Source organism: Garra rufa, chromosome 12 (genome assembly GCF_049309525.1).
Source record: "Garra rufa chromosome 12, GarRuf1.0, whole genome shotgun sequence".
Taxonomy (NCBI): Eukaryota; Metazoa; Chordata; class Actinopteri; order Cypriniformes; family Cyprinidae; genus Garra; species Garra rufa.
In genome coordinates this window covers 2,147,131-2,219,219 of record NC_133372.1, presented here as the reverse complement: position 1 = coordinate 2,219,219, position 72,089 = coordinate 2,147,131, and the positions used below count along the sequence as shown (strand labels likewise).

The 72,089-nt window shown below is 35.9% G+C and overlaps 1 protein-coding gene across 2 annotated transcripts; it reads left to right on the top strand.

Annotated features, from left to right (window-relative positions):
• Positions 1-26,177: 26,177 nt before the first annotated feature.
• On the top strand, positions 26,178-45,099 carry LOC141347377 (NACHT, LRR and PYD domains-containing protein 3). Of its 2 annotated transcripts, XR_012357339.1 has the most exons (11): positions 26,178-26,430; positions 28,074-28,118; positions 28,297-30,127; positions 30,454-30,627; positions 31,827-32,000; positions 34,263-34,436; positions 35,265-35,438; positions 35,668-37,755; positions 37,983-38,128; positions 38,594-38,686; positions 39,042-40,261. XR_012357339.1 is itself a non-coding variant. In XM_073852382.1 (10 exons), exons 1-10 carry the CDS (start codon positions 26,190-26,192, stop codon positions 42,952-42,954), a joined length of 3,180 nt encoding a protein of 1,059 aa, XP_073708483.1. In that variant the 5' UTR covers positions 26,178-26,189; the 3' UTR covers positions 42,955-45,099. The 2 variants fall into 2 exon arrangements, 1 of the variants encoding a protein (XP_073708483.1); XM_073852382.1 differs by lacking the exons at positions 37,983-38,128; positions 38,594-38,686; positions 39,042-40,261 and adding exons at positions 40,968-41,153; positions 42,948-45,099 and having other exon boundaries at positions 35,668-35,841.
• Positions 45,100-72,089: the final 26,990 nt, after the last annotated feature.

Below are 72,089 nucleotides of genomic sequence, written 5' to 3'. Positions count from 1 at the left end.
TAGACATGTTATCAATTAAGAATATCATAGTTGACATGTAATTCACACTTGAATATGAATACAGAAACCTTCATTCCAGGGATATCTAAACCACTACTGTGACAAAACTCACTTAGAAAGTCTCATGTAGTCAGACTTACAATGATCAGAATAAAGTTCTGTCCACTTTGTAGTTTATTCAGGCCAAGAACTGTCCATTTAGACTAAAGGCTATTGCACTCTGAGTACAAAATTTGTGTCTAAAATTTTGGCATGTTAAAAAAATAAATACCTCATGTTATGTCAATCAAGTTTACACACTGCCTCCAAAACATTCGTCCATCATAAAAAAATTCGGATTGGGTTCGATTTTCTGCGTTTTCGTATCCATAACAAGCATTTTGATAGGAAAGGATGACGAATGTGAGAATGTGAAAATTCGGACTCAGTATGCAATGACCTTAAGTCTAAAGAATTGTCTGTTCAGTTTGCATCTATTTGTAGTTTTTGTTTTTTTGTGCCATTCAGAGGCAGGTTGATCTAAAATAAACTGCTGCTCAAAAGTTTGGAATTTTTAAAACAAAGTCTCTTATGCTCATTAAAATTCCATTTGATCAAAACTACAGAAAAAAGTAATATTATAATACATTATTGCAATTCAAAATAAGTTTTCTTTAAAATATACTTTACTTCTGTGATGCAAAGCTGAATTTTTATCAGCCATTACTCAAGTTTTCAGTGTCACATGATCCTTCTGAAATCAATCTAATATTCTGGTTTATTACTTTTATTATTAATGTTGGAAACAGTTGTGCTGCTTAATATTTTTTTGGAACCTGTGATGCTTTTTTCAGGATTCTTTGATGAATAAAAAGTTAAAAAGAGCAGCATTTATTCAAAATATAAATCTTTTCTATAAGTCTTTACAATCACACTTAACACATCCTTGCTGAATAAAAATATTAATTTCTTTCGAAGATATAAAGAAAGAAAAAATGTACTGACCCCAAACTTTGAACGAGGTATTTATTGTTACAAAAAAATATACATTTTAAATAAATACTGTTCTTGTTAACATTTAATTTATCATAGAATCCTGAAAAAAAGTATCACAGGTTCCAAAAAGAAAAAAAAAATCTGTATATACTGTATACACTGAATACTGGAGTAATGATGCTGAAAATTCAGCTGTGCATCACAGGAATAAATGATTTTAAAGTATATTAAAATAGAAAACCACTATTTTAAATTGCATTAACATTTCACAATATTAGATTTTTTTCTGTATTTTTAATCCAATAAATGCAGCCTCGATGAGCAAAAAAAAAAGTCACCTTTTAAAAAGCATTAAAAATCTTACTGATCCCAAACTTTTGAGCAGCAGTGTACATCATGCTGCAACAATTTACAGAAACAGTCAATTTAATTAATGAAATAATGGCACTTATGTTATGATTATGCTAAATTATGTAGACTTTGATCAGGATCAGGAAACTACTCAGTAAAGACAACCTTGTTTCTTGGCAGACTTAAAACCCACTGTGCATTTGCTCCCGGAAGTTGCATAAATTCAGCCAATCAGATAAGAGCTTGCCAGATCAAGTAAGTGCTTTTCATTTTTTTGCGTGTGCAGTATGCATCAGATGGTCAGTGAAAAGACTGTGCATCTGAGACAGAGACAATAAGACACTTTATAGATATTATCTATTGTGTCTGTGGAGGGGTTATGGTAATGTGGGCTGGGGAAATTATGTGAGAAGCATGAAGTGTTGATATAATAAGATTGTCTTGTGTTTGGTGAAGATTTCTCACATTCAAATTCCCATTTATTAACTCTAAGCCACATCCAGTATAAACAGTTGTTTAGTCAGCACACAGATCCTGTCGATTAAATGGACAAATGTTTCATGTGGTTGTAATTCTTTGTATCTCTAAAACATGCTATGTTTTCCATTTCTGAAATTGGCAGCAGCTCTTTTAGGGTTTATACTTAAAACAAGCATGCATAAATATGTTTTTGTTGTTGTTGTTGTTGTGTGTGTGTGTGTATATATATATATATATATATATATATATATATATATATATATATATATATATATATATAATACAAATGCATTTTGTGCACATAAATATATATTACTCTCTCACATGCACAACTTTCATGTACACACATGGAGACAAGATGTTGAGCAGAGGTTTCTAGTTCTCAAGGTGTTCCACTGTGAGCACATCAAAATGCATAATGAAAGGAGACAGATTGAGGTCATTTTGACTCTCTCTTTGTTTTAAAAGGTTTGAGGGAAGAAATAGACACACTGAAGCATGAACAAATCAGTGTGACTAACAGAAAAAGAGTGACAAGATTTGTGTGTGTTTGAGAAGGACGAGACTGGGACGTGTTTGTGTGCGTCTTGGCAGTGAACGTGTTCTTGTGTTCACTGGGGAGAACATGCAAACACACTTAGATCTGTTATAACACACATTTTATGTTATTATTCATCTTTTTTCCTCCTCATGCCAAAAGAAGAAAAATCAAGCATAACACTTTTCTATTCTGTCACACGTTTTGGAAAAATGTCCACATTTTTCTCACAGTATCCAGTGTTGTTCTCTAACGGCACCTTATGTGAGAACTGTGCTGGAGAAAAATCACGTTCTTCATCAGTATTTTTGTCGTGTTTTGCAGTAAACCTTTTGTCATTATTAATTATATTAGCTAACAATGAACTGTACTTCTACTAGGCATTCTCTAAATGCCTTGGTCATCTTGGTGTTCTTGTTTTAAGCATAAATCTGTGATTTATCATTATTAGTGCAGATATGATTTATAGATGTAGTTCAGGGGGATTGAATCAAAGAGGCTCAATTGAGTTCAAGTGTTGTGAACTGAAGGGTCACTTATCACTTCTGAGACACTTTTTCCCCCCAGATCGACTGACATTTCACTAATTGCAGTTCAGCCTCCCTGGAGCGTGCTGGGATTGAGGGGCGCAGCGGTGATGAGGCAAAATCCAGATCTTGGGGGAGAAAAAAAAAAACACTGCATCTTTTTGCTGTCTGATCCTTATCTGTCAGTTCAGAAACACCTAAACACAAATGCAGAAGTGAATACTTGGCCAGTTAATTGCAGTCCCATAGTTCTGTGGTAGCTGCGATAAACAGTTGTTTGACAGTATAGATTAAATCTCAAACTGAATGAACAGTTGAGTTGCATTGTAAATTATGAATAATTAGTTTATTTCACCAACAGCCAAACTGTATGGACGCCCGTTTCCGCCACTGAATTAAAAAGAAAAAAGGTAATTGCAACACTTTATCTCACAATTCTGACTTTTTTCTCAGAACTGTGAGATATAAATGCACAATTGCAAGTTATAAAGTCAGATTTGTTAGATATAAAGTCACAATTGTGAGAAATAAAGTCAGACTTTTTCTTGCAACTGCAATTGTGTCTCGCAATTCTGACTTTTTTCTCGTAATTGCATCATAAACTCGCAATTCAGATTTTTTTTTCTCTGAATTGCTTTATATAAACTTGCAATTCTGACTTTTTTTCTCAGAACTGTGAGATAGAAATGCACAACTGCAAGTTATAAAGTCTATAAATTGCTAGATATAAAGTCAGAATTGCGGGATATAAACTCACAATTGCGAGAAATAAAGACTGCAAGACATAAACTCACAATTCAGACTTTTTCTTGCAGTTGTGAGTTTGTGTCTCGCAATTCTGACTTTTTTCTCAGAACTGTGAGATATAAATGCACAATTCCAAGTTATAAAGTCAGATTTGCTCGATATAAAGTCAAAATTGTGGAATATAAACTCACAATTGTGAGAAATAAAGTCAGACTTTTTCTTGCAATTGCAATTGTGCCTCGCAATTCTGACTTTTCTCGTAATTGCATCATAAACTCACAATTCTGATTTTTTTTCCTCAGAACTGTGAGATATAAATGCACAACTGCAAGTTATAAAGTCAGATTTGTTAGATATAAAGTCACAATTGTGAGAAATAAAGTCAGACTTTTTCTTGCAACTGCAATTGTGTCTCGCAATTCTGACTTTTTTCTCGTAATTGCATCATAAACTCGCAATTCAGATTTTTTTTTCTCTGAATTGCTTTATATAAACTTGCAATTCTGACTTTTTTTCTCAGAACTGTGAGATAGAAATGCACAACTGCAAGTTATAAAGTCTATAAATTGCTAGATATAAAGTCAGAATTGCGGGATATAAACTCACAATTGCGAGAAATAAAGACTGCAAGACATAAACTCACAATTCAGACTTTTTCTTGCAGTTGTGAGTTTGTGTCTCGCAATTCTGACTTTTTTCTCAGAACTGTGAGATATAAATGCACAATTCCAAGTTATAAAGTCAGATTTGCTCGATATAAAGTCAAAATTGTGGAATATAAACTCACAATTGTGAGAAATAAAGTCAGACTTTTTCTTGCAACTGCAATTGTGTCTCGCAATTCTGACTTTTTTCTCGTAATTGCATCATAAACTCGCAATTCAGATTTTTTTTTCTCTGAATTGCTTTATATAAACTTGCAATTCTGACTTTTTTTTCTCAGAACTGTGAGATATAAATGCACAACTGCAAGTTATAAAGTCTATAAATTGCTAGATATAAAGTCAGAATTGCGGGATATAAACTCACAATTGCGAGAAATAAAGACATAACTGCAAGACATAAACTCACAATTCAGACTTTTTCTTGCAGTTGTGAGTTTGTATCTCGCAATTCTGACTTTTTTCTCAGAACTGTGAGATATAAATGCACAATTGCAAGTTATAAAGTCAGATTTGCTAGATATAAAGTCAGAATTGTGGAATATAAACTCACAATTGTGAGAAATAAAGTCAGACTTTTTCTTGCAATTCAGACTTTTTCTTGCAATTGCAATTGTGCCTCGCAATTCTGACTTTTCTCGTAATTGCATCATAAAGTCGCAATTCTGATTTTTTTTTCTCAGAACTGTGAGATATAAATGCACAACTGCAAGTTATAAAGTCTATAAATTGCTAGATATAAAGTCAGAATTGCGGGATATAAACTCAGAATTGCGTGAAATTAAGTCTTTTTTCTTGCAATTGCAAGTTTGTATCTCGCAGTTCTGACTTTTTTCTCAGAACGTAGATATAAACGCACAATTGCGAGTTTTTAAAGTCAGAATTGAGGGATATAAACTCACAATTGTGAGAAATAAAGTCTGCAAGACATAAACTCACAATTCAGACTTTTTCTTGCAGTTGTGAGTTTGTGTCTCGCAATTCTGACGTTTTTCTCAGAACTGTGAGATATAAACGCACTATTGTAAGTTATGAAGTCAGAATTGCTAGATATAAAGTCAGAATTGCAAGACATAAACTCACAATCCAACTCACAATTTGGACTTTTTTCTGACAATTGAGAAGTATCTCACAATTCTGACTTTGTAACTCGTAATTGTCAGTTTATATCTCACAATCCTGAGAAAAAAGTCTGTGAGAAGTCGCAATAACCTTTTTTTTTTTATTTATTATTCAGTGGCGGAAACAGGCTTCCATAAAACTTTGCTGACAGGATATTGTACGAAACATTTTAAAGATATCTATACTAGCTTCAAAAGCCATCTCGATGAAGACGTCTCAGTAAACAAGATGTTTTGCATAAATAAATTTAAGCTTTATCTCCATATTGTCTGTGAATGCAGCATTTCTGTAAGTTTCGGACACAGCAGGTATGTTTTATTTTCTACCTTTTGCTTGACCAAGTTCAGCCTCCAACTTTTCTCCATTTTTTTCTGCAATTGTGTCTTTCTCTCTTTCTTGCTCTCTGTTCGTCTGTCACATTCGATCTGCGTTTGCACAGATGGAGGGGTTTGGGGTCCAGACTGCTGCTTTACTCAGTCGGTTAACATCGACTGTTCCTCCCTGACAGCGTGTCAATACTCACCAATTTACAAGCACATTAAAAATCGACCCCAGATAAAAGGCAATTTCTGCTGTTCTGCTAGAAATACATTTGAGCAGAGAAAGAAACAGAAAAGGGGGCTAAACGCCTTGAGGGAAAAAGGGACAGGCAGTGAAATTACAGCCTTGTTTTTGTGTCTTAAAAAGAAAGGAGATTTTTTTTTTGAGCTAAGCACCAAGCTAGCACCAACTGTTTTGTTTGACAAACAGATGCAGAACATAGAGGGATAAACAAAGTCCTTTCTCATTTGTGTCAATTGACTGAGCATCACTGCTGATCCAAAAGATCTCTATGGCTCCAAAACCAAGTGAGCTGCCTATGTAGGCAGCATTTTTACATTTATGTTTATGCATTTGGCAGACACTTTTATCCAAAGCAACTGATATTGCATTCAAAGTACACATTTTATCAGTTCTGGCTTGCTCTGGGAATTAAATGCATGACCTTTGCTAGTGCCAAGCTGTAAAATTTGAGCTACAAGAAAGCAGGATTTTAAGGCAGTTGCATTGGCAAGAGGTGCACTGCTTAATTATGAATAAAATACCTTTTTGTGGCCGAATTAAGAAATATGAAAGCATTGCATGCATTATTAATTCACTACTAAAAATATTTAACCAAAAGTCTTTCTTTTTGAACCTAGTTGCCTAGGCATCATTTCTCATTTTCATGAAAAAAAAAAAAACTAAAAAAACTAAAACTGAAATAGTGAGATAAGTTAAAATCTAATGTATTAAAAAAAAACTAATTAAAATTGCAGAAACACAACAACAATTATTTTAAATCTAAATTAAAACATTTACAAAATTACTAAAAATTATATCTCAGTAACACTAAAAACTAGTATATATGCCATTTACTTTACTTCTTAACTGTCCTTCTATGTGACTTCATTTATTCCAGCAAGTGGCATGCAGTTTATCATCTGTTATTAGTAATTTTATTTATTTATTAAGTCAAGTGCATTGCAGTGTGCTCTGGTTGTGTACTGCAAATTTTGGCAATGTAGGAAGTAGGTCATTCGGGCATTTCATGTAAAAAATGTGTCATACTGTGCACGGTATACATAATGCATACTGCAAAAATAAGGAATCAAGTAAATCTCAAGACCTCCCAATACGCAGCTGACACCTTCATATGTGGCCTTCAGGACGCCTGAGAGGAAATCAGTGCTTTGCGTGACCTCAATATTGCCTTTAGAAGGAGATGAGAGAATGTCTTCTGTGATGATTTATTGATCTGAATTTATATAATGAATTTTATATCTATATCAATATGTTTATAATGATTAATTCATTTACAACTGTGTTAATTATGTATGCGCTATGGGGGAAGGGTCTTGTCGTTAGGGGCAATTTTTTCAATGGCTTTGCAGTGATCAGATGTGTTGGGGGTTGAGGAGTCTCTAAAGTCTCTCTGTGTGTGTGTGTGTGTGATGATTAATTTATGGCTCCTGAACCCTTGAGACCTCAGCTAGAGAGCGCAGACGAGTCTTAGTCAAATAAAGAACAACTCAGAAAGATGGAATTCAACCCGAGAAAGAACAAACAGCAGCAGGACTGTGGTACGAGTCTCTGTGTTGATGGATTTTCAGTATTTTAGTGATTCGTTTTCATGATGGAAAGCCATATATCTACAAAAAAGTTTTTTCCCTGTTTTATTTTATTGGACCACTTATAGCATCGTGATTTCTTAAAAGCATTTTGAAGAATTTTGGAAATAACTCTTTACTATTTTACTTGCTGGCCACTAGGTGGTGTTTTCTACTGAGAGGCATTTTAGCAATCACATACAGTATGTGATACTAGACCACAAAACCAGTTTTAAGTGTTAATTTATAAAAAAGCTTTCTGTTGATGTCTGGTTTGTTAGGATCAGACAATATTTGGCCTAGATACGACTATTTTAAAATCTGGATTCTGAGAGTGCCTAAAAAAATCTAAATATTGAGAAAATCGCCTTTAAATTTGTCCAAATTAAGTTTTAAGCAATGCATATTACTAATAAAAAATTAAGTTTCGATATATTTACGGTAGGACATTTTCTAAATATCTTCATGAAACATGATCTTTACTTAATATCCTAATGATTTTTGGCATATAAGAAAATCGATACTTTTGACCCATGCAGTGTGTTTTTGGCTTTTGCTACAAATATACGTGTTACTTAAGACTGGTTTTGTGGTCCAGAGTCACATATGTGCTCTCATTTTATGCATTTATTTATTTATTTCGTTTCGTCTTGCTCAGATTTGTCTTAGGCCATCTTTGGACTATGCTGTCCAAGAGGTAATAAAAGCTTTTCGATGTTCCAAATCGTTCACACGTAATGCATCAATGAACATGTAGACACCAGACAGGATCTGAGGTTGTATTTCAGTAATGCTTTGCTCTACTGATACAAAATATCTTCTGATGGCAAGTCAGTTTGGCACCACCTATTGGTCAAAAGTCATAAGCATTTGTAAATCTGCGGGAATGCTTATTTTGGGATGTCTTATTAAATTGACTTGTATGTAATGACACTAGAATGGCTTGCACTGTGATTGCTGCTTGCAGTGATATTATTCTGATTAAATCTGATTGGCTACCAGCCAGGTCTCTCTCGTCCACCTCTCTCTCCTTCATTCTGTCTCTCTCTTTTTGTCTGTGTGCATCATTCATCATGCATCATTCACTATCATATGTTGCGTCCTGCAGATGTTTCTAGAAAGAGAGGCAGAGTAAATGGGTTGATCATCTGTCTGTCAGTAGTGTGGACGCCCCTTTGATTATTGCTAATCTAGTACCATCAATCTCATGCAGAAATGCACTCAGTGTGACTGCATGGGCCAGGTCACATATGTAGATAGTCATGCAGTGTTTAAATTGAGGGGGCGCTGATGGGGGGGTCCCAGACCTCCCATAAACATTAATTGACCCCCATAAAAACTCAAAGTGAAACTCGCAAATTCCCTCATCATAAGCAACAAAGTGCAGATGTACGATGTAAGTAAGAGATTTGTTTATCATACAGTGTATGGACGGCTTCATTGATTGTAAGAGGAGTTATGAGAACTTAAACACTAGCTAGACTGACTGTGCTCATAAAGAGTGTGCATTATGCAGTCTAATAAAATGCATTTTCGAAAGCTCACAAAATTCAAAATATGGGGGCAGAAAATATTTATTTGTATCATTTTCATATAGTTAATATCACAGGAAGGGTGCCATTTTTTCTGATTTTATACAACAATTCAATAAACAATAAGTTAAAATTAAGAGACTTGTGTTTTAGACACCGTATTGTCTATTTTTTCTCTATTTCGCTAACAAAAATGGTTTCAAACACAGAACCCGCACTGTTTGCATCTCTGAAAGAATCAACAGTGTAAATGATTTGGGTCAATTGCAATGACTCCCTTATTAAGAGTGACTTGCTTCCACCTACTGGTGGTATTAATTTTACATTTAAAGTATGTTTTTATTAAAAAACAAAAAATCAAATATCAGTATTCAATTAAAATATCAAAACATTATGTATTTGTAACGGCATTAAACGGTGTCTAAATACATCTAAATGCCACTCCAAATGCAGCTTCTTTGTTTCCTCTGCATTGCAAAGATGAATTTTGTTGATAATGATTTTATTTGTTTGGTAACAGCCCCAAATGTCGTCTTATTCTAATTCTTGAATATATTGATTAAATATAAGAATTTGACGCAAAAGTTAATGCAATTCTAGAAAAATGGCTTCACAAAGGTAAAAAAATCTCTTTAAATTAGTTGGAAAAACTAAATTTCTGTCGCTGCTGTGAACTGACCACACAGAAATATCCAAAAAATTCCTGAGCCAGCGGTCCATTATAGTCCTTAAGATACAAGCACAATCGATAAATTCCCAGAAAATATTGGGTTGGGTCGAGTTACACTCTTAAAAATAAGCTTCAAAAGGTTCTTCACAGCAATGCCATAGAAGAACCATTTTTGGTTTAACAAAGAACCATTCAGTCAAAAGTTCTTTAAAGAACCATTTCTTGCTTGCCTTTTTATAATAAGAACCTTATTTGCCACTAAGAACCTTTTGTGAAACAGAAAGGTTATTCAGATGTTAAAGGTTCTTTATGGAACCATTTATTCAAACAGTTTTCTTCCATGGCATTGTGGAGCACCTTTATTTTTTAAGAGTGAAGGGGAACCCCCAAGAGCTTTGGCACAATTGGAACACTGTGGTCATGTGTTGATGTTCACCTCTGTGATGTCAGGAATCTGCAGAAGTATAGTGTTTCTTTTCTGCAGTTCAGTTTCAATAAATGCTCTTTTTTAATAGGAAGCTTTAGCTTTTTATGTTTCATAGTGCACTGAACTCCTTTATCTGAAAATATCACGGAAATAATGCATTTGTTGTGATATGAGGGCTTTAAAGGTAAACCTCTGTACATTATTACTTTAATTGAGGAGAGCGGTGTCCTCATATCTACTTTACAGTAGGCAATTGCAGTATGGCTGAGCATCTGTGTGTGTGTGTGTGTGTGTGTGTGTGTGTGTGTGTGTGTGTGTACCTGGTATTCATCACGTTGTGGGGACCAAATGTCCCCACAAGGATAGGAATACCAGTAGATTTTGACCTTGTGGGGACATTTCTCAGGTCCCCATGAGGAAACAGGCTTATAAATCATGCACAATGAGTTTTTTGATGAAGTAAAAGTGTGCACAATCTCCTGTGAGGGCTAGGTTTAGGTGTAGGGTAGGTGTAGGGCGATAGAAAGTACGGTTTGTACAGTATAAAAACCATTACGCCTATGGAATGTCCCCATAAAACATGTAAACCCAACATGTGTGTGTGTGTGTGTGTGTGTGTGTGTGTGTGTGTGTGTGTGTGTGTGTGTGTGTGTGTGTGTGTGTGTGTGTGTGTGTGTGTGTGTGTGTGTGTGTGTGTGTTAAAGCAGGTTAAAGCCTTCTGAGTGTGTGTGTGTGTTTGAAAGAGATAACTTGGACAGCTTAAGGTCATGTGGAAGGGCAAAGCACATCTGAAGATCAAACGCCTTTGATCACAGTACAAGGCAAAGAATATTCAGACTCAGCAGTCTGTGTGTTTTCTGATGTATATGGTTTATGAAGACACAAATATTTTGTAAAATGCAAACATTATTTGACATTTACACTAACTGTGTCTTCGTAAAACATGGCTTTTTATACAACAAACACAAAATGCCTGTATTTGTGTGTGAAGCGTAGGTTTAGGGGGTAGGGTTAGCTTAAGGGGATAGAAAATAGTTTGTGCAGTATAAAAGCCATTAAGCCTATAGAAAGTCCCTTGTAAACCATATATGGAAGAGTGTGTTTGTGTGTGTGTGTGTGTGTGTGTGTGTGTGTGTGTGTGTGTGTGTGTGTGTGTGTAAGAGGAAGCGTTCTCGATCTGAGTTTCATGACATTTGAATTGCAACATAAGCCATAAGCATGTGTTTGGAAAATGTTTGTCATTTCCTCTGTTTCTAATTTGGTGCTCAAAGAAAATCCTGAAAAATGTTTTTGCAGCTATTTTTTTTTTTTTTTTTTTTGAAGTGTGTAATTTTTTAACCATTATTAATAATTGAGCACCAATAATTAATGATAATATGATAATTCAGCAACAAATCAGTGTATTTGAATGATATTTGATGTCAGCTTTGATGTCACCTTGAGTAAATCACATTTTAAAGTTTATTCAAGTGGGAAATATTTAAAATGTGTTATTTTTAATCCTAATAATTTTACTATATTCCAGTTTTACTCTACTTACGATTTAATTCAGCCTTAGAAATAGCATTAAGTATAGTATTATATACTTTTATTTTTTTGAACATTAAACATATAAAAAGGTAAAGAAGCATCTTTTCATATTCAGCTGTTTTTATTTGCAGCAAAGTTCTTAACATTTACCAACTTAAAATTAACATTTTCTTAACATGTCATACCAAAATTTATTCAGACACAAGATACACTTTTTATATTTATTTATTTGTTTGTATGTTTGTTTATTTATATATTTGTATTATTATTTTTTTTTACTAGTGGGTGCACAACACTATAGTTCACTTATGTGAGGATAGCAAAATAAAGTAAACTGTGACATATTATACCCAAAAATACTTTATACAGTGGACTACCAGTAAAATTGATACAAAAATTGTTCAGACACTTTAATTTGACCATGTTTTCTTAAGTGTTTTTTTTCTTTAACTGCTAATGCAACCTTTTTACACCACAGACTAAACCAAATTATTATAATAATTGTGTAAATATTGTCATACAGTTTTGTTCAGTTGACTCTAATCTATTGCATACCTTTGACATTCTCAAGTTGAATTTGTTCTGACAGATTAACTCTGAGTTTTTGTCGTATTTTATTACCATTTTCTAAGATAAAGTCAAGTTGAAGGTATCTGAATACATTTTGATTTGACTGTAAATCAGACAAGTGAACAAGTTTCACAAACATTTGATGAACAGAAATATGAGTGCCTGAACAAAAGGGATTAAAAGTCAGAGTGAGTATCTTTCCACCAGCTGGTTTACTAGTGCATCTCTTCATGTATTGCACCAGATTTGCCCATTCTTGCTGTGAGATGTTACTTCTCTTTTCCACCAAGGCTCTTGCAAGTTCGTGGTTGCATGTGGTTTGCAACTGCAAGGATGATCATCTGTCCTCCTTATCTTCCTGAAGTCTTGGGCCTCTTACATTTCAGACATTACAGTTTACTGCTCTGGCCACATTTGCAGTCCCTATGCCTTCTGCAGCACGACTATGGCACATGGTGATCAGGAACCCTAGGCATATTTCTTTGGTGTTTTCAGAGTCAACAGAAGGGTCTCTTTAAAGGATAACTATTGCCAAAATGCAACCTGGGCTGTTTTGTTTTTTTTAATGAGACAAACATATATCTAAAAGCATAATTACGACAAACGAGCCTTTTTTGAGATTGACTGTGATTTCGTTTTGTGGTCAATGGCTGGTGAATGGGAGTACTAGGGGCATAACTTTGAGTGCATCAAAATCGATATTTTTACAACACTAAGAAGGCTCGTCACACCATGAAACTTTGCTCGAAGTATCGCCTGGGTCTCTACACATGAACTCGAGCATTCAGAACATTGTTTGTGTACACAGAGTTTACTAAAAAGAAAGTTTTTGAACAACTCACTCACACTGTTTGGGTTTCCGCTCGCAGCCATCTTGCCAGTCAAGAAGTGTCGATTTTGTCGTAATTATGCTTTTAGATATAAGTTTGTCTCGTTTACAGTAAAAAAAAAAAGAAAAAAAAAGCCCAGGTTGCATTTTGGCAATAGTTATCCTTTAATGTCGCAAGTTATTGTAACTGTGACTGCCAGTGTCCCAAGGACTGTTTCATAGGTGCATGTGCAATAATTATTTATGGTGCACTGAACAAGCATGAAAAATGTTGTTTAAACCTGTTTCAATAAAGATCTGCAAAGCAGTTGGATTTTACAAAAATCTTTAAGAAGCAACATCCTGAAAAGGTGATGTTTATTTATTTTTTCCTGAGTTTTTATAATGCTTGTGCATCTAATCATTGGACTACAGCAACACACTTTGTTCAACTGAAACAAAGCTCACATCAATTGCAAACCGTACTGGAGCTTATACGGATCATATCCCAGAGCCTGGCCAGAGGTGGTACTGTCAAAGTTGATTTCATTATTCTAGAATGAGATTAAAGGCTCATTCAATCTATAAACGACAGAAGTGTGTAGACGGTAATAACTCTTTTGATTGAGATGGAATGAGAACAGTGCAGTGCAATATTCCCCAGATACTCAGAATGGATAAAACAATAATGCATTGAAAAGTATTTATGATCCGGAGCTGATGGGACACTCCGCGCAGACGATAAACCAGACTTGCTCGATATATTCAGCACTTCATTCGAATGAGCAACGATTTCTTACAACATTTGCCTGACAGTGTTTTAACTATGAACCTCCTTAATGTTCACACTGTAGATGAGATCTTGAGATCTTGGACAATAAATGGTACAGTAGAAGCACAAAACCAGTTAATCGAGATTGTATGTTGTTCCTTATGTTTTTCCCCAGTGAAATGGATGGACTGATGTGCTTAAAAGCCACTTTAGACCCCATTGAACATCCTGCTCCTACAGACAAACACCAGTCAGGACAACAGCTTCAGAGATCGCCATTTATCAAGGTGTGTAAGTTTATCTTTACAACTCTTTCATAAATTTGTCACAAGATGTCCTTGTACCCCAGTTATACCAAACGTTCACCCAAATAATTTCCTAATTGCCTCATGATGCTGGATGAGCATTTCTGTATCTCATGATGTAATGTTGTATCAGAGCCTGTTTCTCTCAATGACTGGTGTTTTGTTCTAGTGCTTTTGGATTAAATGGATTTTGGACTTCAGCTTGATTTATTGAATTACAGTCTCAGGTCATGCTTGTGGATTTATGTTAAATTTAGTGACTGAATCTGTCATCAGGTCAAGTCTATTTCAAGAAGTTGTCATTACAAGGTACATGAGAGCATATATACAATGATTTCTGTGACATTTTAGACACTTCCAAAAATAAAAAGTATGCTTTTGTGAGCATAATTTTATTTTTCTCTGTCACAGAAGTCTGTAAATATTGTTCTGGTCTGAACAGCAGCTAAACTCTTGTCTTTTGAAACCCTGGGTCGAGTTGACATTCCAGTACTCTCTTAAAAATAATGGTGCTTCACGATTCCATAGAATAACCTTTTTTGTCTAAATGCTTCCATAAAGAACCTTTAATATCTGTTTCACAAAAGGTTCTCTGTGGCGAAGAGAAAGTTCTTCAGATTATAAAAAGGTAAGAAAGAGATGGTTCTTTAAAGAACCTTTGACTGAACGGTTCTTTGTGGAACCAAAAATAGTTCTTCTATGGCATCGCTGAGAAGAACCTTTTAAAGAACCTTTATTTTTAAGAGTGTACTCTCTAAAGACCTGAGGATGGTACAGTACATGCCTGACTGTCAGATTCAACAACGTGTTTTGCCATGGGGCGCTTTATTTTTTATTATTGTAATTATTAGAATGGTCACAGATCAGCCATCTGTACGTAAAACTGATCGTGCAGACCAAACCGTAAGTCATAGAGACCTGAAACTTGGAGGGATGGTAGTACTCACACCGCCGACATAGTCACCAAGGCTCACCCCAATCGGCCTGACGGGGACACTACAGTGATCAAAAGTACGTAGTCCCTCATAACTCCTAAACCGTCAGTTGCAGGCTTGTGTCTTATGTCGTAGGAATCCTTGGCTTGTGCCAAACAAAGCACATGTTTCAGATTCGATTTTGAGCCTGGCGACATTTTCGGGTATTTTGGATTTTGTTTGCTAACTAGTCCTAGGTTTTTCGCCCAATAAGAACCAAACCAGTGCAGATTCGCCATCGCAAAGGAACACCAAAACGTTTGAAAGGAACAGGGCTACTTTTAGTAAAATGCCTATAACTCCTGAACAGAATGAGATCTTCTTTCAAATTCCGAACACTTATGTAAGAGTTGAGTCTGAGGTCTAAACAAAAATCGCGGAGCTTGGCCACTTGGTGGCGCTATAAGAGGAAAAAAACTGAAATGGATATGTGACCCTGGACCACAAAACCAGTCTTAAGTCGCTGGGGTATATTAGTAGCAATAGCCAAAAATACATTGTATGGGTCAAAATTATTGATTTTTCTTTTATGCCAAAAATCATTAGGAAATTAAGTAAAGATCATGTTCAATGAAGATTTTTTGTAAAATTCCTACTATAAATATATCAAAATGTAATTTTTGATTAGTAATATGCATTGTTAAGAACTTAATTTGGGGAACTTTAAAGATTTTTTTGCACCCTCAGATTCCAGATTTTCAAATAGATGTATCTCGGCCAAATATTGTCCTATCCTAACAAACCATATATCAATACAGTAGAAAGCTTATTTATTGAGCTTCCATATGATGTATACATCTCAGTTTTGTAAAATTTAACCTTATGACTGGTTTTGTGGTCCAGGGTCACATTTGTCTATGCAACCATTTGTCCTAACATGAAATCGCTGTTCACGGTCTTGGTCCAAAGTCCCACAAGTATAATAATGACATTTGCGTATCTCAAAAAAACAAGCCTGCCATTGACCGATGAAGTTTGAGCATCTAATAGGCATGGTCAACAGAGGCCGATCAGAACCCCAAAGGTCTGTGAGAAATTTGAAAGAAATTGGCCACCGGGCAATTTCTTTGCAAATGCACACATATTCATATCATGACAGAACTCCTCATTCCAGACAACTGTGCCTTTAGAACCACTGCTGTCAACAAATAGTTTTTTACATATATATGTATGTATGCTTTTGCAAACTAAAACAAAACACTGCAGTACAATTCTCTTGACTCTCTATGTCAACAATTTATAAAAAAAAAATATTAAATTTACCCTTTGGGAAGCTCTAACGGGGTCGTTTAGAAAAGGGGCCTGTCTGAATTTACCCAAAATCCTATAAAGCCTAAAGGAAAACACAAAACGTTATCAGTACAGTTTTTATCGGTGCATTTACTGAGGATTAAACTCATGAGCATAGTGTTTGAGCTACATACAGCATCTAATGGAGTGAAGAGAATGACAACAAATGTGTCTGAGCTGTGATATAAAGAATGCTAGTGAGACTGAGACAGGTAGAGTGTGGAAAATGAGAGAGGAAAAATAGTCAGTAATTCCATGTTCTGAGATGAAATGTGACGCTTTAGTGGCCAAAAGTCTGTTCGCAAACAGAAGCTGTGAGAACATTACAGTTCATTAATGCAGTGCGGACCGCTGGACACCATCATATCACGGACAGTTGGTGCTGAGACTCGAGAAACTGACTGGAGAAAGGAAGAAAGTTAACGTCTATTTCGTCTTCTGTTTTGTAGTGACCATGTTGTTTAGTACTTTACATTTTATTAGTCCTGTTTAGAGTTTTTGCTCACGTTTCATGTTATCTCTTTAACTGAGATTCTCATTCACTGCGAAAAAAAGCTTTTCTTATTTAGATTTTTGTCTTGTTTCCAGCCAAAATATCTAAAATTTTGGAATCAAGGATTTTCTAGACAAGTAAAAATTATTTTCTTGTTTTCAGAAAAAATAAGTCAAAATTAAATAAGTTTTTGCTTAGAGCAAGCAAAATAATGTCAATGGGGTGAGCAAAAAAATCTTATTTGAAACAGAAAACACTTCATTTTGACTTGTTTTTTTCTGAGAACAAGACAATTTTTACTTGTCTAGAATATCCTTCTTGATTTAAGAATTTGTAGGTATTTTGACAAGAAACAAGACAAAATCTAAGAAAAGCATTTTTTGCAGTGTTGTTTTTGTGTTGAATAAACAGATACTTCTGCAAAAATATCACCTGATAGTTACAATATTTTGTGCCTTCTAGCTGTGTCATTGTTATTAGCTTGATTTTCTTTATATTTTGTAGTGTTTGTTAATTACTTTCTCCGTAACTTGATTGTTGTTTAACCACTTTTAAATTCTGAGTAGTGTAGTGATTTGGCAAACTATAGTTTCCACAATGCAGTTTATCTTTTTCATGTAACGTATCGGCCTGATTTCATTCCTGCATTCTCTCTATTATCTCTTCAACAATCACACTTCTTTTCATTTAATATCTGCGTCTCTTAATCTCTGTCTAGATGGAAATGCTTTGGATGCATATTGAAGCGTATCTATATGGAACTGAGTGAGGAAAGCTCAGGTAAAGAGCAGGATAATCTGGGGCTCTCAGATAACACTGTCTTGCTCTTTGGAAATAGAACCAAAATCTTGAGCTGCACACATGTGGTGATTATGATTTTAGTGTGATTGCCATTGCTTGTTCGTCTATATGAGAGTTTTACAACAGTGTCTTTATGGTCATGAATACCTTCAAATGTAATTTTTATGAGCTTTAAGAAGAAAATTAAATCATTAAGGAAAGTCTGCTGCTCAAAACAGCCACATCAGTAGCTGTGTCAGGTATGATCCTTAACTTAATTAGCTATAATTTGTCTTATCACATATGTAAGTCTTGATTATTTCAAAAGATTGTGATTCACGCATCTACAGCATGACCTTCTTCAATGCTTGCTTAAATTACCTGCTGTTTAACTAATTGCATTATTATGGTGTGTATTTGTGTAAAAAAACTAGATATTTAACTAAATTTAGTTTTGTTGTTTAATTCAATTTTTTTTTTTTTTTTAAAGAGGTGGCCACATTTTTTACTACGAAGGGCCAAAAATCAAGTATGATTTTTAAAGTTTTTAAAAAAAGTTTCTTATGCTCATTGAAGCTGCATTTATTTGATCAAAAATCCAGAAAATATTGTGACATATTATTTCAATGTAAACTAACCATTTTTTATGTGAATATATTTTAAATATATATTATATTTAATTTGTATATATATGTAAGTTATTCCTGTGATGCAAAACTGAATTTTCAGCATTAGTGTACAGTGTCACATGATCCTTCAGAAATCATTTCTATATGCTGATTTATTATCAATGTTAAAAACAGTTGTGCTGCTTAATTTTTTTTTTTTTTTTTTTGGAACCTGTGATTCTTTTTTTCAGGATTCTTTAATAAAGTTAAAAAGATTTAACTTTATTTAAAATACAAATCTGTTGAAACAATATGAACTACCAAAAAAAATTTTCTTTCTTTTTTTGAAAAAAAAAACAACAACTTTTATTTACCAAGGATGTGTTATATTGATAACAAATTAATAGCAAAGAAAAATAATGTTAGAAAAGATTTCTATTTTAAACTTTTTTTTTTCATTAAAGAATCCTAAAAAAAGAATAACAGGTTCCAAAAAATTATTCTGCAGCACATCTGTTCCGAAAATTAATAATAAGAGTAATTAATCAGGAAATAAATTAGGACAATTTCTGAGGGAACATGTGGCACTGACAACTGGAGTAATGGCTGATGAAAATTCTGCTTTGCATCACAGGAATATATTATATTTTAAAACAGATTCGAATGGAAAATCATTATTTTAAACTGTAATAATTTCTCGCATTACTGTTTTCTTTCCTGCGTTTTTGATAAAGTAAATGCCACGTTCAAGAGCATAAGAGAATTCTTAAAAAACATAAAAAAAGCAGTTATATAATATATACAACATGTATAATATTTCAGTGCAAAAATAAAGCAAATATGTAAACAAAATGATATGCATCAATTGCATGTTTCCCCCCCTTTTTCCCCCCCAATCTTGTGACATGGCATGGTCATCATGGGCCGACTTTGGCAAAGGATTTATTTTAAGATTATAGAGGTCTTAAATTGTGTTCCCTTAAACGTGTAAATGGCAATAATTCATGCAGGAGTCAAGGATGCATAAGGAGAGAGAGAACAACCACAAAAAAGGTACGTGCTAGATTTGCAGGTCTACTTCCATGGTTTGAAAGTATGATAATTTTATTATGATTATTTTTTGGTTCACTGGTTTGTGTGTGTGTTCATTCCTCTCAGTCATGTCCAGGTCTGCTCCCCAGTGTGCTTTTGCCAGTCTGTGCAAGCTGCCCACTGTGCCGCCCCCAGAAGTGGGCATTAGTCTTCTAATTAAACTTCTTTATGGTTTGGGTGGCACAGAGCGCAGGCACATGTCATGCCAAGCCTTGTTTATACATGCCAGCCTCTGCTGTGCCCTGCCAAACTTTGCCATCTGACAGTATGCCAGCCTCTACATCTGAAGCCAGATCTACACCAGACTGTGCCAGTGATGAAGGTCCTTTCCAAGCAGTGTCACAGCGTGCCAGCCATTACCATTCAACGCCAGTCTCACCGTGCCTAGAGTAAGTTCTAATAAAGCTGCTGCTAATTAGCAGGGACCTTCATGAGTGTATTCAGAAACACAGGACTCATAGAAAAGCTATTAGTTGTATTGTTATTTATCTGATACCTTATATACCCTACCAGACAAATGTTTTGAATAATTATGAAAAAAGTTTCTTCTGATAGGCAAAGCTGCATTTATTTGATCAAAAGTACATTTAAAACAGCAGCTGTGAAATATTATTCCAATAGGTTCTTCAGATTATAAAAAGGTAAGCAAGAAATGGTTCTTTGAAGAACCTTTGACTAAATGGTTCTTTGTGGAACCAAAAATGGTTCTTTTATGGAATCGCTTGAAGAACCTTTTGAAGCACCTTCAGTGCGTATTTTTTTCCGGACTCATGTTAACGAATTGAACGCTTAAGCCGTGCCCGGTTGTAAATACAAAAAAAAAAAAAAGCCAGTAGAACTGTCCAGTAGTTTCTGTCATTGGGGTTGTTAATAATGGGCTAATTTTAATTTTTGGGTGAACTAACCCTTTAATAAATATGTTATAAAATGTCATTTATTGCTGTATATTCAGCATCATTACTCGAGTCTTCAGTGTCCCGTGATTCTTCAGGAATCCTTCTAATATGCTGATTTCCTGCACAAGAAACATTTCTGATCATTATGGATGTTGAAAACAGTTGTGCTGCATCATATTTTTGTAAAAAAAAAAAAAAACGAGATACATTACCATGCAAAAGTTGGTAAGATGGTAAATATGGAGAAGCAGGTGAGTTTGGGTAGAGGGAAGCTGGAAAACATACCAGACTTAATTTTATAGTGACTTGCTGCAGCAAATATAGTTTGTAGTAATAGCTTCAGTTGTTACTACTGTAAATACTTTTTTTTTTTTTTTGACATTGGAGGCTAATAAAAAGTTACCCTCAGCTTTACTTTTCTAACAATAACTTCAGTACCTATGGTGTTTTTATTAATTATGCTCACTTTTATAAGAGTAAATGCTCCAAAGATTTATTGTAAATGCCACAGTAAGTGCCATAGTTCAATTCAATGTAGTTTGAATGCAATTCGTGTCATTTTGGATTAAAGCGTAAATGGAAATGTGATGAGACATGAAAAACAAATTTTGTACGTTTAGTTTGTATTGCTCTTTTATAGGTTATGTAAATTGAGAGCCCTTTGACTTTGAGATGGTAATGAAATGCAGGGTTAATTTGGAAATGGTGACCCGTAGACATCGAGGTTGATGGGAGAATCCTGTCACCAGTGCGATCCTAACCAACACCTACGCAGGACGATTCCTGCATTTAGATTGCTGCGAGTTAGAAAGTTTCACTTTAATAGGAATTAACTCAGTTGACATGAAGCATAAGACCGAGCAGAGAGCTGATGCTAAATACAAAACCTGTTAATACATTTGGCCAACTCATCTGCAAGCTGTTTCCCCATTGGACCCGCAAGCTGTTCCCACAGCAGCCAGATGAGAGAGAGAGAGACACCCCAAGGGCTTGTGGGTAGTCCACCTGCTTTCAATGCAAGACAAACAAGGACCAGAGCTTACAGAAGCTTGATTGAGGTATATAAATTAAGACATTTTTGGATAATTAGATGTCTTACAGTCAAATATTGTGACTGTGTTTGAAACACTTGCGCTGTCATTAGTACAGTGGGTATGTGTGAATGCTAATACACTCATCTCTTGTGTGAGTCTAAATATGGATCCAGAAAGATGCAAATCTGCCATAAGTTTACATGGCTAATGTGCATTAATATGCATTTTCATCCATGCCATGTTTACTGGAGCAGGTGTTCAAACAGGCTGATGAATAATGAGCTCTTTGCTGGTCTCCATCCAGATTTTAATATAAACTATACTGTTTTTTTGTTTTTTTTATCCATGCATCACTTATTTGCACATTTTAAAAACTAGTGTGTTGAATTGTCAGCGTGTATTAGACGTTGTTCACTGTAAATATCTGACATGGCAATTAGAAGCAAATCTACACACTTGTGTTTCACACAAAATGTGAGTGTAATTAATTGTTTATTTTAAATAATACTTTAAATTTTGGAGGAACTATTCAGTTATTTGAATATTAAGCTAATAAGTATGTCTGTCTCTGTTTACCTATGTTTCAATTCTGTTTGTGTAGCTGTCTCTTTTGGACTCTTCTATCGTATGTTTACGGGGCATTAGAAAGTGTTTCCAGTGAAGATTTTTGAACGGTGAACCTGATCTGAGTAAAAACCACACAGAGGTCAATGAAAAATCTCAAGGAAGATACAAAAATTTGCATCTGCGCATGTTTGCTTGACTGCCTTTTATTCTCTCCACACAGTTTTGTCCAATCCTGAAAAAAAGGACGTGGTTCTGCATAGGAAGTTCTGCAGAGACATGCCCACGGTTCATTATAGGAAAGCAGAAGTGAGAAAAATATCAGTTCTTCTGTAAAACTAGCTGCCACTTCAGAGGAGAAGAAAAATACATCGGCAAATATTGTCATTATTAAGGTGAGTTAGTAAATAACTTGTTAATTGTTACTGATCACTGTTCTAGATTCCAAGTATTGACAGCAGATTCATGCATTTAATAACAGTAATGCAATTTAAGTTAATCAACTAAGCTACTTTTAGTTCTTTTTATTATAAATACACAGACTGATTTAACATTCCAAGCTTTATTTAATTTTATGGATTCATTTTGATAATGTGGATTTATACATAAGAGAACAATCACAATAAAACCTGAATTAAAGGTTCAGCCAAAAATGTGAAAAACAAGCAAAGATGTTTCATGTGACAAACTGTGAAACCACTTCCTTATACTACTTTATTGTAACTGTGAACTAAATTTCTTGTCCAAATTTCTTGTACTTTAAGTCTCAGGAGCCTTAGTATGATGAAACTCAATCTAACATCACCAGCACTGAGCTAAATCTTTCAAACTTTACAAGTATAATCTTAAATTGAAGAACAATCTAATCTGTTTTAAACCTTAAAAGTTTAGAAAAGGTTTGAAAATGCTTGTTGAGAGTAAGGGAAACAGATCAAAGGGAATTTATTTTGGGGGAATTTTGACAGGATCACTTTTTTTTACGGCTGGTCAAATGAATATGTCAGCGATCAGTTGAATGGGCTGTAACTACAAACTCTGCAACAAATATTAACATCTAAAGTATAGTAAACACTATTTATTAGTATCTTAACAAGATAGATAGTTAAAGACATTAACTAAGTAAGCACAAAACAAGATACTTCTCTTGAAATACAAAAAAAGACATTAAATCCCAAATTATTCAATATCTTAGATTTAGACAAACCATCAATTGAACTGAATTTTCAATGAGGCTATAAAATGTTATATTAAGTGCACCAGTTTAGCTAAAATCTAGACCTATTACTTGTGTTTCTTGTGTTAGGAAATTCTCTTCTTGTGGCATCATTCGCTGAAAAGGGGTTTTCCTCAAGTTTGTTAATTTGCTGACTGTCTGGTAGCATTCGTGGTGACATCTAGGGAAGCCAATCACTGTGGGTGTTGGCTGAAAGATTGATGCACTTCTTGACCCCTGACTAAAGGCCAAAATGTTTGCAAAACTTGCTAGTGTCATGAGTTTTTAAACGGTATCCTTACCAATTAGACATTGTTTTAGGTTAGGGTGTAACCACATTATCCTCCTCATACATAAATGAAGAGGTTATTATATCAGTTAACAGTTTCTAGCTTTCCTCCTCTTGCAGAGTATTTAAACATGATTTCTATAATGAGAATATGATGCATTTACCCAGAATTGATTGATAATTTGAAAAAAAAAATAACATTCAAACACATGTATAAATTAAAGATGCACAATATCATCTGTATGTCATCGGAATCAGCAATTAAGGGGATAGTTCACCCAAAAATGAAAATTTCATGTTTATCTGCTTTCTCCCAGGGCATCCAATATGGACTTTGTTTCTTCAGTAGAGTACAAACTAAGATTTTTAACTCAAACCATTGCAGTTTGTCAGTTATTTAATGACAGTCAATAGGCTCCATGGCTTTGAGAGTCAAAAAAACAGACAAAACCAAACTAAACCTTGTGGCTCGTGACGATACATTGAGGTCTTAAGACACTAAACAATCGTTCTGTGTAAAAAAAACTGAACAGTTTTTATATCATTTTTTACCTCTGATCCACTGCAATGCCCAGCTGTCCTGAGCCTGTTCACAACAGCCGGCACATGAATAAGAGCAAGCAACCGTAATTTCAGTTGATCAGGCTCAAAAGTTGGGAGGTGGTGAAAAGTCAATACTCCCAGTTCATGCAAGCAAACATAATATTTTAGTTTTTAATCAGTTGTAACAATCAGGATAAGCACAAGTAATTACCATTTAGAGTGATGTACACGTGCGACCGAACACTTTTGTGTGTACGTGGGTCCGGCCAGAGCCGCTCAGGACAGTTGAACATTGTGGTGGATCAGAGGTAAAGAATAATATGAATACTGATCAGTTTCTTGCACAGACCAATTATTTTGTGTGTTAAGATCTCAATGTATCATCACGAGCCGCAGGGTTTAACCCTTAAAGACCTAGAACATTTTGGGGGCACCTGTATATTTCTTTGTTTTTTCAGACCTATTCTAGCAGTCAGCATTAATTGTCATATATCATTACAAACATAAGAACTTGAACTTTATGTCTAGCTAATTTAAAATTACAATTTTCCTTTTGTTTTCTCTAAATAATAGTGAATTTCCAGAATTTTAGGAAAAACGCTAGCAACAATTGGGTGTTTCTTACTGTGTACTCAAACAAAAACTCCTGAAGTTTTTTGAATTTTTTCTTTAAAAATTTGTATATAGGTGTTCTACACTTCCAAATAAAACGCTAGCAACAATTGGGTGTTTTTTTACTGTGTACTCAAACAAAAACTCCTGAAGTTTTTTGATTTTTTTCTTTAAAAATTTGTATATAGGTGTTCTACACTTCCAAATAAAATTTTGTCACAATTTTGTCAAAAATTCACACAAAATGAGAGAGAAATATACAGAGTGCAACCAAAAAAAATAGTGCACATAATCTTTAAAAAACTATATAAGAATTAGTTACATAATATAACAACCAAATAGATGGATCTGCTGGCTGTAGTCTGCTTCGGAATCAATTTTACCGGGACATCGCCTAGTGACGCGAAAACCTAAATTCCAGTGCTTTATCTGATAGGTACTGCTGTTTCATCCTTATTTTTGGTTTGTGTTATGTCAAAGGGTTCTGTCGTGAGTATTTCTGTACATTTTCAAAGAATGCTGTCATGCAAATGTGTTTTTTTGCGTCTGTTTTCATGCAAGCAAGACACACTTTGCTTTCACTTTGCATTTGTTCAGATTTGCAAAGAAACATACTAATCGGTGGTTCAAAAGATGAATGTTTATTGGTTGAATAGATGACAGTTTGAACCAGTCTGGGCACAGGGGTGGGACTAAGCATCAATAATCGTTCCTGTTTGGCTCAGAGGACCGAAACGTATTGATTTCATCTGACAAATCAGTGCTGAGGAAATGCGATGATGTAATCACGCTCACCACGGAGCCTCTGAATATCCAAATGAGACAATGCGATATCACTGAATAGATCGTAGACTCTGTACATTACAAGACTTTTTAAAGCATTCAGATTGGATTAGCGGTTCAAAAGTTATTAAACATTTAAGAACAATAGTTATTTTTAGCCGCCGGCGGCTGTCTTGGTCTTTAAGGGTTATGATTTTGTCTGTTATTTTGTTTTTTTTTTGTTTTTTTGAAGCCGTGGTTTCCATTGACCATTATTATATGACTGACAGACTGCAACGGCTTGAGTTAAAAATCTTTGTTTGTGTTCTACTGAAGAAACAAAGTCACCTACATCTTGGATGCCCAGGGGGTAAGCAGAGAAACATCAAATGTTCATTTTTGGGTGAACTATCCCTTTAAAGGTTTAAATTTAAACATCAGTATTGTACCACTAATAAAAAATATGCCGATAAGATGAACAACTCAACTACTAAATGCATTGGTAAGGTGTGTTAGCACTAAGATCACATCAGCAATGTGGTTATTCTTAAAGGGAACTTTTGCCCAAATGGTAATTAGATTTACTTTTTTGGGCTGCTGCATTTAATTTGAGGAGACACTGTTGTGCGAGTCATCAGTCACTAATGTGTGCAGCAGCAACATCCTCCAATTAGTCCTAATGTCAGCCCAGTAAGGACTTCAATTTATTTAGGGGGGCACTGTAGGCCTACTTGTAATAAAATGAAAAATAAAATAAACAACATTAAGATGCTTACGTTTTTGAATAAATAAAGCAGTAATTGAGATTCGTAGATCATGGCAATAAAGTGCAACTTTTTGAACACTATCATTTTCTTCTCCAATAGTCCATGAAGGAAGATGACATCTGTTTCAATGCTGCTTTATGATACTCTAGATGACCTGGAAAAGGTCAGTCTGAAGAGATTCAAGAGTCTCTTAAAACACGATGGGCCTGTTCAAGCTAGTAAACTGGAGGATTCTGATGTCACTGATATGGTGAATATAATGATGGAACATTTTGGACCAGAAGAAGCTGTGAAGATCACACTGAACATCCTGAGGAAGATGAACCAGAACCATCTAGCTTTTACTTTGCAGAACAAGTACACAGAAGGTAATAAGCCGACAACATAGATTTATAAATATGTACAGTATATTCCTTTTTGAAAGAAGATTCTAATGTTTGCCAAAGCTGCATTTATTTTTTCAAAAATATTGTGAAATGCTAGCCTAGAATCTAGACGTGCCCCTAGCGGCAGCAAATTACATTTGCTTCTAAGGTCAGTCTAGTTACTCTCAATTCACTTAAATTTCCGAAAAATCCAAGATGTACCGGGCCAATCACGAGTCGGTGGGCGGGCTTAACATGATGACGTCTGACCTGCGTCCATAAGTTCAGTCAGACATGAATTCCTGGTTCCGTGAATTAAGCGTGGAAAACTGAACAGTATTTATATATTTTTTTACTTTTGATACACAGCCACGTCCATGTGTCCTGAGCAGGAGCTCGTTAACGTTACATCTGAACGCGCTGTGGTGTAGAATACGCAAACACCGGAAGCGATCTGTGGCGTGTATACGACACTCATTGTTTACACAGCACAAGAGATTGTGGATATAGCGGCTATTCAAAATGGTAATTACTTGCGCTTGTCCTGGTTGTTCAAACCCATTTAAAGCTGAAAAAGATTACGTTTGCTTGCGCAAACTCATCCTGGACTTTTTTTTTTTTTTTTTTTTACATATTTCCCCTTTCGGTGTTTGCGTATACTACATCAAAGCGCGTTCACATGTGACGAGTCGAATCATAGATATGCTAAACTCGTGCTCATGACAGATGGACGTGGGTGTGTATCAAAGTTAAAAAGAAAATTATATAAATACTGTTCATTTTCTTGCAAAAACCGATCGTTTCGTGTCTTAGGACATCAATGTATCGTCACGAGCCGCAGGGTGTAATTTGGATTTGTCTGTGCATGTTTTTGTTTACTTTTAAAGGTTTAGTGCCCATCTATGTCTATTATTTAGCTGACAGACTGCACAGTGCACTGATTTTTGTTAAAAATCTTCGTCGCTCTGACTACGTCACCTGACCGACTAAGTCTCTGATTGGTTGTAGCGCTATCCTATTGCGTGGAGAGGAGTTTGAAAGACAACCGTTTATCCCACCCCTCCGGTTGAGCCCTGTCTATGGAGAGTGCCCAGACCCTACATTTATGTGGGTCTGGCTTGCCAGGCTAGTGAAATGCTACAATTTAAACAAAAAGTTTTCAGTTTCAACAGCTTGTAAATAAATACCTTCCAGTCATCATCACAGGAAAATTTTCACAGCTGATTTTTTTGGCATCTGGAGATGCACCAAAATGAAAATTATGGGCGGAAACGAAATCAAAAATTTAGGATGCCCAAAATGCTTTTATGTAATTGTTTATTTTATTAAATAATGAAAACAATTTCAGTTCTTATTTTTTTTTATCGTGTGTGATGAACACTGTTATGTGATTTTTATTTTCAGCTCATATTTTTGGCCATTTTTGCTCAAAAATTACATTTTGGGGTTTTCAGCTTACAATTTTTGGCAGCTGAAAATTATGTGCATCCCTAATCATTACTCAAGCCTTAAGTGTTACATGATTCTTGAAAAATCATTCTAATATCCTGACTAATAGTTTAAAAATTGTGGTGCTTGATTGAATTTGGAAACCACTTTTTCAGGATACTGTGAACATAAAATCTTATTCTTTTCTGTCTTCACAGTGCAGAGACTGTTAGAAGTAGCTGAGAAATGCACAAGAAAACAAGGTGAATCAACCTCCTTACACCAGAGTCAGAAATTATTTTAGCAAATTTGATCTCCGTACAAAACAAAATTGCATTCAGTACTGTGCATTTAAATATCATATGTCTGCACCATTTCATTCATGCCAGTGTGAAAACCTTTTCTATTTCATTTACTAATGTTGTTTTGTTTTTGTGACAGATGATTTCTGGCTCCAGGAATTCTTGAAGACTCACAAAGTGAACATGAAGGAAAAAGTAGAACACATTTTTGAGGGCAAAAGAGAAAATGAAGCACATCTCAAAGATGTGTACACAGAACTCTTCATTACAGAGGGGGATATTAAAGAAGTCAATCATGAACATGAGATTCTGAAGATTGATGATGCCTTTAAAACCTGTAAATCACAGAACAAGCCAATCAAATGCAATAAAGTATTTATTCTGAACAAAAATACAAAAAAGATTGTGCTGACCAAAGGCATTGCTGGCATTGGAAAAACTGTTTCAGTGCACAAGTTCATTCTGGACTGGGCAGAAGGCGAAGCCAATGACAATATTGACTGTGTGTTCCTGCTTCCATTCCGAAAGATGAACTGCATTAAAGACAAAGAGATCAGTCTGCATGAGTTTTTACAGAAATTTAATCCTGAAATGAAGGGTCTAGAAACAACACAGATATATAAGAGCTGTACATTAGCCTTTATCTTTGATGGACTGGATGAGAGTCGACTGACTTTAGATTTTAACAGTGGAATGGTGACAAATGTTGAGGAGCGATCATCTGTAGATGAACTGTTTACAAGTCTGGTGAATGGGACTCTGCTTCCATCAGCTCTTATCTGGGTGACCTCACGACCAGCAGCAGCCAATCAGATCCCTCCTGAGTATGTAGGATTGTTCACAGAGGTGCGAGGATTCACTGACCAGCAGAAGGAGGAGTACTTCAGGAAGAGAATTAAAGATGAGACCCAGGCCTCCAGATTGATCTCACTCATTAGGAAATCTCGTAGCCTCTTCATCATGTGCTACATTCCTGTCTTCTGTTGGATCACAGCCACTGTCCTTCAGAAAATCCTCATTGAGAACAATGCAGAGACCACCACAACACTCACTGAAATGTACATTCACTTCCTGCTGATACATATGAAGATAAAGAGTGAGAAGCAAGACAGGAAAGCAGAAAGAGTCCATACAAAGCTTTTAGATTCCAATAAAACAATGATTTTGAAGTTAGCCAAGCTAGCATTTGAAGAACTAAAGAATGAAAACATTGTGTTCTATGAAGAAGATCTGAAAGCGTGTGGGATTGATGTGAGTGAAGACTTTGAGTCCCTAGGAATGCTGACTGAGATCTTTCAGCAAGAAGCTGTACTTCACGAAATTAAGGTCTTCTGCTTTGTGCATCTGAGTGTTCAAGAGTTTCTTGCTGCAGTGCATGTGTTCCTCTGCTACCTGAACAAGAACATGGAGGAGCTTCAGTTTTTCAGTAAAAAAACACAAACTGAGGTCAGGCCGAACTTTGAGTTTCAGCCTGAACAGTCTGAAAAACACAAAACCCATGAAAATATTCAACTGCATAATTTAGTAAACAATGCTGTTGAAAAAGCAATGCAGAGTAAGAGAGGACATTTAGACCTCTTTTTGCGTTTTCTGATGGGCATTTCACTGGAACCAAATCAGAACCTGCTCAGAGGCTTGTTCCCTTACACTGAAGACAGCAAAAACAGCATCACAAAAACAGCGGAGCACATTACAGAACTATTAAAAAAACAGGACATCTCATCTGAAACCTCGGTAAATCTGTTTTACTGTTTACTGGAGCTCAATGACAATTCATTATATATGGAAATACAGAAGTACCTTGAATCAAATACAAAGAACCAGCTCTCATCTTCCATGTGTTCATTACTGGCCTACGTACTGCTGATGTCAGAGAAAGTGCTAGATGAGCTTGACTTAACAATGTACAGGACCACATTGGGAAGCCACATGAGACTTCTTCCAGCTGTAAGATGCTGCAGAAAAGCAAAGTCAGTAACTGTTTTTAAGTCAGTCTTTTAAAATCAATTTTAACTTAAGATTCAGTTTGATATATCTAGTGTTTACTGATTTTGGTAAAGGTAAAGGTTGCATTTTCTTAAGTGGCTTAACTAAACAGTGATTTTGTACACATTTGAAAATTAATTTAATTTGTCTGTCACAGTTGCAACACTACAAGGCAATTTGAATGTTTCTAGGAATTTTAAATGTTCACATAAAATGTAACACAAACATGAACAGTGTTCCTTCAAAATAAACACAAAAATGTCTTGGGCAAATACAAATACATAGTGTTTTTTTTTTTTTTTTTTTACAGGCTGTCTGATTGTTATCTGGATGATGCCTGCTGTGAAACTGTGGCTTTAGCACTGCAGATACCAAACTCACCCCTGATAGAGCTGGATATGAGTGACAATGACCTGCAGGATTCAGGAGTAAAGCTGCTCTCGGATGGACTGAAGAGCCCAAACTGTCAGCTGACCAAACTAAGGTCTAAGAGTCAGATATATTTTATATGTTGATTTCATACACATAGGGTATATCACCCAAATAAAATAGATTCCTGAATGTAATTATCTTTTATTAAAATGATCTGGTGCTTGATCGGTGATCGGCTGTGAAGCCATTTGAAGCTATTGTAAAATACTCAGCAAACAAACACCTGTGAACTAGTTACATGAGTAATGTACAACTGCGTCTTCTCTGTGTTTCTGTTTAAGCAACCTATGTAGAAAGAGAGGTCAGTCATTGCGATTCCAAGAGAATCCCCATGCGGATGTCACTCCCGAAATTTTGCAGAATGTATTCCACATGGGTCCTCTTTTTGCTGCATGAAATTTTTTTTTTAATTAAATTATGAATGGCCTATATAGACAAAAAATCATGCAAAGACCACTCCCTTAATTACGAAAAAGTTGTCACGCATTTCAGTTTACCTCATTTTCAGTTAAATTCTGCAATGATCAATGAATCTGTCTACACAGCACAATTACTCTTATTTACAGTGCATCTACACTTTATTGTAATAAAAGGATTTACGAACTTCCAGAAGGCCTAAACAAAACCTTAGTAAGTAAACGCCTCTGGTTGACCATTGCATTCCAGAAATCAACAAATATTTTTGTGACTGGCTACAATGTTCAACACTGCAAAAACAAAACGCAAACACAAATATACATTGGATTCTGCATTAGGCGACTGCCGCCTATTTTCATTTTGTTGTTTATTTAATTATTAAAGTTAAGTTCGACAGCTCACACTTTCTTCCTTCTTAAATCTTAAACTTTGTTTTGTGCATATATACAATTTCCTTAAATCATCCTGGCGACCCACCTGAGAGTTGTGACCCAGGGTTTCGAAAACCACTGATCTAATGTGAACTTCTTATAATATTACTGCATAAGCATGACAAGACCAAAAAATAAATAGGAATAAAAAACACATTTATTCAATACAAGTCCCTCACTTCCACATATTAGGGCTGGTGGTGAAAAAACATGTAATTTCTCTTATTTTCTGTTTGGTGATAAAAATAAACATGTTATAGATCCAGAAATGAAATAAAAATTAACTAGTAAGTATACAGAAAATGTTATACCACCGTATTGTTCTTTACCTCAGATAAAACTGTGAAGTAATTTAAGTATTTAATGGGTATGTAATTATGCCTTTTTTTATTGTTCTGTATAGATTGGAATCCTGTTTTCTCACTGGTCATTCATGTGAAATTGTGGTATCTGTTCTACAATCACCAAACTCCCATCTGATAGAGTTGGACATGGGTGACAATGAGCTGGAGGATTCAGGAGTGAAACTGCTCTTCGATGGCCTGAAGAGACAAAACTGTCATCTGGAAATACTAAGGTTTGATACTAATTTATTGAATAGTCAAAGTGGTGAAGTGTCTGCTATTAAAGCTGGTAATGATATGTAAGCTAAGGTTAATTCATAGTTATCAGTCATGTGACTGGTACAGAGATCTGAAGGGCAAAACATCTGTAGATCCATGCAGTAACAATGCATATTACTGTGAATCTTTTTAATATAATCTGTATATAGAAATAAAGGTGATTTGACCTTATGTGAATAAGCTTCAAGTTTTTGGACAGTTCATTTACAGCACATGCTGCAATATTTCAAACATTAAAAACAGCAGTCTATTATAAAATGCTTAACATGCTTTAATGCACTACAACAATCACATTGAGTATACACCTTAATGATGCATACTATACAAGCAAGTAGATGAACCCAACATATAAACACAACACACTAAACTGCATATTAAGCATTTTTCTTAACTTTTTTATGAGAAAGTGCTTAATGTGAATCCTTTAGGTGTACACTAAATTTGGTCCTCAAACATCACTCTCCTAATGCATTAAGCCACATTATGCAAGTTATTTTAGCATGTTAACATGTCTCCTGTATATAACATGCATCATCAACCAACTGTATGAGTTTGCACTTTTAACTCCACTATGCAGAGAGATCCACAATGAAAGCTTTTACTAGATGACATTTGTAACACTAGATTGACAAACACTACACTGACCAATCAGATGACTGGGACAGAATAAAAATGTTTGTGTTGTAGAATGTTTCAAGGGGTCCTATTATGCTTTTTCACTTTTTGAACTTTAGCAAGTGTGTGGTGTGTATGTTTGGGCATACAAAACATCTACAAAGTTACAAATCTCAAAGTCGACTCCAAACGGAGATATTTAGTTTTAAAAAAATCCCTTTTCAAGAACTACAACGAACGACTCGTTTGGACTACAGCGTTTGTTTACCGGATGCAATGATGTCACAACGTGGTATCCCGCCTACGGAAATTCAATTTGTTGGTGGGTGGGGGATTCGCCTAACTTTACCCATGTATTAAGGAAAGCCGCTTTTGGGACGCTACAGCGAGCTGTAGGTCGGCTCGTTTAAACAAAGCTTTAACTAAAGGGTCCGCAAATTGCTCCAGTAGCTGTGCTGAAGCAGCGCCATTCCCGTGTGTGTTACAGAGGGTCCAAACACACACAGATCCACAGCTGATGTAGACACCAACATTGACTAATGTTTTATCATTTGTGAACGCGTCGGCACTGTCCCGTAGACATCTGCAGTGTGTGGAAAGAGATTTATTCATCATACAGTGTAGATAGCTTCACTAGCCTTATAGTTTCAGGCATGCAAATAATTAAATACATTAGCACAATAATGATAATATCATGTATCTGCGATCTTGCAGACTGATGATAGGACCAACAATAGCGTATTATTTACTCACCCTTCATGCATCCAAGGTGTATATGACTTCCTTCTTTCAGACGAATGCAATCAGAGTTATATTAAATAAATTCTGGTACTCATAGAACAGCATAGACTGAAAATACGTCTATCCATAAAAAAAAGTGCCTCATATGGCTCCGGGGCGGTCGATAAAAGCCTCCTTTTGGGATCAGATGTGTTTGTGTAAAAAAAAAAAAAAAAAATCCATATTTAAAACGTAAGAATCACTTTAATCTAGTTTGCTGCTTTGGGAAGGGGCGCAGCAGGGCGGAATACGGTCTACGCTGTTGGCCAATTGCAATGCAGTGGGACAGCTGACCAAACACAATACTTTTGGTTTTTCGGAAGGCGGAACCCGGAACTAATCGAGCCGTTTGTGCCAGCCTGGGGAGAAAGCTATTGTAATAATGTAAATTATGTGAAAAATAATGCGTTTTTCGAACAACTAAGCATGACAGCATGTTCAAGTACACCCCAAAATCAAATTAAAGACTTTGTAAAGGAGCATAATAGGACCCCTTTAATATTCTTTCAGATCTCACTATAGAATGAAAATCAAGGATTGAGAGCACAGTTTAATCAGTTTGATGTATATACACTGCTTAAAAGTATTATTTATGTATGTATTTAGAATGCCTGTAAGTGTTTTTTTTTTAAGGTATTAAAAGGTGTTTTGATGGTAACAGTTTTTACCAGTACTACTTTATTTTGTAAATGGCTGTATAAACTGGTGAACAATCAGAAATCAATTTTATTTTCAATAGAACATGTATCATTATAAAATGATACAGAATACAATAAAATTGGATGAGTAATTATTCAGTTTTTTTTTCTTTATCTGTTCAGATTAGCATACTGTAAACTCACTGATCAGTGCTGTGAAACTGTAGCATCAGTTCTACAATCATCAAACTCGAATCTTAAAGACCTGGACATAAGTAGCAATGACCTGCAGGACTCAGGAGTGAAGCTGCTTTTTGATGGGCTGAAGTACCCGAACTGTCAAATTGAGAAACTGAGGTTTGAGATTCAGATTTTTTTATTATTATTGATTGAGTTGTGATAACATTTACATTTACTCATTTGGTTTGAGTTTTTTTTTTTTTTTTTTTTGGTGATAACTTGGTTTGGGAACTGTATAGAGAAAATAGAATCTAAAAATTAGGAAACTAAATTACGCCTAACAGTAGGTGGTGGCATGGCACCGTCTTATTAAGTGAGTCACTGAGTCAATTATTCAATAGATTCTTTCAAAACAAATGATTCATTCAGGAACAAAGTAAGAAACTCTTTGTATGAATGGATCATGTAATCATTGACTTAGTCAAAGGGCTCAATAAAAAATTACTTAATTTCACAAATAACAAAATCTGTATTATAGTGATCAGTTATAAAGTACTGATAGGCTACCTGACACAGTTGCTGTAACTTTTCATATATATTTGGACAGTTCTTGTCGGGGTTTTAATGACACTGTTAAATTTTCAGAGAGCAAATCTGCGGTTCTAGAAATTATTTTAATGATTAATAACTTTTCGTTATTGCTTCAAAGGAAAGAAAACCAGCATGGGTATGTTTAAGTAAGCTAGATATGCACAGATGCTGTGCAATTAGGCTGTATTTTATATATAATTTAGCTTACATGATCTTCCCCAAGAAAATATTAAATGAACATAATTTATGAAAAGTATTATGTTCATGACCAAATAAAGCCAAGAGCCCAAGATGGTATGATAAACGGTTAACACAGTAAGTGCTTGACAGTAAAAATCTACATTTCAAAGTTACAGAATATGGTAAAGAACATTTAATGGGTGTGTATTTATCCTGTTTTTTTATTCTGACCAGTTTACTGGCCTGTAAATTCACTGGTCAGTGCTGTGCATTTGTGGCATCATCTCTACAATCATCAAACTCCCGACTGATAAAACTGGACATGAGTTACAATGACCTGCAGGACTCGGGAGTGAAGCTGCTCTCTGATGGACTAAAGAGCCCAAACTGTCAGCTGGAGATACTGAGGTTTGAGGTTAATTTCTCAGTATATTAACAGTATATTAACAAAAAACTACAAAACACACACACACACACACACACACACACACACACACACACACACACACATATATATATATATTTATTTATTTATTTATTTATTTATTTATATATTATAATTTGAGAGAGATTCCATTTTATCAGTTTATAATAAATGGATGTGTAATTATTTTATTATTATTATTACTCCGTTCAGATTGTCAGACTGTAAGCTTACTGGTCAGTGCTGTGAAATTATGTCATCAGTTCTACAATTATTAAACTCCCGTCTGAAAGAGCTGGATATGAGTAGCAATGACCTGCTGGACTCAGGAGTGAAGGTGCTTTCTGATGGACTGAAGAGCCCAAACTGTCAACTGGAGAGACTGAGGTTTGTGATTAATTCATTCAGTGTATTGACACATTAAATATTTTACTAAACATACTAAATGTATAGTCAAAATATATAATGTGTGAATTTTTCATGTGTATGTGTAAGAGTCACTCTCAGAGGAAAGAAGAATACTATTGAATAGAAAACAATACACAGAGTGTCAACAACAGAGCTTAAGATGTTGCAGATTACAGTATTTAATTAAAACAGAACCTAAAATAACTTACCCAAACAGGGCTATTTCCTTCGAGAGATACAAATATATTTGCATATGATCCTCAGTAACTGGTAGATGACTGTATACTGTAGATTTGAAAAAAAAAATTACATTCAAACTTTTATGATTTGACAGAGAATTCACTTTTATAAGTTTATAATAAATGAATTTGTAAATATTATGTTTTTTTTATTTTGTTCAGATTGAGTAACTGTAAACTCACTGGTCAGTGCTGTGAAATTGTGTCATCAGTTCTGCAATCATCAAATTCCCATCTGTTAGAGCTGGACATGAGTTACAATAAGCTGCAAGACTCTGCACTGTAAACCCTAATGTTGTCTTTACTTAAACAATCAAGTTATGTTGACTAAACATTACTTACAATGTTGTGTGTTGGTCCTGTTACTTAAAAATGTGAGTTAATTTAACTTATTTACCATCAAAATGCATTAACTTAAGATTTTAAGTGTTGTGAGCTCAAAATCATGATTAATCCTTAGAAAAAAAAAACATTTTCAAAAGGTCAGTTTCACAAATGTAGTCTTTTTCCTTTTTAAAAAATTATAATACCATGTGCAAGGTCTTTTCTCTTTTTTAAATCAGAAACAAATTGCTTCAGTTACAATTATTCACCATAATGGGAACACATTTGGGTTACTTATTTTTATTTATTTATTTTATTTTTTGTGACACTGGGTTTCACAGTTTGATTTTAATGCTTTTAAGCAAAGCTGAGGAGCTTCTACTCCCTTCGGAGAGGCGTGCAAATCATACGATTCCCCACATCCACATTCAGCTGTGGTGCGTGCATTATGGTAAACACAAGTGTTTTGCAAGAATTTTCTTTTTACGCTTGAACCATATTAACAGCACAAAGTATGCCAATCTTTATGTAATCCATATAGTAAACTAGTTTGTAAACTCTACAGAGAGCGCAAAATCACATTTCAAATACTAATAGCGAAAGTGCTTTACCGGAAATCTGACATATTATTATAGTTTGAAAATGGCCCGCGCTTACATGCTCACATTTCGCAGTTCTTTATTTTAATGTGATTGGACATGCAAGGAGTTCCGCCTAGCAACAAGAGAGCTGATTGGTCCTTTTGCCGTCGTCTGTTTTGTTGCTGACAAGTTTGAAGACAGATGTTTTTCTTCTATGTTCGGTAAGTAAATTATGTAAATGTTAATATAAAGTGACGATTTTGAGTGAAATATGCTTATTTAAGTCCCTGTGATACGTTTCTATAATAAAAGACAACACAGCCATGGTCAAACTTTGACAGCGTAGCCATCAAGTAACGTTAACTTATATGGATTTGAGATGGTATGATAACTGAGATATCAAATTAGTCTTTATTTGATTTGTAAAAACCGAAACATATTAGTTAATTCATTTAATCATAGTGTAATTGTGTATTTCTGTGGGAAAGAGCATGGCAGCCACTTCTGAGATCAATTAATCAACAAAATATTGTGCATAATGTTATCAAAGAATGAATGAAAAGTCGACAATTTTGACTTGTACAGAGCATTTGTAAAGTATGCACATTTAGTTTTATTTTTGGATAACGCTGTAAGACTACAATCTTAATTATAGAGTAATTTTTTTTTATTTTTTTTTAACTTATTGTTAAACTTATTATTTTCAACTTTTCTGTTACAGGTTACATGAGACAATAGCATGTGGAAATGTAAGTATTGTGTTTTTGACTCTGCAAGCATTTTTGTTCAGCAAAATAAAATCATGTGTTTTACAACAATTTTCTTTTTTTTTCTTCTTTTTTTTTTAGTGGTCTATTCCTTTAACATGATAAAGAAAACCAATTCTTAGCCTTCATTATTTACTAATTATTTATTAGCCTGTAAAGCATTTCTGTGTGGAAGCTAATGTGATTAGTTACCTGATGTTTCCCCCAAGGTTTGCATGGAGTTCAACAGAATTAAAGGCAAAAATCTAATGCAGGAATTCTAGAAAAACCTGGACAGACACCGTTCATGGACCTTTGTATAACCAAAAGGGGGTGTCCTGGTCAGCGCTTGTTGAACTTTTTACAGCAAATAAAGGTCAGTAGTTATTTGTCTTATTTAACATAACTTGAAGGATGGAAACCAAAAACGGAAATCCTCTCCTCATTTCCTCACCCGCAGTTGTTCCAAACCTGTATAAATTTCTTTGTTTTGCTGAAACCAAAGGAAGATATTTTGAAGGAATATTTGTGACCAAACAATTTTGGTGCAGCACTGACTTCATTAGTATTTCTTTTTAGTATGTACATGTAAGTGGTGCATCAAAACAGCTTGGTTTGGAACAAATTTAGGGTGAGTAAATGACAGAATTTTCATTTTTGGGGGAACTATCCCTTTAGAAGTATTTATTTTAACAATGTAATTTATTTATTATTTTCTCATATCAGTAATCTGCTATGTATGATAATCTAAAATTTAATTTATATCACATACCAATGCTTAAAATAGATTGATATTGAGTTTTTTGGCTTTAATAGAATTTCATGTTTTCATGTTTTAAAGTCAGCCCAGCCAACTGAGGTCCGAACCCTTGTTCTTCGGGGACTGCCTATCATGCTTGGAGATGATGATTCTTCTTTCTTCCAGTCATCTTTAGTAAGTAAATCTGTTCTTAAAAGGGATAGTTCACCCAAAAATTATTACCCCATGGTTTACTGACCCTCAAGCCATCCAATCAGAGTTATAATAAAATTTATCCTGGTTCTTCCAAGCTTTTTAATGAGAGTGAATGAGGGATGAAATTTTGAATCTCCAAAAATTCCATCCATCCATCATTAAACTGCCCAACAAGGCTCCAGGGGGTTTGTATCAGTTTGTTTAAGAAAATATCCATGTTGGATTAGAATTGGTGTTTAAAAAAAAAAAAGCGGGCATTCTGTTAAACATGCATTGATGATAAACCTTGGATTTCTGATCACAATACTATATTTATACCTCTTTTTTTCACTAGGTATCTGATCATCACAACACTATCCTTGATGTGCCAGTGGGGATCTTATTGGAGGACACTGATCTTCAGTCTTCCAATTCCTTGCATTTGACTTCTTCAGTTTGAATAATTATTGAAGGCCAAGTGGTGATGGACAAAGTGCAGGACCTCCCACAGGCAATCTGACTTCTCTTCGGTCTGATATACGCACTACACCTGAATTAACCAAGATCACTCACCAACAAGATTGATTTCATCTGGCGTGTACTAATGCCAATGGGACAGAATGCTTTCAAGCCAAGAGTGCAGTCTCTGGCAAACCAACTTTTTGCTTAAGAAATCACTGTGATACTTTAACATTCTTTGTTTTGAGTCTCCCCCCTCCCTTAATTTACTCCATTATCCATTTTATAAAGAATAAAAATAATGTTTAAATTGTTAAATGCAGAGTTCTACAACTGATGTGTCGGAGTTAATTTGGTATATTGTTACACCTCTGTAGTGTGGTTTTGACAGTAATAGCGTATTTCAGTATTGTTTTTGATGAAATTTTGGTGAAATACACAATATCCTGAGTATGTTTTATTTTAGTTTGCTATGTTTGCACAAAGCTTAAATAGTCAAATGCAATGTTTACATTAAAATAAATACTTGATACTTGAGTGAAGTATATATGTGACCCTGGACCACAAAACCGTCACTGGGGTATATTTGTAGCAATAGCCAAAAATACATTGTGTGGGTCAAAATTGTTGTTTTTTACAAAATTGTTGAAGTTAAGATCATGTTCCATGAAGATTTTTTTGTAAAATTCCTACTGTAAATATATGAAAATGTAAATTTTGATTAGTAATATGCATTAAGAGTTTAATTTGGACAACTTTAAAGGTGATTTTCTCAGTATTTTGATTTTTTTTGCACCCTTAGATTCCAGATTTTCAAATAGATGTATCTCGGCCAAATATTGTCCTATCCTAACAAACCATACATCAATAGAAAGCTTATTTATTGAGCTTCTATATGATGTATACATTTCAGTTTTGTAAAATTTAACCTTATGACTGGTTTTGTGGTCCAGGGTCACATATGTGCATAGAGTTGTACAATTGATGTACTGCACTAGTTTAATTTATTTTTACCACCTTAAGGTGTGGCTATAACTGATTTAGATTACTGTATAGTGTTAACTGTATTTTCATTAATATTGTGACATCTTGTCAATAAAAAAAATCAAAGATTAATTATGCTGTTCATTGTTTTATTTCAGTTCAGTTACTTTCCATGTTGAGTTAACTTAAATATATAAGTACATTTGAACATAATCGTTTAAGTACATTAAATAAGTACAAAGTTTATTGAACTGAACGATTTAAGTGTAGTCTACAAAACCGCAAAGTTAAATAAACTTAAATATGCAAGTTTTGGGAGACTCCATTACTCAATTAAATTGAGGCAACGAGTTTACTCAATCACTTTAGTCCAGTCAACTTATTAGGGTTTTCAGTGTGGGATGAAGATGCTCTCTGATGGACTAAAGAGCCCAAACTGTCAGCTGGAGACACTGAGGTTTGAAATCCAGGTGTTGTTGCTCACTAATAAGGCAGTGTCCATCAACCATTGTGGATGGGGCATGTAAAATGTTGCTCTGAGACACTGCTTGTGATTTAAGGGGATTTCAAAAAAAGGAATGGGTGAATTTTTATCATTATATGGTGGTTGTGTACACACACTGCTAACACACATATATGTTCAAACAACATGTAAAAGTGAATTTTGCATAACAGGTGTCCTTTAATAAGAATTTGTGTAATATTTAGTACTTGAATACTACTGTTAGATTCACCTCACTTAAAACTTACATATAAGCTATATTTATAGGCCAGTCATTGCGGTTAGCAGCCAAATTTAGGTGTCACAAATGTTTTAATTTTTTCTATGTCCTTGTAGATTAATGATGTGTGAGGTGAGAGATAAAGGCTGTCGTTATTTGGCTTCAGCTCTACATTCAAAACCCTCACCCTTGAGAGAGCTGAATCTGCTCTATAATCGCCCAGGACAATCAGGACTCAAGATGCTCCATGATCTCCTGAACGATCCAAACTGCACACTGAATAAACTTGATTGTATTTACAAGTAAGATACATCTCATCCTCAACATCATAAATATTTGTATGTGTATTTCAATATAACCATCTACAAGTATACAGTGGAGTGAACTGTCATTCAGAAGGATGAAACATTGCTTATTTAGTTACATATTGAAAATTGTCACTTACTTGCCTTATGTCCCTTTAAAAATTAAGTAATTGGACAAAAAAACAGTTTGATTATCAACATCAATAGCAAACTGTCATCACCTGTGTTCAGTGAAAGGAAGAAATGTATGCAGGTTTGGAACAAAATGAGGACGAGTAAATGATAACATTTTCTTTTTGGGTTAACTACAGTATCCCTAAGTGTAGGTTTTAGTTGAATCAGTGTATTGCTTGGTTAGATATAACCATACTTGTGCTTGGATTGACAGCTGTACATGTTTTACATAGCACTAATGATTGTGTTTCTTTAAAACCAAAATTCTCTCATCCTTGTTCATTGCATTCAACAAGCTAAAACAAATTTGGAGTTTTTTCCCACACACACACACACACACACACACACACACACACACACACACACACACACACACACACACACACACAAACTCTATATGTGACCCTGGACCACAAAATCAGTCATAAGGGTCAGTTTTTTTAAATTAGGATTCATATGTCATCTGAAAGCTGAGTAAATAAACTTTCCATTGATATATGTTTGTTAGAATATGACAATTTTTGGTGGAGATACTACTTTTATCAGGAATCGGAGGGTGCAAATAAAAACCTAAATAATGAGAAAATCGCTTTTAAAGTTGTACAAATATAGTTCTTAGCAATGCATATTATTAAACAAAAATTGTTTTGATATATTTATGGTAGGAAAATTACAAAATATCTTCATGGAACATGATATTTACTAAATATTCGAATGATTTTTGGCATAAAAGAAAAAATTGATATTTTGACCCATACAATGTATTTTTGGCTATTGCTACAAATATACCTGTGCTACTTAAGGCTGATTTTGTGGTCCATGGTCACATATATACAGTATATTAACACAAACACACACGCACACGCACACACACACACACACACACACACACACACACACACACACACACACACACACACACACACACACACACACACACACACACACACACACACACACACACACACATGTTGGGTTTACATGTTTTATGGGGACATTCCATAGGCGTAATGGTTTTTATACTGTACAAACCGTACTTTCTATCGCCCTACACCTACCCCACACCTAAACCTAGCCCTCACAGGAGATTGTGCACACTTTTACTTCCTCAAAAAAACTCATTGTGCATGATTTATAAGCCTGTTTCCTCATGGGGACCTAAGAAATGTCCCCACAAGGTCAAATTTTACTGGTATTACAATCCTTGTGGGGACATTTGGTCCCCATAACGTGATGAATACCAGGTGCACACACACACACACACACACACACACACACACACACACACACTGTATGTATAGTAATAATGTCCTTATTTGGTTCAAATTTGTTATGTTTGTTAAATCTGACAAAACATTCATCTGCAGACATTTTTACACATTCATACCTGGTGTGCATCTTGATAAAAATCAATGGCAAAATACATTTTAAGAAATGCAAGTTATTTTCTGTTAAAACAGCTTAAACATACATTTTAGTCTGGGACTAGGTTTAAGCTTTGTCTATGAAACTGTGCATATTTTTATAGTGAAGATCATGAGAAGTAGTTCAGGATTACTGTTTCACTGCAGATCTGTTGTTTTCAAATTGTCAAATGTTCTCTCTTCTTATGTGCAGTGACTGACCTTAGTGGATCCAAACGCAGCAAACACTCATCTCATTCTGTCTGAGGAGAACATCATAGGTCACACATGTGAAAGAGTATCAGTAGTATCCTTATCATCCTGTGAGATTTGATGAGGATCCTCAGATTCTGTGAAGGCTAAATGAAGTCACAGGTGGGCGAAAACCATCATTTGCATGGAAGAGAAAGCTATTATTTCAGGTTTGTCTGAACTGCTCTGATTAGAGTTTTACTGTCTGTTGCAATAATCTGAGAACTGACAATCTGCCCTTCATCAACGCTTCAACAGAGTAGGAGTGTCTGGACTGTCTGAATATTATTTCTACAGTGTCTCTAACACACACATTCAACACCACATTCATCGAACACATCAGCTTTGGGGTTTTTCATCTTTCTTTAGTGTCTCTGTATCAAATTACATTTTTTAGAGCCCATAAGATATAAAAGTCATACAACGACGCAGATTTGATGCAGCAGGTGTTTTTGTGTAAAACATAAATCACTTCATGTATTTAAACCTCATCATCAGATTCCTGTAGCTGTCACTGAAATTTGAGTTCATGTGTTCACTTCTGAGTACGATTGGATAACGAAAATCGATTCCAATTCCAGAATCGGATACTTAAGGTCAGGAATCAAGTGCTTCTTGTAAAATGAAAATTTTGATTCCGCCTATCGATTCCTATGTGCGGTTCTTTTTTTTATCTTTCATCTGTACACTTGCGATCAGAAGTCGAAAAAGCAAAGTATGATATTAAAAATAAAGGTGCTTTAAAAGGTTCTTCACAGCGATGCCATAGAAGAACTATTTTTGGTTCCACAAAGAACCATTCAGTCAAAGGTTCTTTAAAGAACCATCTCTTTCTTGCCTTTTTATAATCCAGTTTTTATGTAGCTTGTTGATTTTTGTTCATGGTATTCAGCTGTAACTAAATGGTTTGGAAAAAAAGAAACTGAATAAATATGCTTGATATTATTTTTTAGTCACATTGGAATCGAAAATAATCAGATTTGATAAGCAGAATCAGAACTGGAATTGATTAAATTCAAATTATACTCAACCCTACTTCTGAGTGATCAGGAAAGAGAGTAAACCTGTTTTCACTACTCTTGATGTGCTTTTAAACATCTCTGAGGAAAAATAAGGAGAGGTAATCGGCAGATACATTTCTTTTATCTTTTTTGTTTATGCTTCTACTTTATGAATTAGATCATTCCTGTGGATTTATTAATGTTCTTTATAGGGACCTGAGAAGAGCTTGTGCTGTGATAACCATTAAATCATCTATTAGCCAGATCATCTCTCTGTGTGTGTGTTTAACCATTCCAAGTCTAAAAGCGTATTCATTCAAGTACTATAATGCTCATTTTTGTAACTCTTTATCAAAACAATGATATTTTCTTTTTTTCCATTCAAATTATTTTATTAAATATATCAATATGTCATATATGTTCAGATTTAAACTTGAAGTCTGTGAAGAAATTATTACTTAAATTATAAAAATATCTAAATCAGCTGACATTTGTCATCTAAAAATTCTCTTGTTTGAAGTCTAATAGTCCAGTCTTGAATGTAACTTTGTTAGTGTAATTAGTATGATGTATTCCATAGCATTAATATCAGTGGATAATGCTCTTCTATTTCCACTGGACTAATAAAGTGTCTGAACTGGGTCATTAGGCAAGTAAGAATTCAGATGGTAGTATTTTTAATTAAAAGATCATTTGGAGATACAATAAAAGCTAATAGTCCCTGTTTTTGAACAGAGAAATATTTCATTTTGACAATCACACCCTCATATCTAGACTGCGATTAATGACCTGAACAGAGATATATTTGGAAGTGAATCAGTGTAAAGTATCTGTTTTAGGTGTGGGGTTTTCTTCATTAAGACTCTATAGATCTTACTTTCTTTTCTGCATTTCTCTCAGGGGTGATCATCTTTATAAATACACTTAGACATGTGATTCTTGGGGATACTATATTCTTTATTTCTTAGAATTTCACTGTTTACAGTTTAACTGCTTAATATTTTTGTGGAATTTGTGGTACATTTTTTTCAGGGTTCTTTGATGAATGGATAGTTCAAATAAACAGTGTTAATTTGAAATTTAAATATTTTGTAACATTATAAATGTCTTTAATGTCACGTTTGATCAATTTAATAAATGTATTACTCTTGAAAATAAATAAGTAAATGTGTGTATTTTCTGTGTAATAATGCCTCAGTGTTAAAGTATACCATCTTGTTCTACAAAATTAGCACTTCCACCATGAAGTGGCTTTGAAATTGCGGTCTCTGTTCAAACAATGTAAATAAATGTATGTTTATACATTAATGAATAACTACACAGGAACAAATTACTAATGCACTATTAACATTCTAGTAATTACTATTAACTAACAAAAAACTCTGATTAACGAAACAGTAAGTAATAGCGCTCAGTTGAAAGTGGTAGTTCACTATTAGCTAATCAGTAACTACTATTTTTTATATCTCCTGGAGAACTACTAAGAACTGTTATATACAGGTTCATAATTAATGTGAATGATGCAAAATGTATAATTAATTCTAAAGTAAAGATCAAGGTAACCCACTAGTAATGACTCAAGAATTACCAAATACTTAAGAAGGGATTACTAATTATTTGGATCAGTATTATAAATTGAAGATCTTGATAACTTTCTAGTAATGACTGAAATCGTTGTTAGCTTTTGAGGTATATGTAAGGTTTTGGATAGTAATGACTCAATTGTTACTACATCCTTCTAAAGGAATTAGTATTTATTTGGATCAGTATTCTAATGTGAAGATCATGGTAACCCACTAGTAATGACTCAAGTGTTACCAAAACCATTGGAAGTATTACGATCCAGAACCTTACAGAAACCTCAATAGTTTTTAATGACTGTAGTCATTACTAGGGAGTTATAATGATCTTTGTTTTAAAATACTGATCCAAATAATTAGTAATTTCTGATGGATTTGGTAATAGCTGATTCATTACTAGTGTGTTATCATGATCTTTACTTTAGTATTAATTATACATTTTGCATAATTTTATTTAAAAATTAATTATTAACATGTATATAATAGTTTTTAGTAGTTCTCTGGGAGATATGAAAAAATAATAGTTACTGATTAGCTAATAGTGAACTACCACTTTCAACTGACTGCTATTACTTACTGATTTTTTAATCAGAGTTTCTTGTTAGTTAATAGTAGTTACAAGAATGTTAATAGCGCATTAGTCATTTGTTTCTTGTGTAGTCATTCATTAATGAAGGAACAGTATTCTAAAGAGATACTTTTTTACTTTTTTAGAAAGCTTGAATATTTACAAAGAAAACAGCATAATGTAGCAAACAATGCTGTTTGTACAAAATACACACACAAATATAATTCAAAACATACTAAATTTTCCAGACTCAACCTCTGTGAACTCAATGATACCTGTTGTGAAACTGTAGCTTTGGCCTTGCAGTTACCAAATTCACTCATCAAAGAGCTGGACCTGAGTCATAATGATCTGCATGACTCAGGGATGAAAATGCTCTCTGATGGACTGAAGAGTCCAGATTGTCAGCTGGAGATTCTAAGGTTTGAGATTCATTCACTCAGTAGTTCTGTTACGTAAAATAAGGCTATTAGTTGGGTTGTTAGTTGGTCTGTGTGAGGCTTGTGCAGTGATTTACACATCCAAATACATTTAACTGAACGTCTAGGTTTAAATAGGTTACAAGATACAATTTACATTTGTCAGTAAATATTATATGAAGGTGTAATTATCCAGTTCTTTTATTTTTGCTTTTGAGATTGGCAGGCTGTAATCTTACTGCCAAGTGCTGCACAAGTTTGCCATCAGTCCTAAAATCACCAAACTCCCATCTGAGAGAACTGGACCTGAGTGAAAATGACCTGCAAGACTCAGGAGTGAAACTGCTCTTTGAGGGACTGAAGAGTGCGAACTGTCAGCTGAAAAAACTTTGGTGTGAGATTTATTAATTTTGTATGTTAGTAATTCTAAATTACATATTTTGATATGTTTAGTAGATTTTTAAGCGGTCATTAACTGAGGAACCAAAATTCCCTTGATCGTCTGACATATAAGAGATCATTGTATTATAAAAACATATTATTCGTTTCAGAACTCAAAACTCTTGTTAGTCTAAAAACAGTTTATACCAAAGCCAGTCTGTCAAAACAACAGGCTGTGAAATGTGACACTCTATGATGTAATAGTTTTTAGCCTACTAATTTCAAATTATTATGTATTTTGATGCAAAGTTTAAGGTGGCACTGATGTAGCATTTTATTAACAGTTTATTAACTGTTTTCTTTGTTTTTGTTTTATTTTATTATTTATTAAAAGTCAGTTGCATTCTGAGTTTGAGTGCTCACCTTATCTTTACCTCCAAAGTGACACTCAGTATCTGGTAGATGACTGTAGAGATCAACTAGTGATCAGAACCATATTCTCCTTGCAGCATCATCTGACATTTTATTACTCTGTTTAGATTGGCAGGCTGTAATCTCACTCATCAGTGCTGTGAAAGTTTGTCATCAATCCTAAAATCATCAAACTCCTGTCTGATAGAGCTGAACCTGAGTATGAATGCCTTGCAGGATTCAGGAATGAAGCTGCTCTCAGATGGAATGAAGAGTCCAAACTGTCAGCTGAACATTATGAGGTCATAATACTTGTATATACATATATAAAAATATGACAAAAACTTAAGTGGGCTTTCACATTACAGCTTTTGGTGTGCACCCAGGTTCATCTGATGTCAGAGTTCATTTCATTTGGATTAAGTGAACATTGTTTTCTGATCTGTACCTGAGTCCACCTAAAAAGGGTGGTCCTGGATACGGATCATGTGAACTCCAGTACAGATTGCTTCTGATATGAACACAATCGCACTAAATCACGAAAGTAAACCACTATTAATGACGTATGAATTTGTCAAACTGTTTTTATCTGTTTACTTACTCGCTTTCCTGAAAAGTTTAACTGACACAGCGTGAGAATATATTTCTCATTTCTGCTTGCAGAAAATGACTCCTCGCTTTACAGTCGAACTGTCGTTGCCGCTTCGGAAATTAATCAAAACTGTCAAAATCCGAAGTACAAAAATTAAGCAAACAATTATCCATTTATTTTTCCATCTTCTACATAGTGATTACCTAGTAGGGGTAAACAGCTGCCACTTTAATGACATGAACATACCGTGGTTCAGAATAAAAAAAACAACATTATATAATAGCATTATATAATAATATAATAACATTTTGCATACCTACTTCAGAATCCAAATGATGTAAGGAGTGTTTATCATCAGTTCACAGTTGTCACAGATATCTTCATTATTTCTGTGTGTGTTTGTAGATTATCTAGCTGTATGGTGACACATGTGGGCTGTTGCTATCTGGCTTCAGCTCTGCGTTCAAACCCCTCACATCTGAGAGAGCTGGATCTGAGCTACAATCACCCAGGAAAATCAGGAGTCAACATGCTCTCTGATCTGTGGAACGATCCAAACTGCACACTGGACAAACTTGAGTATGTTGAGCATTAAGATACATCTTATCCTATGAATATTTGTATATGTATTTCAGTCTTACCATTTGAAATTATACAGTGAAAGAAAAAATAGGATCTGTAGTACGGCTGCAGCATATGAAGGAAAAATGTAGGCCTCGGGTCAAAACTTGATACAGTGGATGTCTGGTTTGGTAAGAAGGTCAGATAAAATCTTGCCTTTTTGATGAACACTGCTTTCCCAACGGATGCACTCTTTTAACTGTTTGGGACTCTTCTCACCTTGACCTTCACCTTGTTGAACCATGCCTTGCTACTTTTTAACATTTTATTTATGTACAAGTGTGTGTGATAGACAAGAGTTTCAGATGGGCAAAATGTGAGATCATTATGTAGATTTAGAAAACCGTCTTCTGATGATGGATTTTTAAATAAATATTTTTAGGGATAGATTGTGGTAGTCTATGAGTCATTAATATTAGCAGTATGTACAAAAAAATTATTCTGGCATGTCTTCATTAAGTAAATGTGTATGTTTTTATAGTCTGGATCATGGAGGAGAGTTCAGGATTACTGTACAACTACAACACTGTAGGTCTATATTTACACACACACACACACACACACACACACACACACACACACACACACACACACACAAAGCATCAGTTGTTGTTTTATTATTTTAAATGTTTTTTCTTCTTGTGTTCAGATGCCTGTGATCTCACTCTGGATCCAAACACAAGCGCTATATAAATAAAGGTGACTTGACTTGACTTGACACGCGCCAACACACTTACAGACATTCAACACAACGTTCACTGAACCCGTCTATGCTGGCTTTAGGGTTTCTCTTCTCTCCTCAGTGTCTCTGTGTCAGATTAAATCTAAAGCGTCATTTCTCCATAGTGAATAAATTAGAGAGGGAGTGTTGAGTATGGCACCATTTAGTGCCTGTGACTAGAGATTAGGGCGAGCCTCGCCTAGAGATTTTTCTGGTCGACTAGTGGTCATTCATTTTTAAGCATTAGTCGATAAACTATATAAACAATAATAATGACTAAGCGACTAATGCAATTTTGGTTGACCAAGCCTCTTTTCGTTATTGGTTAGTAGCCTATTGGGGGGCAGCCCTACTAGAGGTATAAAGATATATACAAAGATGCAGATGTGACATAGCAGGTATATTTGTCTGAAACATGGATCAAGTCATGAATTGAAACCTCTTAAGATTCTTACAGTTGTCACTGAACAGTTTCAGTTTTTATGTTAATTTCTGTGATAAGGAGAGAGTGTGAACCTGTTTTTATCACTGGTTGTGATACAGGTGTGGTTATTTTTTTTTAAGTATTTTTAAATACCTCTGAAGAAAAAGAAGGGAAAGTCATCTGCAGATACAGACAATATCATCTATTTGTTTATTTGTGTGTGTGTGTGTGTGTGTGTGTGTGTATAACCAGAAAGTCTAAAACATATTCAAGCACTATGATGTTAATTTATATACATCTTTGCCAAAACAATGACTGCTTTTCTTTCTTTTTTCCATTCATGTGATTATATTGGGTCAGAAACTCACAAATCTTAAACATTTTTAATTGTTTTTTTTTTTCATTTGTAGTTTTTCATAGATGTTGAGATGATACTGTTTAGAATCTGATTGGATGTAAAAATGTAAATATATGTTCATATATTCAGATTTAAACCTGAAGTCTATGAGGTTTTCTGCCAGAGGAATATTTAATTTAGACAGTCACACACTCGTTTTTACGATGCGTGTAGGAATGCGCGACACGACATAAAAGTAAATGCAAAGTCTTTAATAAATCCTCAGGCAGGGTAACAAACAGACAGGTAGACTGGAACACGCACACAGTCGGTAACGTTGTAGCCGGACAAAAAAACTCAGAAATCAAACGAACTTAAAAATAAAGGGGTGCTAATAAAGGGGTGCTAATTACAAAGACAGGTGATGGGAATAACGCTAATGGGCAGGAAGAATCAAATATGGGCAGTGTAAAGGGAATTAGGTGTAATGTTTTTCATTAAGACTCTATAGTCTTTAAATGTTGTTTAAAAAGTCACAGTAATTTACAATAAACAATAACAATTAACAAAAAATAGCTGATATTTCATATACTTCTTGCACTGCATTTCTCAGATCGTGACAGTGCCTGCGTGGTGCCTGGATTATATGTAGATATATTGGGAGGTTATGTATTGATCCTCAACATATTTTTGACCAGACATTGGGCACACATATCTCTGTAATTTGGCACAAATCCAAATATTTTCATATTCGCAATGTATTTGAATGATAAACTATTATTTATAATACTAGGCTTTGTACTTCACAGACGTTCGTATATCGATGAAAAAAATCATCCTTCACATGAGCAAAAATGTGCTTGGCATAACAACAGCATGGACCGGTTATATAATAATGCAAACAACATAAATTGAGGCTGAAATTACAGGGCCAAACACAGCAGCAGATACTTTGTGAATAAACTGTGATCCAGGAAGTCAAAAGACAGCAGAACACGTTTTTTTCCAGGCTTCCATTACAAAAAAAACTCTATTGCAAATTAAAATAGATGGCTAAATATTAAGGTCTACAATATATGTTTATATACTGAATATTTCAAGCCAAAACACAATGTCCAAATCAGCTTCATCAGTGACACAACGAGATGTGTGTGTGTTTGTGCGTAAGGTGAGACAGAGCTGAAACTATGCACACACTCACACCCATTTTTCATAAATAAAGCTACTTAATTAGTAAAGGCTAATTTGTAGGAAATAATTTTTTAATGCTGCAGTCAGTCCTTCCATTAATATTTTAATTGATTATTGCTGCCTGAGGTGTATTCAGGAGGGTGATTTGTTCATGTTCCATGTGAAAATCCTAATCATACTGCAATTATAAACAAGTCACGTGATTTTTAAAACAGAGTTTGAATGTTAAAATGCTTGATATTATTTCCTGATTCTATATTTACTTAGCCAAATATCATGTTGTTATAGGGTGCTTGAAATGCTTGTTTTCTATAGCAGGGTTTTTGTATGTTGGTAACAAACAGCAGTTGCAGTTCAAATTGTCTATAATTTATATAAATAATTTAGGTGAATTTCATTACAACTCAATATCATTTATTTGTATATACATACATTACCGCTCAAAAGTTTGGGATCAGTAAGATTTGTAATGTTTTTTACAAAAAGTCTCTTATGCCCATCGAAGCTGCAAAATGTTATTACAATATAAAATAATGTTTATTTTAATATAGTTTAAAATATACATTTTTAATGTGATTCAAAGCTGCATTTTCATCAGCTGTTACTCCAGTCTTTAAGTGTCACATGATCCTTCAGAAATCATTCTAATATGCTGATATTATTTTATTCAGGATTCTTTGATGAATAACAAGTTAAAAATAACAGCATTTATTCAAAATATAAATCTTTTCTAACAATGTAAATCTATGCTATCACTTTTTATTAATTTAACACATCCTTGGTGAATAAAAGTATTAATTTCTTTAAAGAAAAAGAAAGAATAAATATGTACTGACCTCAAACGTTTAAACAGTAGTGTATATTGTTGAAAAACCTTTCTATTTAAAATAAGAAACTTCTTTAAAAACATTAAAAACCTTACTGATCCCAAACTTTTGAGCGGCAGTGTATATATTATGACTTTTGGGCAACACAAAAAAATTAAGTAGACAAATTAATTATAATGAAGGTAGATTTGAACTAAGAACAGAGGCAGATTTTTCTTAAATGTCAGGTTGGGCAAGTTGTCCCAACAAATTAAATTATTTAAAAACATTTTTTTTATTAATTGTATTATTATTTATTTAATTTTTTAAAAATAATTATTTGTTACATTTTTACGGCTTCATGAATCATAATAATTGTTATCATAAACATAATGTGTTTACATTTTGATGCATAGTCTATAACAGGCTTTTAATAGCAGATTGTGACAATTTACCCCATGTAGTGAAACAATACACTACTGTATTTAATGTACTCGCTACATTTGTTTCAAATTTGTGTCTTTACAAAAATGTATTTTCAAAAATAAACAACAAAAATAAATTTGCTAAAGTAAAAAAAAAGGTTAAATTATCCCTGGTCTCACATCTGCACAACTATCATTGTAGGGTTCACAGAGAGGACAAAAACAGAACAAAGGTTACCATATTAATCCCAATAAGCCTCATTATTGTGAGATGTGGTAAATCGTCTTCCTTTGTTCAGTTGTTCTGTTTTCTGAGGGTTTTCTGTTATTGCGTGTTCATTTGTCTCTGTGTGTCCCCCACATGTGAGTCTCCATTACAGAAACAAAAGCCACAGAAATCCAGTTCCCCTTTCATTCCAGCGTCATGGAGTTTGAATGTGGCTTAAACAACCTGCTGCGTTCTTTGAAGATAATGCGCCATTAGTACATCAGACCACTGAGAGTCAGGTTGTGTCCGTCTCAATGGGCTTGTTCAAAGAGAGGTTGGGCTTTATTAAAATTCATTTCCTTTTGTTGTCACGGCTCTTTTCAGAACCATATTTCTAAGTTCTATTCAGCCAGATGCACAACAAAGGGAAACTGAATTAGAACCTTCCGTTGCCATGGAGCCCAAGGGCTGCGTTCAAATTTCCATTCTCATGTTCTCAGTCTCTCACTCTTGCTGTTACAGATATGTTGATAATTAAAACCATGGGAAACATGATAGACACAGTTTCCGTTTGAATGTCTGGAGGCCAATTCAAACTAACTCCAACATTCTAAAGCTGTCAGTTTGATTTAGAATATTACAATACTTTAATCATTTAAACAATAAAGCACAGCCGTATAGAGTTCAGAGAGAGTGTATGTGTGTGTAAGAGAGAGAAAGAGAGAGAGAGAGCTGGTTATTACATGTTGGCCACACAGAGCGGGTGAAAGTGTTTTTCTTTGGTTCAACTGAGAGAGTAAAGTTGTCTGATTGGTTCTGGTCACTCAGTTGTCCTGTCAGTTCAGTCTCCTCAGGACTATTCAAGCACACTGTGCTGCTCAGGAAAAAGAGCAAATCCAACTGATTGTTTTTTTTTTTTTTTTTTTGTTAAATCTGTTGAATTATGTTTGATATGCAAATTTGGTCACTTTTTATTTTAAGGTCTAGTTCTCGCTTTTAATAACCAATTAACTATGGGTTTTGCCTCAATAAACTCCTAATAGTTAGTAAGGTAGTTGTTAAGTTCAGGTGTTTGGGTAGGATTAGAGAACATGGTCATAAAGAATAGGTGTTTTATAAGCAGTGTTTGGGAAAGGAACTATTTTCAAAGGGGTCATCGGATGCAAAACTAACTTTTAGAAGTTTTTTGAACATTAATGTGTGTTAGCAGTTAGTGTACACAACCACCCTACAATGATAAAAATCCACCCAATGGTATTGTTTTAATCTTTAAAGTAACATCCCCTTTTAAAATCGGGTCATTCTCAGATTCTTGTCATTGTGACGAAATACAGTTGATTGACATGAGCGTCTTACCTTAGACCCGCCCTCACCGAGCTGAAACAGTCTGAATACGATCGCCATTGTGTGACTCGGGTGCAGAGGAAGACTCTAATTGAGCGATTGAGGTGTTCTGTTGTTGGATGTAATAATGAACATAGCAGTCTTCATTTACTTCCGACGTCTGAGCCGCTTAAGAGGCAGAGAACAACGTTACTTTCGTTTTTAAAAGGAAAGCGTCGACCCATTCTACATATGCATCTGTTTGCATGAATCGTTCCTGATGCAGCTTCACCCACAGCAGAAGAGAGTATAAGGGTTTTTTTATGCATCTTTGCAAATGGCCTTTCTAAATAATGTGCTTGTTGACAAGTTTCGCCGGAAAACGCAGCTAAATGCAGCTAAACGAGGCTAAATGCAGCTAAATGCCGCTAAATGCAACTAAAGTTTACAATGCAACTAAACATTACATTACTCATAATCCCAGAGAGGGGCGGGGCGAGCAGAGCTCGGTGGCATTTAAAGGGGCCATGTCTTATTGTTTTTGCAGAGCTGATTTTGACAAGGTAAAAGGCTGTTTTTTACACTACTATTGAGAATTTTAAACTAAAATATATTTGAGACTTTTCATTAAGACCCTAAAGAATCATATGAACTTGTGGAAAATGAGCGTCCGATGACCCCTTTAAAAGTAATGCATTACAATATTTAGTCACACCCTAAAAAAAGTAATTAATTACGTTACTTAGTTAATTTTTATCGAAGGTAATGTGTTATGTTACTTTTGCGATACTTTTTAAATCTGGGCAGGGCTTGCTTGCTTGTTTTTAATATAAAAAGTTCTATTTTTGGCAAATGTAAAAGCCTTTTTACACCAAAAGCCTCAGGCTTAGAGAAAAGTAAATTCACGTCACAGAAGAACAAATGTCAACTCTTCAGCAATAAAAAAAGGAAAACAAATGTTAGATTATTGTAAGTAATTTTTGCTTATTAGTATGGATGAATTGGATCATTGAAGGTTGGCAGCAAAGACATTGGTTAATAAAATAGGATTAAATGCATAAAGGATTTTTGTATTATATGTGACATATTTAATAGTCTCAGTCTTAGCTCTCCTGTGGTCCTGTTCAGCTGTAGTGATGCTTTCATTTGATTGACAGCTGTTGTAAGAATGTTAGTCTGTTATCAACCTGACCGCATCACTAGACGAGTCCAGCCGTACGTTCATGATATCACCAGCGCTCTTTATCTGACAGAACAGACCTACACCTGCCTGTCTGACACATGTCTATCTTCACACGCACACAGCCTGATAACATCAAAACACTGAGCTCCAGATCGTTCACAAGGAATCAGAATCTGATTGTTCACTGAGATCATGTGACCAGCAGATATCTCGCTTAATTTGTGCTTTTAAGTTTTTGAAGTAGTTCTGGTGGTGTATGTGAAAGTTATACACTGAAGCAGTAAAGTACCCTTTGGTGCTGCAGGAAATTCACAGTTTTGCACAATAATGCATATACTCTCATCATAATGTATTGTGGTTTATTAAAAGCTGTGTGAACTTTAAACAGATTAAATGTAATTAGATTAATGTGGTTGAAGGTTATGAGATTTTGTGATATTTAATATGTATTGTTAAAGGGCCAAAAATATAAAAACAAGGTTTTAAGCTGTATTGCCTATCCCTAATATACACTGCCGTTTAAAAGTTTGAGATCATGATTTTTTAAAGACGTTTCTTAGGCTGCATTTATTTGATCAAAAATACAGAAAAAATGTAATATTGTGAAACATTATTTCAATTTAAAATATCTGTTTTCTATGCAAATATATTTTAAAATGTAATTTATTCCTGTGATAAAATTCTAAATTTTCAGCAACATTACTCCAGTATTCAGTGTCACATGATCCTTCAGAAATCATTCTAATATGCTGATTTATTATCAATGTTGAAAACAGTTGTGCTGCTCAATATTTTTTAGAACCTGTGATACTTTTTCAGGACTCCTTGATCATTACATGTTAAAAAGAACAATTTATTTAGACTACTGTTCAAAAGTTTGGGGTTAGTTTTTTTTTTTTTTTGAAAGAAATTAATACTTTTATTCACCAAAGATGTGTTAAATTATTTAAAAAAGTGATAGCATAGATTTACATTGTTAGAAAAGATTTGTATTTCAAATAAAAGCTGTTTATTTAAATTTGTTATTTATCAAAGATTCCTGAAAAAAAGAATCACAGGTTGCAAAAAAAAAAAAAAAAGCACTGTTTCCAACATTAATAATTTTAATAATAAATCAGCATATTAGAATGATTTCTGAAGGATCATGTGACACTTAAGACTGGAGTAACAGCTGATGAAAATTCAGCTTTGCATCACAGGAATAAATTATATTTTAAAGTATATTAAAATAAAAACCATTATTTTATATTGTAATAACATTTTGCAATATTACTGTATTTTTCTGTATTTTTGATTAAAGAAATGTAGCCTTGATGAGCATAAGAGACTTCATTAAAGATCATTACAAGCCTTACTGAGCCCAAACTTTTAAGCTGTTGTGTACATTTACTTTTCTACTGAATCCAAAGCAAGAAGGTTCAGCTCAGAGAGTTGATGTTGCACACAATTATTCCAGGTTTTACAACGAATGTTGTATTGTGATCCCATGCTCCTCTTTTGCATTGTGACTGTATCTATTTAAATTCCATATCCATTATAGATGATCATTACTCATTCTCTCTCAAGTCAGTCAGAGAGAAACTACTGCAAACTCCACGTAAACAACAGCAGATGAGTTGATGTGAAATGAGGATGCCACTAGAAATAGAAAAAAAATGCTTTTTCTGTTTCTTTGCCTTTCTCAGAAAAAAGAGTGAAACAACAACAGCAGCAGCAACTTCTCAAAAAACCTCCAGCATTCACTGTTTTCGTCTTAGTCTGTGCCACTGATTCATGGAAAACACGAGTGCAAACTGTCACCCAGTGAATCCTCAATGGATTCAGATCTCTTTGAGGATTTACTGGCTCTGGTGTGGAAATAACAGGCGTGACTCTGAACAGGGGCTGAGAATGAGCTTGAGTGAAGCATCAAATATGCAGCAGCTCTGAAGCGTCGAGGAATCTGTGTGTCCTGCTACACACGGAAACTTCTGTGACACACTTCACTGCCTGCAAAGCTGCGCTCCTGCCGTTCCCCTTTCTGTCTTTTGCCCGTTTTAATTTTTAAATAGGTTTGCGTTTCTTCAATTCTGTGTTCTTCCTTCTTACTGGATTCCTCCATTTTATTTCAGATACTTTAATTTCAAAATAAAAAAATAAAATAATAATATAAACATTGAAATTGGAAAAAATATTATTAGAGTTCAAATGAATTTAAAATTTCTATCTGATTATGCATTTTATGCATTTTTCCTCTCACACTCTTAAAAATGAAGGTGCTTTTAAAGCATCTTCAAGTGATGCCATAGAAGAACCATTTTCAGTCAGAGGTTCTTTAAAGAACCATCTCTTTCTTACCTTTTTTAATAATCTTGCCACAAAGAACCTTATGCAATACAGGAAAGTTCTTCAGATGTTAAAGTTTCTTTATGGAACCATTTAGACAAAGGTTCTTCCATTTCATCGTGAAGCACCTTTATTTTTAAGAGTGCAGTTCCATTTACATTGTTACCCTAGTGAAAAAAAAAAAAAAAATACTAAAATGTATTTGAAAAACATTTCATGCTAAGTATACTACAAATACATATTTATGTACTTAAAATACCTTGCAATTGTACTTTTAGTATACTAAACTTTTAGTATACACCTAAAAATATACTTGTATATTTGATTGTGCTTAAGTGGAACTATTGCAGGTATACTTTAAATATCTTGCATTTAAAGACAGATATTATTTGGAGATCATACAATCCTCATCAAAAGTGACATTAAAACACATTTTAGGCTTAATATTAATAAATGTGCATTGTGCACAAGTAGTACTCCAAAGAAAATGTAATTATATTTTTTATATCAGGAAGTTTTAAGCAACATGTCAGTGTCACGATGTAGGCAGGAACACACGAACAACGTAGTAAAAGACGAATATTTAATAAATCCAACGGAATACAAGCAGACACAGGAACAGCAGGGTAAGACATCCATATAACAAAGACCGACAAGAGTACAGGGGAAAACACACAACTTAAATACACAGACTGATTACACATCCAGGTGGAGACAATGAAGGAGGAACCAAACACACACACTGAACTGCGGGGGAGAATGGGAGAAACCAACATGAAAGTCCGGGGATGTGACATTACCTCCCCCTCCCGGAAGGCACGTCCTCGTGCCGACAAACAGACAAAGGAAACAACAAAGTCTTTGGAGGGGGCTTAGGTGGAGGACGGACTCCCGGGAGGAGGGCACAAGATGGAGTCCAGGGTGGTGACGGAAGGAGGAGCCAGGTGGGACCCAGAACGCAGCCAAGATGTATTCCCACGGTGGAGCCGATGGAGGGAGGAGCCATGGTGGAGGAAGGGCTGACGACTCCAAGGGGCCGACCGACAGAGGCGGAGCAGGTGGTGGGAGAGCCCGAGGCGGAGACGGAAAGCCGATGATCTTGGGTGACACCACGGATCCGGAGGGCCAAGGCGGAACCCAAGGCTCTGGCGACCAAGGCGGAGATGGAGGTCCGGAGGTCCGCGGCGGAGCCGGAGCGACAGAGGACCGAGGCTGTGCCCGCGGGAGGGAGGAGGTCCACAGAGCCGGTGGGACGGCGCGACGAGGCACAGCCAGAGGAGTAGAGTCCAGAGGCGAAGGTGGGGCGACGACTGACCAGGGCGGAGCCGGAGGGACGATGGTGCCCGGTGGAGCTGGTGGATCGACGGGCGACGGCGGAGACGAGGGAGCAGAGAGCCGGGGTGGAGCCGCAGGGTCGGAGGGCCGAGGCGGAGTCCAGGACTCTGAGGCTGGAGGTGATGGTGAGGGATCCTCCAGCTATGACACCGATGGAGACTGGCAGACCCGCGGCGAACCCACCGCACAGATGGTGGGCTGAGGGTGAGCAAGGGGACAGACAGCAGACAACGGGGATTCAGGAAGGCTGGGCGGAACCAGCGGAGAATCAGGACTAGGCAGAAGAGGGAGGGTGGGTGGGAAGTCCAGGCAGATAGGTATTTCCATGACAGTCAATTACATCCCCAAAATCTTGTTCCAGCTCACCCTCAGTGATGGTGCAGTGGGCGGGGCTCTCTACCGCCCCTTCTTGCTCGACGCAGCACTCCACCGTCGCAGATGTAGTGGCCGGCTCTCGCACCTGGTCGGATGATATGACCCCATCGGCGCTCCACACTGCTGTCGCTCCGGGCTCGGGCTTTCCGTCTACGATGGGCTCATAATCCGTCGGTCGGGGTGGCTGGCTGGGCTCTGGGTCTGGAGTGGCACTGACGAGATTCTCCTTGGAACAGGCAGGGAACTCGGGTCTTTTTCTCGCCAGTGTCCACTCCACAAACGCGGCAAAATCGGCTCGAGGGCCGTCCTCGGACGACGGCGCTCTGCATGATGCGTTAAGACTCGCGTCATAGAACGCACACAGCGCGTCGTCCAGGTAGCTGGTGTTGTTAGCTACTAGCTGGAACATTGATGTGTAGCCCTCGAGCGGTAATTACCCCTGCTTCAGCCGGAGGAGGATGATTTCTGGACGGAGGAAGGAATCCATGGGGGAGACACAACGGAAACAAAAAGACTGGGAAAAATGAACGGGAAACAAAACGGAGGAGAACACGCCAAAAAAAATAAACTGTATAGGTCGGTCTTTCTGTCACGATGTAGGCAGGAACACACGAACAACGACGTAGTAAAAGACGAATATTTAATAAATCCAACGGAATACAAGCAGACACAGGAACAGCAGGGTAAGACATCCATATAACATCAAAGACCGACAAGAGTACAGGGGAAAACACACACCTTAAATACACAGACTGATTACACATCCAGGTGGAGACAATGAAGGAGGAACCAAACACACACTGAACTGCGGGGGAGAATGGGAGAAACCAACATGAAAGTCCGGGGATGTGACAGTCAGTAAATATGTTAATAGATTTAAACTATACTTAGTATAAAATAAATATATTTTAAATATATTACTTTTTTACTAGGGAAGTTTTTTTTCATCAAATACATCTTTTTCTCTCTTTTTTTAGGAAGTTAATAGATAGCTTTTTGGGGGGTATTATAGATTATAGATTTCTTTTAGATTTCTTTTGATTTGAATCATTTGACCAGACATTCAGAATTTCAGAAATTTCTACAAAAAAAAAAAAAAGCTTATTTTTAACCAGCATTTTTTCAAACGTAAGGACATAAGGCAACAGATAAACTGATACAATGTATGTTTGAATGCATTGTAAATTGCTTTGAATAAACATTTCCACAAATGCAAAGTTAAATGTGCAACGTGTTGAGGTTATTTTTGAATTATCAGTGTAAAATGTATAAAATTGTCTCAAAATTTACTATTTACTTGATTGTATATATTGTATATATTGTGGACTATAATGTATTTAATGAGTAAGTTAGTATTCCTTTCTGAACATGAGTAATAAGTTAGTAGCAAGTATACCCACATAATCTGGTTTACATATAATGTGCATTTATTTTATTTTATTTTTATTTTTATTTTTATTTTTTGGCCATGGCAAAACGTTTTGTATATCACTGTACTATTACATTCAACCAATACTTTATATATTGCAATGCTACTTTTATATTTGTTAAAGTATATTATACTTTATATTCTAAAGGATATGTTACTATACCTAAAAGTACATACTTGTTTTTAACCAAGTTTGCAATACTTCATTAAATCAGGAGTAGGTGAATCTTTACCATTACCCAGCAGCAAGAAAGAAAGAAAAACTAAAATGGCTATAAAAAAGAAACTCAGTGGCTATAGGTCCTTGAGTGTGTGATAAGAGGCTCTTGAGTGATGTTTTATAGTCCAGAGGTTCCTCCGACAGACCTGATTAGAGCTTTTCAACCACTGACAGTGTTCAAATATGCAGCTACTTCTGTATAAGAATCATATCAGCACACTGCCAAGAGCAATACAGGTTATCAGCCGACCAATATAATACAACAATTATACAGTCGCCACACAATACAGACGACGGCATATAGACTAACCCCCGCTTCATCTTTAATTCAGACTCCATTTACTCTGCCAGTTTGTGTGTAGGCAGGCGAGCCGACGCTCTTCTGGATGATAATAGCTGTGAATGAGCCTCTGTGCGGCTAATTGGACATCAAACAGATTGTGTTGGAGTGAGATTAGTATTGGTCCAGAGAAGAGTCTCAGAACAATCCTCATCTTTTTCTTTCTTGTTTTCTCCATAGTTTATCCTTTTATTCTCTAATCCCTTTTTCTATAGTGCAGATTTTTGAATTTATATTTCAGATTTTAATTTCAATATTAAAGTGCTTGTAAAAGCTGTTTCTGATCAATCTGATGTTTGAAGTCCTCATCATTTGCCAACACAAAGCTCAGCAGCAGTAACTTGGAGTGTTTGTTCCTATTTAAACAAATTTTAAGGACAAAATTGTATTTAGAAGTGTGCTTAATCTCACAAAATCATAATTTCTGTAGCTCAAACAGTAGAGAATGGCACTAGCAACACTAAAACCATGGGTTCATTTCCAAGGAAATGCATAAAGTGAGAAAAATGTAAACATTGAATGCAATGTAAGAGGCTTTGGATAAAAGCGTCTACATACAGTACGTTTGAAAAAAAAATGTCTTTAGCTTTCTTGTTTTCTCCATAGTTTCTCCTTTCATTCTCTAATCCCTTTTTCAATAGTGCAGATTTTTGAATTTATATTTCAGATCTTAATTTCAATATTAAAGTGCTTGGAAAAGCAGTTTCTGATCAATCTGATGTTTTAAGTCTTCATCATTTGCCAACACAAAGCTCAGCAGCAGTAACTTGGAGTGTCTGTTCCTATTTAAACATATTTTAGGGACAAAATTGTATTTAGAAGTTTGCTAAACCTCACAAAATCATCATTTAGGCACATAAAAAAGCACATTTCTGTAGCTCAAACAGTAGAGAATGGCACTGATGTTTAAAGTCCTCATCAGTCACCATCACACAGCTCAGCAGCAGTAACTTGGAGTGTTTATACCTATTTAAACATATTTTAGGGACATAATTGTATTTAGAATCTGTGCTAAACCACACAAAATCATCAGTTAGGCACATAAAACAGCACATTTCTGTAGCTTAAACAGTAGAGAATGGCACTAGCAACACTAAAATCATGTGTTCAATTCCTGGGAAATGCATGAATTGAGAAAAATGTTTACCTTAAATGCAATGTAAGAAGCTTTGGATAAAAATGTCTGCATCTATACATTTGAAAAAAATGTCTTTAGCTTTCTTGTTTCCTCCATAGTTTCTCCTTTCATTCTCTAATCCATTTTTCTATAGTGCAGAATTTTAAAATTATATTTTAGATCTTAATTTTAAGTGTGCTTATTAAAGCTGTTTCTGATCAAACTGATGTTTGAAGTACTTGTCAATCACCATCACACAGCTCAGAAGCCATCATTTAGTGCGTTTATACCTATTTCAACATATTTTAGGGACACAATTTTACTTAGAAGTGTGCTAAACCTCACAAAATAATCTTTTAGGGACATAAAAGCACATTTCTGTAGCTCAAACAGTAGAGAATGGCACTAGCAGCACTAAAATCAAGGGTTCATTTTCTAGGAAATGCATGAATTGAGAAAAATGTCAACCTTGAATGCAATGTAAGTGGCTTTGGTTAAAAGCGTCCGCATACAGTAAAAAAATGTCTTTAGCTATATATAACATATTGTAAGTCTATGGAATGTTCCTGTTGAGATCTTTGTATACAACTCTATTCAAAGTGCTTGAAATATTCTTCCTCATGCCATCAAGCTGCTTTTTTTCAGATCTGAGTAAATGAAAGGCAAGTTAACTGGCTCAATATTTTTGAAATTGTAGTGATATAAATTCAGACTGTAAACAGACAAGGGAAGTACAGTCGTTTGCATTTAATGTCTTCTCTCTCAGCACCAAAATAGAGCACAAGTCATTTACAGACTTATAAATGGCCCATTTATATTCTCCATACAGGAATAGATTTTTAGCAGCAATGTGTAAACATCTCAAGACAGATTTACCATGAGCTCTGGTTATTCAGTGATGAAAAATCACTTGTTTATTAGCAGAATTCCCAGTAAGGAACCACACTGCCCATAATCCCAGAGAGAGATCCACCAATAAGAGAAATTACTGTTATTCTGGAAATAGAAACAATGGTAAAAATAGTTCATCAGAGAGCATCCACTTCTATGATGAATTATGAAAGATATATTTACAGTTATTTTCATGAGGCTGCACACTTCATTGATCATGTCTTATTTCAGAAAAGTAACCACAAAATTATCTGTTGTTCCTTGTGTGGCATAAATTACTCAAATGTATTTCTTACTTACAATGTAATAGTTGATTTTCTGAAATGAGCAAGCCTTGATGATGCATGTAGCTGACTAATGCTACACAGCTTAAGTCTCTCTACACCTGTTTTGCAGTAAACTTAAAACTATTGTTTTTATACTTGTAATAAATGTTTTATATGGAATAAAAAATTAACTAGATGAGTAAAGTTCATAGATGGACTTTAAACTTGACTTGGCTTGAGAAAGCCTTGTCTGAAAGTTTGAAAGAACTTTGAACAGCCTAAAGTTTGAATTTAATGGTTGCCATTGAACTTTGGAACAGAGTGAGACCACACACGTTTTTAGCATGTAGCATGTTGCTAGCATGATTTAGCATTAAATTAGTATGCTGCTAGCATGATTTAACATGAATTAGCATGTCGCTAGCATAATTTAGCATGCTCCTTGCATGTTGCTACCATGATTTAGGATAGTTTAACCATACTGCTAGCATACTTTAGCATTGTTTAACTATGTTGCTAGTATGATTTAGCATGAATTAGCATGTTGTTAGCATGATTTAACATGAATTAACATGTCGCTAGCATGATTTAGCATGAATTAGCATGTTGCTGGCATGATTAAGCGTGTTCCCAAAATGTTGCTACAGTGATTTAGGATGGTTTAACCATGCTGCTAGCATGATTTAGCATTGTGTAACCATGTTGTTAGAATGATTTAGCATGAATTAGCATGTTGCTACCATGATTTAAGATGGTTTAACTATGCTGGTGGCATGATTTAGCATTGTTTAACCATGTTGCTAGCATGATTTAACATTAAATTAGCATGCTGCTAGCATGATTTAACATGAATTAGCATGTCGCTAACACGATTTAGCATGTTCTTAGGATGTTGCTACCAAGATTTAAGATGGTTTATCCATGCTGCTAGCATGATTTAACATAGTTTAACACGTCGCTAACATGATTTAACATAAATTAGCATTTTGCTACCATAATTAACATGAATTAGCATGTCATTAGCACGTTTCTACCATGATTAACATGTTACTAGCTGGTTGCTAACACAATTCTAGCATGATTAGCAAGTTACTAGAATGTTGCTAGCATGATTCTAACATGATTAGCAAGTTACTAGAATGTTGCTAGCCTGATTCTAGCATGATAAGCATGTTACTAGCATGTTGCTAGCATGATTAACATTTTATAAGTATGTTGTTAACATGTTTCTACCATGGTTAGCAAGCTACTAGCATGTTGTTAGCCTGATTCTAGCATGATTAGCAAGTTACTAACATGATGCTAACATGATTAGTATTTTAAAAGTATGTTGTCAACATGTTTCTAGCATGATTAGCATGTTGCTAGCATGTTGCTATCTTGATTCTAGCATAATTAACCAGTTTCTAACATGACGTTGTTAGCATGATTAGCATATTGCTAGCATGGTTTAGATTTCAAGGGATTCTGGGGAAGTCTCTTCTGCTCACCAAGGCTCCATTTATTTTATCAAAAATACAGTAAAAACTATCAAATTCTAAAATATTATTACAATTTTAAATAACTGTTTTCCAAGAAAATATATTTTAAAATGTAATTTATTCCTGTGATCAAAGCTGAATTTTCAGCATCATTCCTCCTGCCTTCAGGGTCACGTGATCCTTCAGAAACTTTTACACTGTAAAAAAAAAAAAAAATTGTTGAGTCAACTTAAAATAATTTGTTACCCTGCTGCCTTAAAATTTTATGTTCAGTCAACTCAAATAAGTTTAGTCAACTTGAAATATTAAGTTGTACTAAGTGTCAACTTAGATATTGAATGAGTTGACTTAAAAATTGTTTGTTAAACCTAAAAGTTGGGCAACCCAAATTTTCACTTAGTACAACTTAACATTTTAAGTAAACTTTTTTGAGTTGACTGAACTTTAAGGCAACCAAGTAACAGGTTTTTTAGGTTGACTCAACAAATTGTTTTTACAGTGTAATATGCTGATTTGCTGCTCAAGAAACATTTCTGATTATTATCAATTTTAAAAACAGTTGTGCTGTTCCACAATCTTTGTGGAAACCGTCATACATTTTATTTTTACGATCACAGATTAATAGAAATTTCAAAAGAGCAACATTTATTTTTTGTCACTTTATAAACACTTTACTATCATTTTTGATCAATTTAATGCATCTATGCTGAAGAAAAGTAATTTCTTAAAAAAATGAATAAAAAGTGTGCTTTAGAGCTTAAAATCATCGAACTCTTTCTGTAGATTTTTCTATGGAGAGAATAAGCGATCTGGAAAAAGTGTCTTCTGGAAGGCCATTTTAAAGGTGGGCGCTCACTGTTGTGCTCTGATGCTTTACACTGAGGTTAAACCAATTAAAGCCAGGCCATGGCTAACAAGCTTTAAAAGGCCTGTTAGAACTCAAAAACACACACGGATGGATGGATGAACAGATCAGCAGAGCTGGAGACGGAGTTAGCAAAGCAATCAGTTTAACACCAGCAATGTTCATCATGCATGTTGCTTTTTCAAGTCCGCCTACAGTAATGCTATGAAAAGACATGTCTGTGTTCCTCTCTCTTGGAGGCTGCTTGATTAAGATGAGTTTTTTGTGTGCAGTCGGGTGAGATCCTCTATATTTGTGTTTTACAGAATTAAATATATGCAATGGAATCAGCAGGGAGCGCAAGGAGGAGCGGATTAGAATAATTAAACGCACACACGCAGTGCTGGCATGAAGAAACGCGCTCAGATGCAGACACACGCACTCAAGAAGAGAATCCATCAAATGTAATCTGAAGTGTTGAATGGGGTGAATGCGTGTGATTTATCTACATGTGTGACACTGAGGCATGTTCATGCGTGTAGATAATCTTGTTATGAAAGTGCACATAGGTTTGGATGCCATAATGATCAAAGGCTTTTGATTGTTCTGTTCTGGATGTGAGAAGTATGAGGTGTTTCTAACAAGATATCATGTCCAAAAATATACATTTGAACTGCTTTCTTGTGTTTCAGGCCTAAAAAATACAGGTGTAAAAGCCATCTTTACTCAGAAATTGCTAGTAAATTTCACAAACAACAAAGAAAAGGCAAGTAACATGTTGAATGAAACATCATTTTGAAGTAGAAAAACTTAAATAGCATTCCCTCTCAGTCGGTCTCTACGACGTCACGTCGGAGACCGACGAATTGGGATATCGCTTTAGAGATACCAATCCTCTTCGTGTGTAAACTAAACGAGCCAATGCACATTGGCATGCATGATTGCATCCAGCTGTCGCTGATCACAGCGTGAGCATAAATTCACAGCAGGTGCAATGCATAGACAGCATTTCGCATCGGAGCCGATCTTCTCAATGAGAGACGCAACGAGCCATTCTTACAAGAAAGAACTCTTCACTGCGGTGTTGGCGGTACGGCGCGTCAGCGGTGGTGGTCTCCTGTGGGTGGAAAAAGCGCGCAGTCAAGGATTGCACTACCTGCCTTCTGTGTCGCAGCGGCCATCTCCCCTGTGTGCTTCAGCACTGAGCAGTTTTCTAAAAGAGTATCACGGGTGAACGTCTTTTTAAAGACGAGGTGTTTGAAACACAATGCCGTTTCACCCGTGCGTTTCTGGATGCGGTCGTTACCTGGCGCCAGGTGATGGTCACGATCGCTGTCTGACGTGTCTGGGTATTGAGCACGCTCAGGCGGCGTTTGTGGATGAGTCATGCTGTCATTGCGGCGGCATGTCCATCACGGAGCTGCGGACCAGACTCCGCTTCCTGCAAAGGGGCGGGGTGCCAGTTCCTCTGCCCAGATCTACCGTTCCCCCCGGCAAACGGCTTTTTGGGGCTCCCCCTGACGACCGGATGTCAATCGCTGCATCGGGGGGTGAGCCAGACTTCTCGGGGGAGGACGATTCCGGATCGCTGCCGTCCACTGGGCGGTCAGCGGTGCCGGATACCGACCCCGAAATGATGGCTATGCTTTCCCGGGCCGCCGAGAGGGTAGGGCTTGAATGGAACCCTCCATCACGTCCCGACCCCTCTCGGCTGGATGACTGGTATCTTGGGGTGGCCCGCGCTGGTTCTCAGCGTCCCACCCCAGTGCCCTTCTTCCCGGAGGTGCATGACGAGCTTACTGGGACGTGGACGGCACCTTTTACTGCCAGAAACCGCTCCAGTGGCACGTCCTCCCTCACCACCCTTGATGGCGGACCAGCGCGGGGGTACGCGGCTGTCCCGCCGGTGGAGCGTGCGGTGGCGATGCAATTGTGTCCCGGCGCCGCTTCCACTTGGCGGGGCAACCCGTTGCTCCCCTCCCGGGCCTGTAGGCACTCGTCGGCTCTGATCGGCAGTGCCTACACGGCTTGTGGCGCTGCTGGCTCCGCCCTACACGCTATGGCGTTGTTACAGGTCCATCAGGCCCAGGCACTGAAGGACCTGTACGAGGGTGGTCACTGAAAGGGGAATTTCAGAAACCGAACCCAATGTTCTGGTGTGGTAATGAAGACCAGGAGTCAAAGCTTCAATCAATCAAAATTAAGTTTACTTAAGAAAATAGTTTGCAGTTTATCAGCAGAAGTCAGCTTCAATACTCTCGATGGAGTTCGTAGGCCGCTCTGAATACATGTTCAAAAACACCAGTAATTATACTCTAACAGAGGTTGTTAATTACGTCAATGCATAGGTAGGAAGATCCTGATTGGTCCAGAACCTAGATAAGCGTGAAATTTCAACATATGGAGACAAGACCCAAAAACTGTCTACAAGTGATTATACAGGCGACAAAGATCAGAGGTTAGACAAAACAGGATGCCTCCAGGAGATCGTTTATGGCCCGCGACACCAACAAATGGCGAGAGCTTCCTCAGTATCTTCTTCTCGCAGTCACGCCTGGGATTCAAGACAGAGGCTGACACACACACATAAACTCACACACAGAGGTCTTATCTATCTTCAAGGTTGCCTAGCCAGGCAAGACTCTTATCAATGTGGCCTAACAGTTAGCCTCTTGGAAAAATGGAATCAAATCAACAGGATTTCACTAATACAAGTCTAATGGATATCAAGAACATGTCATAGATGTCCCAAATCACAGATGTCTTGGTCACAGTTGCTCATGCAATCAGGAGGGTCATTCTGACCTCCTGAGGTGTGATCTCGGTCCCTGAGAAAAGAGAATTTCACAGACAGAAAACACATTTGACACACACTCTAACATTTTCTATAAGGCATCTATTCTAGTCACTCAAAATCAATCACTTATAATGTTTTAATGGTTAAACACTGATTATCATCTACTAAAAATCTATAAAAATTAATAAGGATATTAATTTGTAAAAAGGCCATGATGTCTTCCGGCTTCCACTCCTTCAGTCCCCCGTTTAGACCCATTGTGGAGTCCAATACTCCACGTCCGGTCTACCAGGTGAGGTCACTACGGAAGGCGGAGTGTTTGAGTCATGCTCCCCTGGCGGGTCACAATCCTCTCTTCACCCCATCATGGACAAGCCGGAACCTAAAAATTCCGGTCCCCATGGCAGGGGCTCTCCAGCCTTACCACTCACAGCAGGGGGTTCACGTGATCCTGTAGCAGTTGATCCTTCAAGGTGGCATTAAGATGCAGCAGACGTCTCTCATCCTCCATAGGATTCACCGTCCTACAAGCAGATTTAAAAATATACGAAAAACAACAACGGACCACCATCCATATCGCCAGACAGAGGACCACCAAACCTAGACATCCACCAAATGCATACAGCACATACTTCAGTATGTTCATAACTACGTCTTCCGAGACTGCAATAAATTCATTCCAAGCTTCTTCTACAAAATCCTCTACTGAATCTGTCACATCCGTAAATACTGCTCCTACCGTGAAGGCGAACATCCAAGCTAAAGCTAATGCAGAAGGTTGTTCAGGGTCTGACAGAAAAGGCACCCCTGTGGATCTCAGCCATAATGAGTTTAAATACTCATATCCTGCAAACACATCTGTGGATGTAATCTGTTTCAAGAAAGCATTAACATACCTTTTACTAGCCTCCTGCGCCTTCACCTGAGGATAGTATTCTGTATGCTCAGTCATATTAGCCACGCAGTATTCTAGTTCCAAACAATCGTTCAATTTGCATTTCTTTGAAGGGTACCACTCAGGTCCAATAGCGTGAACTAACTTGTGGAATGGACAATGTCCAGTTCCAACACTTGTGTGTAAATCTCTCAGTTCTTGTACAGACGGAATTGGTCTAAGAAACTGTCGGAATTGCTTTTCCCTATCGAACCATTCATCTCCCATAACTACATCTGTTACCTGAGGCCACATGTGTACCTGATGAGGTTTAAAATTTTTCCAAATTAAGTCGTCGGTAGATCGAGGCACTTTCAACATTGTCTTCCTACTGGCAACGATTTCTAAACACAAATGAAACATGTTCACATGCATCCATGCCGTGACATTATAGACCATCGAGGTAGGGCTGCTACATTTACTCTCGAGATGGTCATGTAATTGTTCCATTTTAATAATAGATTTATTTGCTAACAGCATTGCAATATCGTACTGGTACAAGACATCTATAAAACTAGCCCATGTGTAATCAAGCTTAACAAAGGATGCATTACATATATCCATAGGAACCTTCATTCCTGGAGTACCAACTACCTTATTGACTACAGAAATGCAGAGATCAATATCATGCGGAGGGAACGTCTGGATGAACCACTGCTGTACTTCCCTACCTAGGCATCTCTCCACATGCATCGTTTCTTTCCATGGATCATCAAACCTGGTATACCTAGGCCAAGAAATAGACAGAGCATTTATATTTGGTAGACTATCTGAACTTCCATTAAGATCAAATCTATCTTTATTTGTCTTATCAATGTTTCCAGACTTGTCACAAATAGCTCCATAACCTCTGTCTCTATCCCATCGTACTAATTTTACCTTAGTGGGTTGCAACACATTCCATCTGGCTAAGAATTTATCTTCTGCAATCAATTTGTACCAATCTGAATTTGGTTCATCTCTAGCAAAGATGTTACTGTGTATGTAACTCTGGACTACCGACTTCACAACTCTATTAGATTCCAGTTGATCTTTAGCCCTTGGCAGATAATATAACATGATGTGACGAGGATCAGGTGCACTAGGATACAAAGGCAACTTAACCGCCTTTCCTTCCCAAATCATATGACTATATCTGTCACTTTGCTCTCTTTTACCACGTTTAGGAGATGGTGTCTGCGTCTTCTGATTTAACACATATCTACGCTGTTTGCCAATCAGGGATGGGCACTCACTCTGATTTACCCTCGCTAAAGCCAGAGGGATCCAGCTAAGTGAACTAAAGTTCCCATCAAACACATCTATTTCGCCATTATGTCCCCAACGCCCTTTTTGCATTATGAGGGTATTCTCTGGATAATTTGGGGAGTGACCGATCCAATAAGTCACTGTTTCATTGCCGTCAAGTCGATAACAACGATTTTTAACCTTTACATATAATTCTGATGGTAAATCTAGACCCTCAGTAGAATTTAGGCATGGGTATCTAACCCATGAAGGACGGCAGTCGGCCACTTCACAATCCCAATTGGTTGAAAACGCATAAAAGCGTCCTGTCCAGAGAGAAATTTGTATCCAAAGCAAAAACGATAATGCTATTAGTATCAATACCACCAATGACAGCGGGATGACCAACCGGAGGAAGGCCCGCCTCATTTTTAGACGTCTGGCTCTACGGGCTTCCTCCTGGAGGATCAGCAGCTTCAGCAAATCGTCTGGTCCAGACATCTGAAAAATTTCAAAATCTATTTAGTACAATTTATTACTTTGCATTATAAATTGCGACACATCGTTTCTCTGCGGTCGAAAGGTTATTACAACGTAGTATTGTGACATTTCTCTAGGGGCTTCACCTGAGACCAATGTCTCCATACCGTACCAAGAACTCCACGGTCGAGGAGAACCGAAGTATTGGTAGTTAACAATACCTGGTAAGGTCCATCAAACTTAGGACCGAGAGGGGATACTATTTCCCTTTGCATCATTACACTGTCTCCAATCTCTGGAAGAACAGGCATGTTCTGTGGCTCTTTGTTATCTTTTTCAGCTTGTCTAATGTCAACACTGACTCTGGTGTCTCTTAAACAATTATCCAAAGCTTTTAGATAATTCTGAAGAGCATCTTTCAATGGGCCTGAAGGCCCCTCGTGTTGCAATGGTGCATCCCATGGCAGGCGCATGTACCTGCCTGTCATAATTTCAAAAGGACTGATCTGTGTGGTTTTATTTGGGCTTGCTCTCATGCTAAACAAAATCATAGGCACTGCAGCGTGCCACCCTTTTCCCCACTCCAGCACTCTCTTTCTCAATGACGTTTTCAAAGTCCTATTTTGTCTCTCTATATTTCCACTAGACTGCGGTCTAAAAGAAATATGGAAGTGCTGTGTAATTCCTAACAATTTCATTGCTTGTTTCATGACTTTCCCTGTGAAGTGTGTACCCTGGTCAGAATCAATGTGCAACGGTAGTCCCCATCTAGGAAAAACTTCATTTATCAAGGTCTTTGCGGTCGCATCTGCTGTGCAGCTCCGCAGCGGGAAGGCCTCCACCCATCTAGAA

Coding starts and splice junctions, on each gene's coding strand:
- LOC141347377 (XM_073852382.1), top strand. CDS start 26,190: ATGCTGCTTTATGATACTCTAGATGACCTGGAAAAGGTCAGTCTGAAG. Junction 30,128..30,453: donor AGATGCTGCAGAAAAGCAAA/GTCAGTAACTGT, acceptor TTTTTTTTACAG/GCTGTCTGATTGTTATCTGG. Junction 35,842..40,967: donor TGTCAACTGGAGAGACTGAG/GTTTGTGATTAA, acceptor ATGTCCTTGTAG/ATTAATGATGTGTGAGGTGA.